This window comes from Mastacembelus armatus, chromosome 11 (assembly GCF_900324485.2).
Source record: "Mastacembelus armatus chromosome 11, fMasArm1.2, whole genome shotgun sequence".
NCBI classification, from domain to species: domain Eukaryota; kingdom Metazoa; phylum Chordata; class Actinopteri; order Synbranchiformes; family Mastacembelidae; genus Mastacembelus; species Mastacembelus armatus.
Window position 1 is genome coordinate 2,439,497 of NC_046643.1, and position 72,089 is coordinate 2,511,585.

General features: G+C 39.6%; 2 protein-coding genes across 2 annotated transcripts; one reads left to right on the forward strand and one right to left on the reverse strand.

The window, feature by feature from the left end:
* Nucleotides 1–551: 551 nt before the first annotated feature.
* On the reverse strand, nucleotides 552–11,890 carry c1galt1a (core 1 synthase, glycoprotein-N-acetylgalactosamine 3-beta-galactosyltransferase 1a). Its single transcript, XM_026300460.2, is given in 5 exon segments — nucleotides 552–769; nucleotides 3,513–3,813; nucleotides 5,463–5,832; nucleotides 11,553–11,695; nucleotides 11,844–11,890. Coding segments are annotated over 4 exon segments (951 nt in total). The 5' UTR covers nucleotides 11,683–11,695; nucleotides 11,844–11,890; the 3' UTR covers nucleotides 552–619.
* Nucleotides 11,891–19,307: 7,417 nt separating this feature from the next.
* sdhaf3 (succinate dehydrogenase complex assembly factor 3) lies at nucleotides 19,308–30,087 on the forward strand. The gene is made up of 2 exons (XM_026299438.1): nucleotides 19,308–19,634; nucleotides 29,693–30,087. Exons 1-2 carry the CDS (start codon nucleotides 19,458–19,460, stop codon nucleotides 29,885–29,887), a joined length of 372 nt encoding a protein of 123 aa, XP_026155223.1. The 5' UTR covers nucleotides 19,308–19,457; the 3' UTR covers nucleotides 29,888–30,087.
* Nucleotides 30,088–72,089: the final 42,002 nt, after the last annotated feature.

The following is a 72,089-nucleotide window of genomic DNA, read 5'->3' on the forward strand; positions in this document are numbered from 1 at the left end:
TACTGAACAAGAGTGTGCAAGACATGTAAACATATATTTACAATGTAGCCTACTTAAAATCAGGTCAGATCTAAGCCATATGTTGGAATGTGCAAAGTATGAGTAACAATATTGACAGTCCAACATTTTTTAGTTCAGTAGCTAAAAAATGCTAAAAAATACTCTTATGTCAGTTGGAGAAACATAATTTCCTGTTTGTTTCTTGACTTGTTCTGTACTTGGCTAAAGATACCTCTTGACCCTGTTGTGACTGTGGTTCAACTTTGTTGCCATCATGCCATTAAGCTTTTGTTAATGGCTTCAACAAATAATATACACAGATGTTTTATAAATGAAAGGGCCCTGTAATGCAAGTTTTTAACACTGTCAGAAACCAAAACAGAGGCACACAGTATCCTAAAATTTGACAATTCAGTTCATTCTTAGTACAAATGTGACACCTTGGTAAAACAGACCCACAGCCCCCAAGACATCATAAACAGTTTTGCAATTGAAATCAGACCGACAGGACTGTTTGAGCAAGATCATTTGTAGTGTCATCAACCCTAGGCCTTAACACTTGAAAAACCTTTGACCTCTCCGTTAGTTAGTGCACAGTTGTGCAAATGCCAAAATAAACTTAGTTGTGATGTTCTGTATTTTCATCAGGATTAAATCTGTACTTGTATCCATATGGACGCAGATGATATGTCATGTACTCCAGAACATACAGCTGCACAGCATAAATGTAGTGAAAGGACACAACAAAATCTGAGCAGCAGCTTGGACCCTGGAGAGACAAATGGAAATTACATTAAAGGTTAGCACAATGAAATATTGAAGAATAATAAATATAACACTGCACTCTTTGTGCAAGCAGTAGGAAGACACAACACAGGTTTGTACTGAGGATATACACTACTCACCAGCACAACACACAACATGCCTTATAATATGCTTTTCTAGACTTCCAGTCTACTGTAATCTCTGCCTTTCAGTGTCTCTATATTCATTTTATTTATCAGTAAAAAATTTTTGCTTGGGTCACAGTTTATGACTTCTTGTGGAACCATTCATGCATTTCTACTGAAGTTAAACAGTCACAGACATAGACCTGAATATTATTAAAATTACATTCCGCCACCAAGTCCTATTTGACAATACGATCCATCGTACATGCAGATTTCTGGTGTGCAAGGGTCATTTTCAAGTCACAAAGAGTTGTTCTGAACAAATAACACCCTCCTGGTTCATCCTGTTCTATCCTTGTCCACACACCATGTTCAGACACACTGTAGTGTATTGGGGGACACACTGTAGGGGGCTGCTGCTGCCGGTGTACAGTACTGTTTTAATATACCATATTTGATAGTGTTATCAAAAAGTGTGTAATTTGCATGAATAAATAACTGGGAGATGATTTGGAGTGTCGTGGTATTTTTCCTCATGATGCTAATTAATAAAGGTTAGTATGCTTACATTCCAAACTAAAATGACAAACATGGTAAAAATTATTGCTGTTAAACAGCAACATGATAACATTGTCATTGTTAGCATGCTGATGATAGCATGTAGTACAAATGATCCCTGCGTCCTAATATTAACTACACCCTGAGAGACATTTACTGCAGTCCTGTCAGACAAGAATGTTATTAGGTAATTTTCAAAAAGCCAAATGCAACAATTATGCATAACAATTATATAGGTTTATTAAGAAAGGACTGTGGTTTAAAATGTATGTAAATGTATATGTAAAAGTAGAAATTTCAAAATGAATTAATGGCCATCCAAAGGTAGTGGTCATTTTGAGACATTTTTAAAAATGTCCTGGCATAAACCTAAATTTCCAGTAGCCTGTAGTACAGTGGGTACGGAAAGTATTCAGACCCCTTTAAATTTTTCACTCTTTGTGTCATTGCAGCCATTTGCCAAAATCAAAAAAGTTCATTTTATTTCTCATTAATGTACACTCAGCACCCCATCTTGACACAAAAAACCAGAAATGTAGAAATTTTTGCAAATTTATTAAAAAAGAAAAACTGAAATATCACATGGTCATAAATATTCAGACCCTGTGCTCAGTATTGAGTAGAAGCACCCTTTTGAGCTAGTACAACCATGAGTCTTCTTGGGAATGATGCAACAAGTTTTCACACCAGGATTTGGGGATCCTCTGCCATTCTTCCTTGCAGATCCTCTCCAGTTCTGTCAGGGTGGATGGTGAACGTTGGTGGACAGTCATTTTTAGGTCTCTCCAGAGATGCTCAATTGGGTCTAGGTCAGGGCTCTGGCTGGGCCAGTCAAGAACGGTCACAGAGTTGTTCTGAAGCCACTCCGTTGTTATTTTAGCTGTGTGCTTAGGGTCATTGTCCTGTTGAAAGGTGAACCTTCAGCCCAGTCTGAGGTCCTGAGCACTCTGGAAGAGGTTTTCTTCCAGGATATCTCTGTACTTGGCCGGATTCATCTTTCCTTCAATTGCAACCAGTCGTCCTGTCCCTGCAGCTGAAAAACACCCCCCACAACATGATGCTCCCACCACCATGTTTCACTGTAGGGATTGTATTGGACAGGTGATGAGCAGTGCCTGGTTTTCTCCACACATACCACTTAGAATTAACATCAAAAAGTTCAATCTTGGTCTCATCAGACCAGAGAATCTTATTTCTCATAGTCTGGGAGTCCTTCATGTGTTTTTTGGCAAACTCTATGCGGGCTTTCATGTGTCTTGCACTGAGGAGAGGCTTCCGTCGGGCCACTCTGCCATAAAGCCCCGACAGGTGGAGGGCTGCAGTGATAGTTGACTTTGTGGAACTTTCTCCCATCTCCCTACAGCATCTCTGGAGCTCAGCCACAGTGATCTTTGGGTTCTTCTTTACCTCTCTCACCAAGGCTCTTCTCCCATGATTGCTCAGTTTGGCTGGACGGCCAGGTCTAGGAAGAGTTCTGGTCGTCCCAAACTTTTTCCATTTGAGGATTATGGAGGCCACTGTGCTCTTAGGAACCTTGAGTGCTGCAGAAATTCTTTTGTAACCTTGGCCAGATCTGTGCCTTGCCACAATTCTGTCTCTGAGCTCCTTGGGCAGTTCCTTCGACCTCATGATTCTCATTTGCTCTGACATGCACTGTGAGCTGTAAGGTCTTATATAGACAGGTGTGGGTCTTATATAGACAGGTGTGTGCCTTTCCTAATCAAGTCCAATCAGTTTAATTAAACACAGCTGGACTCCAATGAAGGAGCAGAACCATCTCAAGGAGGATCAGAAGAAATGGACAGCATGTGAGTTAAATATGAGTGTCACTGCAAAGGGTCTGAATACTTTTGACCATGTGATATTTCAGTTTTTCTTTTTTAATAAATTTGCAAAAATTTCTACATTTCTGTTTTTTTCTGTCAAGATGGGGTGCTGAGTGTACATTAATGAGAAATAAAATGAACTTTTCTGATTTTGGCAAATGGCTGCAATGACACAAAGAGTGAAAAATTTAAAGGGGTCTGAATACTTTCCGTACCCACTGTATATGCTGTTGCTTACCTCTACTGGTGTGTAGTGGTCATAAATCATATACCATGGCCGTGGTCTTGGGGGCTGTCTGACTAAGTAATAGTCTGGAGGTTAAGGATGAAATGTTTGTCTCCCCTTCAAGTCTCTGGAGTCTGCTGGCTCTACCTTCATGGTCTCCATGCATTTCCCCAGAGCAATGTCCTCTATGCTGGAGAAGTGGGTACATTCTCCACTCTTGAACCCTTTGATAAATCTCCTCAGTGCTTCCTTACTGAGGACATAACCTGCTCCTCCACTCATATAACCTTGACTGATGAAAGGGGTAAACCTTCTCCCCAGGTACAGTGGGTACGGAAAGTATTCAGACCCCTTTAAATTTTTCACTCTTTGTGTCATTGCAGCCATTTGCCAAAATCAAAAAAGTTCATTTTATTTCTCATTAATGTACACTCAGCACCCCATCTTGACAGAAAAAAACAGAAATGTAGAAATTTTTGCAAATTTATTAAAAAAGAAAAACTGAAATATCACATGGTCAAAAGTATTCAGACCCTTTGCAGTGACACTCATATTTAACTCACATGCTGTCCATTTCTTCTGATCCTCCTTGAGATGGTTCTGCTCCTTCATTGGAGTCCAGCTGTGTTTAATTAAACTGATTGGACTTGATTAGGAAAGGCACACACCTGTCTATATAAGACCCACACCTGTCTATATAAGACCTTACAGCTCACAGTGCATGTCAGAGCAAATGAGAATCATGAGGTCGAAGGAACTGCCCAAGGAGCTCAGAGACAGAATTGTGGCAAGGCACAGATCTGGCCAAGGTTACAAAAGAATTTCTGCAGCACTCAAGGTTCCTAAGAGCACAGTGGCCTCCATAATCCTCAAATGGAAAAAGTTTGGGACGACCAGAACTCTTCCTAGACCTGGCCGTCCAGCCAAACTGAGCAATCATGGGAGAAGAGCCTTGGTGAGAGCGGTAAAGAAGAACCCAAAGAGCACTGTGGCTGAGCTCCAGAGATGCAGTAGGGAGATGGGAGAAAGTTCCACAAAGTCAACTATCACTGCAGCCCTCCACCTGTCGGGGCTTTATGGCAGAGTGGCCCGACAGAAGCCTCTCCTCAGTGGAAGACACATGAAAGCCCGCATAGAGTTTGCCAAAAAACACATGAAGGACTCCCAGACTATGAGAAATAAGATTCTCTGGTCTGATGAGACCAAGATTGAACTTTTTGGCGTTAATTCTAAGCGGTATGTGTGGAGAAAACCAGGCACTGCTCATCACCTGCCCAATACAATCCCTACAGTGAAACATGGTGGTGGGAGCATCATGTTGTCGGGGTGTTTTTCAGCTGCAGTGACAGGACGACTGGTTGCAATTGAAGGAAAGATGAATCCGGCCAAGTACAGAGATATCCTGGAAGAAAACCTCTTCCAGAGTGCTCAGGACCTCAGACTGGGCTGAAGGTTCACCTTTCAACAGGACAATGACCCTAAGCACACAGCTAAAATAACAACGGAGTGGCTTCAGAACAACTCTGTGACCGTTCTTGACTGGCCCAGCCAGAGCCCTGACCTAAACCCAATTGAGCATCTCTGGAGAGACCTAAAAATGACTGTCCACCAACGTTCACCATCCACCCTGACAGAACTGGAGAGGATCTGCAAGGAAGAATGGCAGAGGATCCCCAAATCCTGGTGTGAAAAATTGTTGCATCATTCCCAAGAAGACTCATGGCTGTACTAGCTCAAAAGGGTGCTTCTACTCAATACTGAGCACAGGGTCTGAATATTTATGACCATGTGATATTTCAGTTTTTCTTTTTTAATAAATTTGCAAAAATTTCTACATTTCTGTTTTTTTCTGTCAAGATGGGGTGCTGAGTGTACATTAATGAGAAATAAAATGAACTTTTCTGATTTTGGCAAATGGCTGCAATGACACAAAGAGTGAAAAATTTAAAGGGGTCTGAATACTTTCCGTACCCACTGTACAATGGCTTTTCTGGATCATATTTGGACAAACTGTAGCGGAGATTCTCTACGACCACAAACGTGTCATCGTCCACTTTCAGGAACCAGTCTGCTTCGTCCAGATGGTGCTGGTGGATGTACTGAAAGGCTCGAATTGTCTTCTAATACAGATTGTCCCTCCCTTCACTCACATTGAGCTCTACTGTAGGGAAGTCTGTCTTGACAGAGCTCATGTACAGCACTTTGTTGCATCGCTTGGCCCATGTCTGTTTGATGTGCTTGGTTCGAGATTCCAGGTTCTTTGGTCCTGTCATGATCCAACATAAGATCCGTGTTGTGTTAGAGGAATTAGCTGCTGACTTCTTGTTCTCACCTAGAGGTATAATAAACAAAACATCAGAAAGCTAGAAAATGGCATATAGCCACCAGGCTGAGGAACATAACTCTTATGGATAATCCATATCATTTGCATGGCAAAGAACACCCCTTTATGGGGTCAACTCACAAATACTATTAATGATAACTCCACTTACTGTGATATTTTTAGCACCAGTAATCATGGCATGTCACATCCCTATAATTATAAAATACACCCTAATGATTTCATTTTCCATGAATCATTTAGGTCATTAAAAAAAACTCTAACATTCTCTACATTTTTATTTTCATTGTCTTACACAAAAAATCAATCTTTATCTTGCATTTCCCATGTATCTGATGCAAGTATGGATGCCACATATCTTACAGACAGGACCCTGTGGTTGACTTTTGCCCAGAGGTAAAAAGTAACATTAAGTACATTTAATTCACTACCATTTTCTGCTACAGTGCCTTTTTCTTATATTCTGAGATTTTTACTTTTACTTTAATGACTTCATAATCAAATGTATTAAAGAAAATACAGTACATTCAGACCCCCAGCTTCACAAACTACGCGGCAGTATGTAAAATACGGTGCTGCCTATAGTTTAGATTCCAGTAATAACCTGTACATTACTGTGAAATGTGCCATTTTACTTTTATTTTTGATAACTAAAGTATGTTGTGATGTTAATACCAATACTTGTACTACTAGTACTACTGACACTTTTGCTTCAGCATACTTGTAATCACATTTTTACACTGTGGTACACTGCACAAAGCAGTGTGGGATTGGGGTTTGTTAGGTTTAGACATATAGGAGTTGTTAATTGTTCCACTGAAAAGATCTTTCTCCTCAAAACATCTCAGAGGGCTTGATTTAGACTGCTTGAGGCCCAAGAGGTTAAATGATCCACTCTGGTTTTTCTTCTTTCTTCTCCCATTACTTATTTCACCACCCCTCAGATGTCTTGTATCAGGGCCTATCCAGGCATATTGTAAAGGATCAGCATTGGCTAAAATAAAGTCGATCCTTCTTTATTTTACTGTAGTGCCCTGCAGGATACAAATGTGTCTGCCTAGATTCAAATTATGGCCATTGTGCTTATGTGCCATATGCTGTAACCATTCAGTAACCAAGCTATTCCAGGCTCACTGCCTTGAGTTAAAGTAGAATGACAATGCTTGCATCCATTGCTTACGCTGAAAGTGATTTCACCTTTTTTATTTAAATCTAAAACTTCATAAATGTAAATTGTAAGTTGTAAATGTCCAATTTCCAACTGCTACATAGTAAGACTTCATGCAGATTACTCTAATAGAAGTATTAGGTGATGTTGTTATTCAAGTAATATCAAACTATTGTGTTATGTGGACCCAAGGTTGCAAACTAAAGGACTTTATTCAAACCAGCATAGGGGAAAACTTAACTTAAGGGGTATGGAGAGGAACAGGAGACATGAGGAGTAGAAACACAGGCAGGAGACAGAGAAAGGAGACACCAGGAGCACAGGAGAAAAGACGCTAGGACGTGAGGGAGAGCAGGGACAATTGAGACTGATTAGGATTATTAAACATAAAGCTACCTGGGGAAAGACCAGGCGAGGAGGAAACAGAAATACAAAATAAAGGTTCAGGGGAGGAAGTCCAAACCTGGACTGTAACAGTACCCCCCAATGGGCAGCTCCAGCTCCCAGACAGCCAAAACAAAACCAGGAGGAGGATCTTACACAGTCCAGAGTCTGGAGGTCTGCCCTGATAAAGGCGGGGTAGCCCAGGGGGGCTCAGGAGGTTGGCCCCTCAGTCAAAGAAGGATCTGAGGCCGCTCTGGAGGATGGCCCCTCAGGTGAACAAGGATCTGGGGCCAATCTGGAGGACGGCCCCTCAGGCAAGCAGACATCTGGGGCTGTTCTGGAGGATGCCCCCTCAGGCAAACAAGGATCTGGGGCCGATTTAGAGGACAATCCCTCAGGTGAACTGGAGTCCAGGGCGTTCCTGAGAACGGCCCCTCAGGAGAGCAGGGATCTGGGGCTCTCTGGAGGATGACCTCTTGGGAGAGCAGGATTCCAGGGCATTTCTGGAGAACAGTCCCTCAGGAAAGGGCTCCAAAAGCAGAATGGGAGGCAGAACCCTTAGCTATCAAGCTCCTCTCCTGTGGAACTAGCTCCCAGTCTGGGTTCAGGAGGCAGACACTCTCTGTATTTTTAAGGCTAGACTTAAAACCTTCCTCTTTGACAAAGCGTATAGTTAGGGCTGGCGTCAGGCAACCCTGAACCATCCCTTAGTTATGCTGCTATAGGCCTAGACTGCCCGAGGACCATCGGTGCACTGAGCTCCCCTTTCTTCCGTTAAAGGGAGTTTTTCCTCTCCACTGTCGCTCTGGAGGATGGCCCCTCGCAAGAGTTGGCCCCCCCAGGAAGCAGCGAAGGAACCTGGTGCTTGGGAATAGCCTCAGCGGGGATGCCATCATTGGCACAGTGAGGTCCAGGGAGCAGGAGTGGAGCCTCAGCGGGAAAGCCATCGTCGGCACACTGAGATCAAGGAAGCAATGGCGGAGCCTCGGCACGGACGCGGTCATTGTCCTGCAACCTGGGACTCAGGCAGGGAGGCTGAAGCCTCGGGCAGGGAAGCCAAAGAGGTGGGCAGGGAGGCCGGAGACTCAGGCTGAGGGTCTGGAGTCCCTGGTGGGCTAGCTGGAGACTCTAGTGAGCTAGCTGGGGCTGAGGATGGCCTTTTCTGGCCACGGCATTGTTGACGACGACAAGACGCTGGGACATAGTAACAGTAACAGAAACATTCAGTGGCTGTAGTGGTGATATCACAGAGTGGGGAGAACGTTGGTTTAAAAAATGATCTTTAACTTGTTCTCATGATAACAGTTTCCACTCCTTTTCACATATTTTACACTGAATGCTGGACAAATGTGTGTTTCTCTTCCTGACAGTAGACCTATGAAAGCAAACAGATTCACAGAAGATACACAATGAGCTGCTGACTGACACAAGAGTCAACCTACTGCTGCATTGACTCCTGTGTACACAGAGTTAGGCAGGTGGTCATAATGTTATGGCTGATCGGTGTATAATGACTAGATATAAACAGACTAGAAAAGGATCTGGATCTGTCTGGATCCTCTTCAGTTTTATTTTCACAATGTACTGCACTGTAACTTCACTGAAAAGTATCATAACTCACTAAAAATCTTGTGTATTTTTTATTTTAACATTTTTATTTCACTTTAATTCTATTCTACTTCTACATTCATTTTCCTTTATGTTGGAAGATGTCTTCTGTTAAACAGTAAATTACATTAGTTGAAAAAAATGACATCTAGCCTACATAAACCTGCCTTTCTTCTGCTTACATTCTTGTTGATAGCAACAGAGTAGCCAGCATGGATTTTTTTTTCATACAGTACATCTAAATATCAGTTGATGTTTCATTATTGTGTCGCTACAGCTCATTACATCCTGGAAAGCATGCAAACCACTTACATGGTTGCTCTCTCTCATACACATATGGTCAAAATTACCCTCACAAAGGTAGAAATACAAGTACACACACACACGTCTGTTCCTGATAACACTTGCCTGGATCAGCAGTCTGTCAGAATTTAAAGTTAGGTGATGACTTGGAGTTGGAATTTGCCTGTATACACAGTGTTCAAATATTAATATCCCTTTTGTTTTTGGTCGATTGTGTTTAGGCCATTTTACAAACACCCACACCTTTATTAACAAACTACATTCTGCATTAGCACTGTGCTCAGATCAGTAACACCACAATGTGTCGTGAATTTCACTGCTCACGCAGGGTTCAGCCATTTCTAATATCAGCAAATTTTACAATTATTTGCAGGAGCATTTGTTGACATTGTCTTTGTAAATGAATTATTCAACTATAACATTCACATCAAGAGAAAATAACATAAGATTTTTAACATATTTATAGAAAGAAATGAACATGTCAATCATGTAGCTGCAACAGTTACTATAATAACAATATGTGGAATGAAAATACTTATAGCTTCCTGCCGTGACAGGCTTATGTGGTTTCCAGAAATCAGGTCTATTGTTTGTATTACACAACAATCTGGAGGATCTGTTCTGAGGAAATGAAGTCCCAGTTAGAGATCATTCAATTTGTATGCCCCATGATGTGAAAAGAAAAGACATAAATAAGTTGCTTTGTCACAAAGTCACATTTATACTAATTACAGTCTAAATTAGCCTATGAAGAACGTAGACTAGACATAACAACAAGCAGAAGTGCATTATGAAATTCATTCATCCATGTCAAGTGAAATTAAACAACTCTGCCAACATCAGGGTTGGACGGAGATGAAACAGCGTCTCCTCCTCATCTCTCAGGTTCTGAATGCCAACACTCACTCCAAACTGTGTTTTAGCTGCAGACTTTATTACCTGCACTTTGAAGTCTGCAATATAGCTCTTTCTATTGGGCAGCATTTTCACTTGTGTTACACCAGGTGTTAGAATTTAGCTTGAACATAACATACTTTTTTGGCATTATATTGTCATCAATTGAGTCAAGAGTGACATCTAACAATAATATCTACTCGACAAAAGTACTGTAAATATACACAAGTCAGTTTGCTATATAAGTCGCAGGACTGGTTTGACTGGTTTACATATAAACAGACGTGACCTACACAGGTCAGAGCAAATTACCAGTGAGGCTGTTAATTTAACATTAAAAACATAAAAACACTTTTTGCTGCACTCTCCTGTACAGTATTGTGCTTATATTGTGTTGTGTATGTTTTTATTTTCTATCTTACATTCTCTCTTTTGTATTCATCCTTTGGCTGTGTTAAATAAAGTACTTACCCATCTTAAATCACAGTGAATTTCCAAAACAAACTGTTCAACAGAGAGGTATGGGGTGGCGGTGGTTGCCATGGTGATGGTTTTCCACCTGAAAAGGTGTTAATATCTTTGGACGACTGCATTTAAATCTCAATGAAAACCTCCACCCTTTTTTTTCCGGTCGGGGACTACATTATACTACTGACAGTTTCTTGAAAATGACATCGTTAAACAGCTAAATCACCAGTGTTAATAAACAACTCTGACAATGTTAATTTGCCACTGGTATACATGTACAAAGTGCAACTGCCAATACGTTGATACATGTCAGTAAAATGTTTCCAGCCAACATATTTTCTCCATCACAAAGGTCAGTTTTCTGCTTATAGTGTAAATGTTATGTACTTGAAGATTTATTGTGTGCAAAGTCTCAGAGCAAAAATTAAAAGTAATTCTCATCTCAGTCTCAGAGTGCAGCTTAAAGTGAGAGCAAAATCACATCTCCTGCATGAAAGAGCAGCATTGTTCACCTCAGCCAACCTACTACATAGCATCTAAATGGTACTCTTGCTGTAGAAAAGGTAGAGCAAAGGGTTATATCAAAATCTAATCAGTCAAATACATTTCTTATAAAACGCATCTGCATTTGCAGGAACCTTTTAGGAATGTGGGGCGGCTGACTGTCCTAATGAAGTCATGTGAATATTTCCATTTCATGTGAAAATTTCTTGGTTATACTGTGAGAGCACGGTGCTCTGAACAAATAACCTTAAAACTTTTATTCATAGACTATTTCTTCTCATAAGTTTCAACTGCTTATAATGTGCTACAGTTATTTTTCCATTGTTCTTTAAAGGAAACATGGCATGTTGATATATATATACACACACACCTAAATGCCTACCTGTGTGAACATGCTTCACATTGCTCAGCAATATGTCGTCTGCTGAAAGGTGTGAGCCCAAAAGATAGTAAAGCCATAAAAATCCTATGATCAGTCCAGCGGTGAACTTTATAATAGATGTGTGTCTCATCTTCTTGAACCACCTGTCAGACAGTAGGAAATAATAATATGAGATAGTGGCTACACATTGTATAGTTATATAGATAAACTGTTAGTGTGTTTATAAAATCTTAAATAACTGTAAACAATTAATGAACTATGTGAATAACTTCCACCACAAACCATTTTTACCTAGTCAGGGATGAACACCGAGCCACAGTTTTCAGTTACAAAGGCACACATGCATAGTGAACTCAGACCTCTCTCTCTCACTCACTCGTACCCGCCCACACACACGCACACACACACACACACAGACATAGAGATCTCTGCTATAACTGATTACATCTCTTAGATCTGTTCAAATTCAAGATAGACGTAAGAAAGACACTGCCCAATGTCATCAAATGATGTAAAGAGAGAAGGATGGCTGTCCAACAATAAAGAAAATAAAGTCACTTACTGATAAAAGCTTAACAACTGCTGCAGGAAATCTCAGCAGCATGGCACTGGTCTCTCTCAGAACTGTTAAGAATTTAGATGTCAACTGAGCCTGCTCTTTCCCTTGACTATAAAATTAAGGACACCACCAAGACTGCCTTCTTTAGGGTTGGGTTTGGGGTATAGCCAAATTTAGAGTGACATTTATAAATTAAATAAATGTATAAATATGTCCCAAGGCTAAATTTTATACATGTTTTATTTACAAGAAGAGTTGGAGCAGGGGTACACCATAAACAGAAAACAAACTGTTGCAAGTTTATAGTCATCAGAATAACACCTTAATAACATACACACTCACAAGAGTAGTTTAAAATCCATATTCATAAAAAGAGAAGTTTAATATATCAATGAAAACTATAGAAGTAAGTAATATAAAACTTAACATAAATAAATTAAAAAATGTCATAGTAAGTTTGGGAAATATAATTTTATATGTGCAATAAATTACTTAAGTCATAGCACCATAACACATTCCTGATAAACAAAAACTTCTAAGTTCCATAGTTAGGGCCTTAAAGCAAACCATCACATCCCACAGCTAATGCTAAGCTAGCTTGGCTACTACTATCCCAGGCCACTTCTTCAGATCTTTCTCCCATACTTAGTATTGGAAGGCAGAGCTGCATTTGCCTAATATACTATAAAGGAAAACTTTTCACTAGGAATGCAATGATACCATTTCTTTCACACCGAGTATGAGTATTTTCTTTTGTGTACTTGCAGAAACTGAGTACCATACCAATATTTCTAAGACTCTTTCTCTGTCCCGCAAAGCCTCCGCAGCAGCAACAGCACCAGCAGCAACAGTCTACTAGCTTTGTACATGACCACACACCCAGTGGCATCTCCCCAATGCGGGGAGCAGGTGCAGTCTCTGTCAGGGATATCCAAACCTTCAATGCAAAGGAAATTGAGGCAGCCTATCAATTTTAGAGATATCAACATTGATAGCAAACCTGAGCAGGTACCTGGTCTCATTAGGGAGCAGCTGGTTGAGGCCATAGAGGTGTCACGACCAGGCAGTGTGTCAAATGTTGTTTTGAGAGGCCCGTCACTGGCTAGTGATGTGCAAGTCATTTTAAGGAATGGCGACGTGGATGTTTTTATGGACGAGATTGCCCCGGTGATACAGAGTAATGATGACTCTGACAAATGATGACCTGGAGTTTGTGGTCAGTGTGGTGCAGGAACGTAGTAGTGTCATGATCCGCATCTTGTGACTTTCTGTTTCTTTTATTTTGAAAGGATCATGACAGGATCTGGTTTTGTTTCGCTCTGTTTCACTTTATTTTGACCTGATTATTGTATTGCTTTCACCTGTCCCTTGTTTTGTCCCTCACTTTATATACCTTTGTTTAGCCACAGTTTTTTTGCTTGGTTGTCTGCTGACAATTGCTCAGAACTGCTGAAGCCTCACTCAAGAGTTTTTGTTTGCCACGTCTGCCTTGTTTTTTCCCTTTTGGATTTATGTTCATGGATACCTTGTAGTGATGGGCAAGTGAAGCCTCATGAAGCACTGAGGCTTTCCTGACAATTGTGCCGAAAAAGATTCAAAGCTTCGAGACTTCAGTGACCGTGACATCTGGTGGACAACTGAAGCAATAGCAACCTCTAAAGAGCACGACTGAAGCACTGGCACTGTTTCAATCCCATGACAGCAATAAAAATTCAGACCTCTTGAGGTCAAAATGATCCCAAACTTTAGAACGTCGCTTATTGGTGGGACTCGCTGTGAAACTTGCCAAAATACTCTCACTCTCACTCTCCAAATCCTGAAGTAGAATGATGCATGTTATATAGCTGGTATGGCACCAAACCACTCAAATCTGTCAAACCTGTCAAGCTGTCATTGGCTCAGAATGCATTGAAATGCCATGAGCCAATGACACACACTGAAAGACTATGAGCCAATGAAAAGCTTTGAAACACTTTGAAGCAATGAAGCACGAAGCGAAACAGTGATGACGTTCGCTTCGAACGTCATCAGTCATGTGACACTGGTGTTTTGATACAAGCCTCGACACAGTGTTTCGAATCACTCCGCTTCAGGAAGAGTGACACAAGCCCCAAAGCCTCGGTATCATTTGCCCATCACTAATACCTTGTTTTAAGTTAAGTAGCCCTGCTTTGTTCCTGTTTTGTCTATGTCTCCTGTAGCCCTGCTTTCCTCATGTTCCCTGTAGCCTGTTTTACTGTTTCCCCGTGTCCCTGTATCTCCTGTTCCTGTTCCCTGTGTGGTCTGGTGCGTCTCCCTGAGTGTGTGTGACCCAGACCCTCATGCCTTGTTAACCCTGTATTCCTGTTCATGTTTCCCTGTGAGTCTGGTAAATCTCCCTTGATGCGTGTGTGACCCAGACCCTCATGCCCTGTATTCCATGTTCATGTTTCCTTGTGAGTCTGGTGTGTCCCAGATTGTGTGAGTGACCCAGACCTTCCTGCCTTGTCCCTGTATTTCTTGTTTACGTTTCCCTGCGAGTCTGGTGTGTCCACCAAGTAAGTGTGTGACCCAGACCCTCCAGTCCTGTCTCCCCTGTATTCATGTCCTGTCCCTGTAGTTCATGTGCTGTGTTTGGATTCCCGTATCCTGCCAAGCTCTGTGTCTTTGTGCCTTGTTCACCTAGTTTCCTGTGTTCCTGTTTCTGTTTTATGCTTTTGAGTTCTAATAAAGCCCCTGTTTTCACCAAAGTGGGTGTATCATTGGTCTGAAGTTAGTTATAACCCCGACACATGACAAGTAGTGGTTACCTGATTGAAGCTGGGACATATGCCTTATGATGAGATATTGCCAAAAAAGGGACAGCATCTGTACAACTCTAGTAATGAGAGCATAGACAATAACTTATGCTTCAGTATGTGTATTATCCACTCAAACAACCCCTCCATGGGGGAGGTGGAAATATCACACCATGCTAAACAACTTCACTCCTCTGTTGGGCTCCACCACACACATCAGATGGCCTTTAGTGATGTTATCAGATTTGAAAGAGAATTAGGGGTGAAAATTATAAATCTTCCATCATGGTAGCGGAAGAAAACGGCTGCAGTGTTTGCAAACACACAACACACCGATCCGCAGATCTTTTGGCTTTTCTTACACAATGAGCACTATTATCTGATCACAAACCCTAAGGGGTTTTTTGGGGCATTGTATCTCTGTGAGCAATGTTACAGCACATATGAAGCACTCTTGCTACCTAATTGCAAGCATCTGTGATTATGAAGGGGAGTCGGGTCATTCTCATGTACGACCCTGACTACCAGCAGCGGTGGATAGATTCATTCAGTTTCCGCCTCATGACTCTGTCCTAAACACTGGCTGCTTTAGGATTTGAAGGAGATTTGGCAAAGGTGTATTTCCCACATAAATTCAACACTGTTGAAAATGAGTTTTATGTAGGATCGTAACCCAACCCTCAGTATTATGGGTATGATAAAATTAACAAGGGTGTGAAAGCTAAATTTATGACTGCAGATTGAAAGACACCCCCTTTGAACTGCAATATCAGCTGGCATACTGCTGCTGCAACGATGTGGAAGTACTGCGAAAGGCATGCATGATTTATTGCTCAGCATTTCTACAAAGCACACAGGTGCATCCTTTTGCTTTCACCACTCTGGCCTCAAGCTGTATAGGGGTGTTCAAGACACTGTTTCTGCCTAGCTGCACTCTGGCTCTTACATATGACAGCGTGTACTTCGAGCAGAATAAAGCATTTTCAGACGTGTCTATTCAGTGGTTGGAATTTGTGATACATTCTGAAAATTGTGTGATATGCATGCGCTCAGAGGGGTTGAACACAAGGTGGGACCATACTATGTGGACAGCTACAACGTAGACATAAACACATGTTATGAATTTTCAGGATGAGGACTCATTATGGTGTCGGTGTTGTTGTGATGTGGGAATGTTCCTGGAATCACTTAAAACAGTCAGATCCAGCTGTCAAAGCCTTTCTTGCCAGAAACCTGAGCGGCTGAACCCTAGAGACACGCTTTTCGGGGGCAGAACAAATGCTATGAAGCTATACCATGTAACATCATGTGAAGATGGTGAAAAAGTTCATTACTATGATTTCACTAGTCTCTATCCCACGGTTTAGTCCAATAAAAATTATCCAATAGGGCATCCGCAGGTAATAGTTGGCAATTTTGACAGTGTTGAACATTTTTTCGGCCTCGTCAAAAGCACTGTGTTACCACCTAGAGGTCTGTACCATCCTGTCTTGCCCTACAGGTGTCATCACAAACTAATGTTTCTCTTGTGCCGTACATGTGCTGAAGAGGTCAGCGAGCGCAATCACAGTGACAGTGAGAGGCAGTTGTCAGGTACATGGGTGTCTTTTGAGCTTGAAAAAGTCCTTGAAAAGGGATACCGGATTCTCTGCACCGTGAGGATGAATTCATCACCGAGTTTGTGTCAGGTGGACCTAAATGCTATGCATACCACACACAGAGAGGGAAGAGACAGGTCAAGTGTAAAGATGTAATGTTGAATTCTGCTAATGCTGCTGTTGTGACTCATGAGTCACTGGTGGGGCTTGTGAAGTTGTTTGTCACTGACCAGAAATCAGACAGACACCTCACAGCCGTTTTGGACACCATCAAGTGCGATAAAAAAACAACCAGAAGAACGACTCAGTTGTAAAGAAGGTTAGAGTTGGGTACAACAAACGCAGGGTATTTCCTGACTACACAACTCTGCCTTATGGATATTAAATTAGAGTTTACAGTCACCTGCACCATCCATTCAGCTTGGCCGTGAGTGGATCATCAAACAGTGGTAAGAGTTTTCTGTCAAAAGTGCACAGAGCCTTATTTCACATAGATTTGACAATATCATTTACATTTATTCATGTTGGAAACCTCTGTACAATCAGCTCCTGAAAATCATAAAAATCAGACATAAATTTTGCTTCTAAATTTTGGCCTGCCAGAGTCATTGTGTGACAATTCTCTGTTGCCTCCAAACAAAAATAATTTACTGATTATAGATGACCTGAAGAATGATGCTAGTAATAATTTGGAGGTTCAAAATAAAGCATTTAATGATGCGACCAGCAGTCCTTATGGCTATCTGCTTATTGATTATAAAGCCAAAAAGCCTGATTATTTAAGACTTAGAACAAATTTGCAGTCTGACCGACCGGTCGTGTACATCCCCAGAAAGCTGAAGTAGAGATGTTACCCCGTATGCAGAGAAATTTGGCAACGATGTGAAGCCCCTTCCAAAATCATCTCATGATCTCCAGTGATCTGTCTTTAAGATGATGCCCGGTGGTCTGAATTAGGTGATAATACTCTCTAGCATACTGACCTCTCGATAAATGCGTCTGAAACGGTTTACAGGGGTGAGATTACCTATCAGCATAAAGACAGATAAACTCGGTGTCAAAGTTAAAAGGATTTCTGCTGGTGTACACCTCGTTGTCAACAAACGCTACTATGATAAATTTGGGAATCTGCCCTATGTAGAGATTATCCTGATTTCAGGAGCTGGTATAGCTGGTATAGAAAATGTTTTCAAAGCCACTCTGTCTATAGCGTATTTTACATTACTAGTCTGCAGCACCCTGCTGTGGGCTAGTCTGGGGGCAGGTGAGATTGTCACCTTCTTAACAAAAAGGCTGGCGGACATGATTTTCACTGTACTTTTGTACTGTGTATTAGAAATACCAATTCCATTAAGTGAAAATTTCTCCTGAAAAAAAACTAATCAGCGTGTATAGGAGCAATTAATTCCACAGTCCTTTGAACTTCCTCACCTAAATACACGGACACCGATACACCAAGGCCCCAGATTGCAATTATCTATAAATTCTAAATTGTAGTGCTTGAATTTTTCATATTTCTGAAGCATGTTAACTGTTTATTTCCCAACATGTACTACCAAACATAAAAGTCTGATTTAAATTACATTGGTCCAAAAGTAAAAAGGCTTTAAGATTTCTTCTTAACGTTTTAAAAAATGTTACTTGGATTTTAAGTACCTAGGGTCAACAGTCCCAGGTGTGATGTGTGACAAAAGAGTGTCAGCAAGAATGAAAGGAAAGGTGGACAAGACAGTGGTGAGACCAGCAATGTTGTCTGGTTTAGAGACAGTGGCACTAAGAAAAAGACAGGAGGCACAGCTGGAGGTAGCAGAGCTGAAGATGTTGAGGTTCTCTCTGGGAGTGACGAGGATGGATAGGATCAGGAATAAGGACATCAGAGGCACAGCTCATGTTAGATGTTTTGGAGAAAAAGCCAGGGAAGCCAGATCTGGGAAACAAAGGAGGGGTCCACCCACATCCCTTTAAGCTTGTCTCTGAGGATGACTGGTTGGATGGTACTGAATGCACTTGAAAAATCAAAGAACATAATCCTCACATAACTTGCAGGCTCTTCAAGATGAGACAAAACATGGTGAAGCATGTAGGTAACAGCATCATCCACACCAGTGTGTTCTTTGTAAGCAAACTGCAGGGGATCTATTGTGTGTTTCACGTGGAGTTTTAGTAGGCAGAGAACCATCATCTCCAGATACTTCATAATAAGGGATGTGAGAGCCACCAGTCTGTATTCATTTAGTTTAACTGGACACTTTACTTTAGGTCCCAGAACAATACAAGTTGTTTTCCACAGAGCCAGGACCCTCCCCAACTGTAGACTCAGATCTGGAGAGGTTCACATACTGGGGCAAACTTTCTAACTGCAGCCTTAATCATGTTACTATGACAGATAGGGAATTATGCCCAGTGAGTGTAGGTGCAGTCGTGGAGACGCACATGAGTGGAGGACAAGAAGAAGGAGGATCTTATCGTCTTTTAACCAATCTTATCTTAATCTTATCTTAGTTGATCTTACTGTGACTGAGCTTTGTACCTTTGTATATTTGTAGGTCATAATACCTGCAGAAATCAGAAAAGAGGAAACCATAATTACCTGTATCAGGTTAGGACATTCTGGACATCATTAAAATACAATATATGCCATATTGTGTCAATTTTGTTTCCCACTACTGTATAGTCACTTAAGTGTATCATAGAAAATACTCAGGTAATTACAGTAACTGTTCAGAATAAACTGCTTGGCTATTTTCTGCTGAGCTACAGCCGCTGTCCAGTAGGTGGCGACAGCGCGCCTATTACGTAGTTTAGTACGCTGAAGAAGTTCCACATCCGGGTTACGCTGAGTTTAGTAACATTTCTTACAGACGTTAGCTAGTTGTAGTTACAGATGTGTGTAGCCCCGTAATGATAGTCTGTCTGGAGGTCCGGAGTTAGGACACAGGTTTAAAGTTGTAAATGTGCACTATTTTACTTAATGGCGACCTCGGCTCATTTCTCTAGAGTCCGCTCATTGTACAAGAGGATTCTGGTCCTGCATCGGTTCCTGCCCATAGACCTCAGAGCTCTGGGGGACCAGTATGTCAAAGACGAGTTCAGGAGACATAAAGGTGCGTCCCCCGGGGAGGTGAAGAGCTTCATGGCGGAATGGGAGGTAAGTCGCTGCAATGACCAAATCACGTTCACAAATCTATCAGTTCAGACTAACATTGTCGTTGTTGCTGGACCTGCTAGAAACCTCAGCACCTTACTCTTCACACCTGATGGTACTGCTGAACGTAACTGAGAACCTTTTTTGTCACGGCTCGGTGTATGCTAATAGAAAAGTGCATTAGCAAAGATCATGTGGACCTACGCAGTACAGACAGCTCACTTCATGTGGACAGAGACAGCCTAATCTTTGTAGGATGCAACAGTTTGGACCAGTGTGTTAGGCTAATAGACATGACAAGGGAAAGCTGGATTTAAACTGTGAGAAAGGTATTTTTGTTGGATATGACAGGAACAGTCCAGCCTACATGGTCTACTATCCTAGCAGCAAGAAACATATATACATATAGGCTACAAAGTGTGGACTGGGATGAATAAAAGTGCAATGTTGTGGCTCTGCTTAGCTGTTCACTGCAGTTTTTTTGTCAGTTTTATTGAAATGTGCGTATTTCTTTCAAGAAAATCCCTCTGAAACTTAATGTTCTCACTACACCAAAGTCTAAAGTCTGACTAAATAGCTGCTTTAGAACCTTGTCTCTGTTCCCTATAACATGCTGACAGTGACAATTAGGAAATAACTGTAGTTACACACCTATAAAATAACACATTCCCAACAAAGCTGTTGTTTAAGAGCCCTACCCCTACTGCCATGAATAAAACATTTTGGTCTAGACATATTCATTTTTAAACACAGTGGTACATTATGGTATGTACATTAGCATAGGAGGTTGGTATTGTAAGTTTGAGATCATTTTATCAGTGACGTTGAGCCTCAGGTGAGTGAGCAGCGTGTCATTCATTAATTTGTACATGGTACACACTGATCTCTTCGGTTTGTCTGATAATCAGTAATCCTCTTCCTAAGGTCAAAAAATGACTGAGCCAGGAGGTGACATCTTTGCAGAACACCACACTATTGCATTAACACTGAGAGCAATACTTCCATTGTGCCTTTAAAACACCCACCATGTGATTACACTACCTGTTTTTATAGCACAATATAAACTATATTAACAGTTGTAAAACCCCTTAAATTCCCAGAAAAAACCTTAGTGTCCTCACTGGTAGCTGTGAGCCTGGTGGCTGTCCAGTAAATGGTCACTCGAATAAGAGCAGAAAATCCGGCTGTCTGCACCCAGCGTACTAGGTTTTGTTCTGCCATATGTGATGTTATCTCTGAGGGCCTATACACTGCTACTGTAATATCAGTTCATCACCATGTGATGGCAGAGCAACCTCAATAAACAGGAGGGTAACATGAAGGGACTAATGGAAAGGTTGTACTTCCTACATAATGTATAAAGTCACTGTAAAAACTTTACCTGCTGGACACACGTTGTTGTGTATGTAGTAATATGTTGTGACATACATTATATGATTATCTTTAGTGAAAGGTCTCACTTTTGTATAACTGATATAATATGTATTCTTTTTCTTTTCCTTTGGGCTGCTCCCTTCAGGGGTCGCCACAGTGAATCATCTGCCTCCATTCAACCCTATCCTCTGTATCCTCCTCACCCACACCAACTATCCTCATGTCCTCCTTCACTACATCCAAGAACCTCCTCTTTGCTCTTCCTCTAGGCCTCCTTCCTGGCAGCTCTAACCTCAGCATCCTTTTACCAATGTATTCACTGTCCCTCCTCTGAACATGTCCAAACCATCTCAATCTGGCTTCCCTGGCTTTTTCTCCAAAACATCTAACATGAGCTGTCCCTCTGATGTACTCATTCCTGATCCTATCCATCCTCGTCACTCCCAGAGAGAACCTCAACCTCTTCAGCTCTGCTACCTCCAGCTCTGCCTCCTGTCTTTGTCTCAGTGCCACTGTCTCTAAACCAGACAACATTGCTGGTCTCACCACTGTCTTGTCCACCTTTCCTTCCATTCTTGCTGACACTCTTTTGTCACACATCACACCTGACACTTTCCTCCACCCGTTCCAACCTGTACACGTCTCTTCACTTCTTTTCCACACTCTCCGTTGCTCTGGACTGTTGACCCTAGGTACTTAAAATCCCCCACCTTCTTCACCTCTACTTCTTAAAGATGGGCACCAGTACACTTCTCCTCCATTCCTCAGGCATCCTCTCACTCTCCAAGATCTTAAGTAGCCCAGTAAAAAACTCTACTGCCACCTCTCCTAAACACTTCCATACCTCCACAGGTAAGTCGTCAGGACCAACTGCCTTTCCACTCTTCATCCTCTTCAACGCCTTCCTCACTTCATCCTTATTGATCTTTGCTACTTCCTGCTCCACAACAGTCACCTCTTCTACTCTGTGCTGTCTGACATTTTCCTCATTCATCAACTCTTCAAAGAATTCCTTCCATCTTTCCATCACACTTGTGGCACCTGTCAACACATTTCTATCCCTGTCCTTGATCACCCTAACCTGCTGCACATCCTTCCCATCTCTGCCTCGCCAACCTGTACAAATCCACCTCTCCCTCCTTAGTGTCCAACCTATCATACAAATCCTCATACGCCCTTCGTTTGGCCTTTGCCATCTCTACCTTCACCTTACGCTGCATCTCCCTGTACTCCTGTCTGTTCTCTTCTGTCCTCTCAGTGTCCCACTTCTTCTTAGCTAATGTTTTCCTCTTAACACACTCCTGAACTTCCTCATTCCACTACCAAGTCTCCTTATCTGCTTTCCTCTTTCCAGATGACACACCAAGTACCCTCCTACCTGTGTCCCTGATCACTTTAGCTGTAGCTGTCCAGTCATCTGGAAGAACCTCCTGATCTCCCAGAGCCTGTTTCAGCTTCTTTCTGAAAGCCACACAACACTCTTCCTTTTTCAACTTCCACCACTTGGTCCTCTGCTCTGCCCTTGTCCTCTTCATCTTCCTCACCACCAGAGTCATCCTACACACCATCATCCTATGCTGTCTGGCTACACTCTCCCCAACCACTACTTTGCAGTCACTGATCTCTTTCAGGTTGAAACGTCTGCACAAGATGTAATCAACTTGTGTGCTCCTGCCTCCACTCTTATATGTCACCCTATGCTCCTCCCTTTTCTGGAAAATGTGTTCACTATAGCCATTTCCATTCTTTTTGAGAAGTCTACCACCATCTGTCCTTCTGCATTCCTGTCCTGCTTACCAAACTTACCCATCACTTCCTCATCACCTCTGTTTCCCTCACCAACATGTCCGTTGAAGCCTGCCCCAATTACCACTGTGTCGCCACTAGGGATACCCTGAATCACCTCATCCATCTCTCTCCAGAATTTCTCCATCTCTTCTAACTCATATCCTACCTGTGGGGCATAACCACTGACAACATTCAACATCACACCTTCAACTTCCAGCTTCAGACTCATCATCCAGAACGATTTCTATTTTGGCGATTCCTGGCAAAATCCTCCTTCAGGATAACTCCTACTCCATTCTTCTTTCCATCCACACCATGATAAAACAGCTTGAACCCTGCTCCTAATCTATAGGCCTTGCTACCTTTCCACCTGGTCTCCTGAACACACAAGATATCCACCTTTCTTCTCTTCATCATATCAGCCAACTCTCTAGTTTTCCTGACAAAGTCCCTACTCTAAGTCCTACACTCCAGACAGTTCTGGAATAGGACAGCACTGGAGGATAATGGGTTCCTGGTAGCTTCACGTTTGATTCTTCTCAAATCTTTGGCAGTTAATTTGCGTCTTTTTTTCTCAATATGTTTCTTGCAACCCTTTTGGGGATTTGCAACAAAACGTTTGATGGTTCTGTGGTCACGTCCTAATGTCTTGGCAATTTCAAGAGTGCTGCATCCCTCTGAAAGATTTTTTATAATTTTTGACTTTTCTGAGTCTGTTAAATCTCTTTTCTGGCCCATTTTGCCTGAGGAAAAGAAGCTGCCTAATAATTGTGCACACCTGACATAGGGTGTTGGTCTCCTAGGGCCACACCCTCCTTCAATACACAAATGCACATCACCTTGTATGCTGAAATCCAATAGGCAGTCAAGTTTATACAGCTTGAAGTTGGAAAATTTGCATTAAAATGACAATATGGTCAAAATACTCACTTGCCTAATAATTGTGCACATAGTGTAGAGACCTTACACCCCTGTCACATTCAATTCAATTCAATTCAATTTTATTTGTATAGCGCCAAATCACAATACAAATCATCTCAAGGCACTTTACAAAAACTAAAACTAAAAACCCAACAATTCCCTTATGAGCAAGCACTTGGCGACAGTGGAGAGGAAAAAACTCCCTTTAACGGAAGAAAAAAACCTCCAGCAGAACCGGGCTCAGTTTGGGCGGCCATCTGCCTCGACCGGTTGGGGTGAGTGGATAGAGCAGAGAGAAAAGAACAGCAACAATAAACAACAAATAGACACTGCAAGTTGGTGGGGCCAGTAACTGCACATCAGCGATAAACAGCTCCAGGACCAGGGACACCTGCAGAAGGTACAGAGAGAGAGAGAGAGAGAGGGAGGGAGAGAGCACAAACTAGGGGAGAGAGAGAGCACAAGGTTAGTAACATTCAATGGTGGAATATACATGAGGTGGGAGAGAAGGGGGGGGGGTTAGGGTAGGGGAGCTCAGTGCACCGATGGTCCTCGGGCAGTCTAGGCCTATAGCAGCATAACTAACTAAGGGATGGTTCAGGGTTGCCTGAAGCCAGCCCTAACTATATGCTTTGTCAAAGAGGAAGGTTTTAAGTCTAGCCTTAAAAGTACAGAGAGTGTCTGCCTCCTGAACCCAGGCTGAGAGCTGGTTCCACAGGAGAGGAACTTGATAGCTAAAGGCTCTGCCTCCCATTCTGCTTTTGAGAACTCTGGGAACCACAAGTAGGCCTGCACTCTGAGAGCGAAGTGGTCTATTGGGATAATATGGTACTATGAGGTCTTTAAGGTATGAAGGAGCTTGATTATGAAGGGATTTGTATGTGAGAAGAAGGATTTTAAATTCTATTCTATATTTTACAGGGAGCCAATGAAGAGAAGCCAATATAGGAGAAATATGATCTCTCTTGCTAGTTCCTGTCAGGACTCTGGCTGCGGCATTCTGGATTAATTGGAGGCTTTTTATTAAGATATTAGGACATCCAGATAGTAATGAGTTACAGTAATCTAGCCTTGAGGAAACAAATGCATGGACTAGTTTTTCTGCATCATTTTGAGACAGGATGTTCCTAATTTTGGAAATGTTGCGCAGGTGAAAGAATGCAGTTCTAGAAATTTGTTTTATGTGTGAGTTAAAGGACATGTCCTGGTCAAAAATAACTCCAAGGTTTTTTACAGTAGTGCTGGAGGCCAGGGCTATGCCATCTAGAGTAGCTATAATTTTAGTATTTCTGAGATTTTTAGGCCCAAATATAATGACTTCTGTTTTCTCCGAGTTTAAAAGTAAAAAGTTACTGGTCATCCAGGCCTTTATGTCAGTTAGACAGGCTTGAAGTCTGGTTAACTGGTTTGTGTTAACAGGTTTAATAGATAGATATAACTGAGTGTCATCCGCATAGCAGTGGTAATTAATAGAGTGCTTCCTAATGATATATCCTAAAGGAAGCATGTACAGGGTGAACAGAATCGGTCCTAGCACGGAACCTTGTGGAACTCCATAACTAACTTTTGTTCGTGTGGAAGGTTCATCATGGACATGAACAAACTGGAATCTGTCCGATAAATAGGATTGGAACCACTTTAACGCTGTTCCTCTGATACCAATCACATGCTCCAGTCTCTGTAATAAGATGTTGTGGTCAATGGTGTCGAATGCAGCACTAAGGTCTAGGAGGACAAGTATCGAAACAAGTCCATTATCTGAGGCTAAGAGAAGATCGTTGGTAACTTTCAACAGTGCTGTTTCTGTACTATGATGTGCTCTAAATCCTGATTGGAAATCTTCAAATAGTTCATTCCTGTGTAAGTGGTCTGATAGCTGCTTAGCAACAGCTTTTTCTAGGATTTTAGAAATAAATGGCAGGTTGGATATTGGTCTATAATTAGCCAAGACTCCTGGATCAAGACTAGGCTTTTTGAGTAAAGGTTTGATTACTGCAGTCTTAAAGGCCTGTGGTACGTAGCCTGATACTAGAGATAAATTTACCAAGTCCAATAAAGATGAGTTCATTAATGGCAGGGTGCCTTTAAGCAGTCTAGTCGGGATGGGGTCCAAGAGACACGTTGATGATTTCGATGAAGCAACTACTGATGTAAATTCAGAGAGATCTATAGGAGAGAAGCAGTCTAAACATAACTGAGGTCCTACAGATGATTCAAGAGCTACTGTAGTAAAAGATTCATTTATTGCAGGTATAGGAAGCATCTGCTGAATTTTATCTCTAATAGTTGTGATTTTATTTGTAAAGAAACTCATAAATTCATCCCTGCTGAGAGCTAAGGGAACACTGGGCTCAACGGAGCTGTGACTTTTTGTCAGCCTGGCTACAGTGCTGAAAAGAAACCTGGGATTGTTCTTATTTTCCTCTATTAGTGATGAATAGTATGAAGTTCTGGCTTTACGGAGAGCTTTTTTATATGTTAGTAGACTGTTTTTCCAGGCTAGAAAAATTTCCTCTAAGTTTGTAAAGACATGCAGCCACTAATACCTAATGTCACGTAGCCCTTCATTATGTGCAATGTGTAACGAGCTCATTGTAGCCACTGTTAAAATATTCATTTTTATTTGCTAAAAATCATTTTTTTGGTTTTTGAAAATATTATACTTTCTTTTCAGAATCAAAACAAGATAATTGCACATTTCATATTTTTAGTTGTAAAAGTATTGTCTCAGGGAACAATCTTATTGAGTTGTTGTTTAAGTTTGTTTCATGGAGTGAGGTTTAGTTTCGGTTTTGGACTTTTATTTTGGTTAGTTTCCTGTTGTTCTCCTGTGTCGATCTTGGTTAGTTTTATGTTCATTAGTTGGATCAGTTTCACCTCTGTTAGATTAGTCCTTGGTTCTGAGTGTATTTAGATCTCCCGAGTTTCTTTGTTGTTTCTTTATCCAACTTTGTTGGAGCATTAACTTAACGTATGGGGGTTACCTTTGTTCGAGGAGGGTGTAGTTGTTTGTACCTGCCTGCCTGCCGAGTGGCGGAGACGTTATGTATCTTGCCCGAGCCTGGTCGAGCCAGGTTAATAAAGCTTGTGTCTGCACTTGGGTCCTCTCCTCTTCTCCTTCACCACCATCACATCATAACAGTTTGTTTAGGCAATTATTTATTTATTTATTTATATAAATTATTTTAGGCTCCAGCAGATTCCTGTGACCCTAAACAGGAATAAGCAGGTATAGATGGATGGATGGATATAAATTTTATTTATTCAGATCAGAAGTGGTTTGAGGCGACTTCTACACAGGGTTAACAAAAGTAGCATTTCATGGTTAATTCATGAAATCCAGTGTAAGTGCAAGTGCTGTTGTCACATTTTATGCTATGATGTGACCATTCACCAGGGTGTACCCCTGCCTTCCACCCAAAGAGAGTTGGGATAGGCTCCAGCTGATCCCCATGACCCTGGTTAAGGAGTAAGTGGGCATAGAAAATGGATGGATGGATGTGATCATTCATCAAGTTTATTGACTGTCCCAGTCCTGTGAGATCCATTTATTTCTATAACCCTGACGCAAACCCTCATAAGATCTCCCTGGATTCATGTACTGATCTGGGATCATCCTCTGTTTCCCAAAAAAATCTTAACCATTTGTGTGCGCCCAGTCTTATTTTTAAGACAGCCAATGTTTTGCAGCACAATTACACAGTTCTGGGGATTGGTCACTCACCCATCTGCAGGTAATTTTTTCTAATGAAACAGGTGATGATTGCAGATGGAATCTGGAGAGGTCTCTTTGTTATCCATAAAGCCACTGGGGAGAGGCAGTCATTTTCATTATGCCTTCAGTATGCATTTTCATTTGGTTTGGTCCCAGTCAGGGGACCACTGGTTTTTGTCATATGGATACACAATGCAATGGTTCAGATGAAAGCATTTCTAGGAAAACAATTAAAAAAAAAACACAATAATAAACCAAGACAACAAAAACACCCTTGCCTATGATGAACTGGTGTAAAGCCCACCTTTATGGCCCATTCCAAGAAAACCCATTTCTAGCTTTAATTCCATGATAACTTTATTACATAACAAATCATATATGCTAGAGGTAAGGATAAATTGAATGTGAAAGTAAAATAAAAGGCTAAGATAAAGAAAGGGAAGAATGTTATTGCAAAAATGTTGGGACCGTAAGTATTAGCCTTGAGTTTTTTTCAAAATCCATAAACTCAGGTATATAGTCCTTTGAGGAAATTCTTTATAATAATTCATAATGAGTCTAATTTGAGCAGAAACACCAAAATGGAAACTATGCTCACTCACATACAGTAGCTTTGACAATTGTTCCCAATTTCTTGTGCATTGTCTCACATCATATTTCTGTTATACAGGGTCACACGTATTTACTCAAACATCTGTTTAATATACCACAGTTTAAGAAAAAAGTAATTGGACAACTATGTAATTTATAAAAATGCATCATGGTTTGTAACAGTATACTAAAACAGACAGCTATTTAATGGAGAGATTTGAATATTAGCTGCAGGTTACTTTATTCTGGAAGGTGCCAACAGTAGCCCTCACTACCACTCTATAGGACAAACAGGGCACATTAGTAATCTCAAAATGACATATGCTCTTTATATAATTAACATGAATTTATGGAATTTTCTATCATGATGCCACTCATTATATCCTGAAAACCTTCCAGGACAAATGGGCTGGATCTTAATATTGGATATCAAGCTTGTTGGCATAATGGTAGTGGATGTTTTCCAAGGTTCTGGTGAGGGTTTTGAGGATGACAAAATGAAAGCAAGTCAGACGAGGTTGCGCTGTTGACGTCAAACATACCCAAATCTATTATGTACAAAGTACAGCAGAGCTCAAACTCTACTCGTTCTCTCTCCAGTCCCTTCTGCCATTCTTTCTGCTCCACCTCGGCTTCCTCAGAAAAATACTAAGGAGTGGGAACAGACAAAGTGCGAGGCTTAAAATGAGATTATAAGCACTGAGTGCTCAATGTGTAATCTATTTATTTCAGATGCACCCATGAGACCTCTGCTCTGAATAAATTGGCTCTGATGGGCCACACAAGTTCTACCCAAAGAGACAAATAGACAAGAGTGAGGGACAGAGGGAAAAAGAAAATAGCTTTGACAGGGCGATACGAGGGACAGTCTGAGACTTGTCCTGAAACCACTCCAGTATTGACTGTATGCTTGGAGTTCTGCCTAAAGGATTCAAATATTGGACAAAACACAGTAGATTCCAATAAAGAATCATCAAAAAGCATTAGATTGAGATTTTTCTGTATTACCATAATGGACCTGATAGGGATGCTTTAAAAATCTGCATTTTACAAGCATGCATAAGTGGACCAAACTGCTGAGGTTTTCCTTTCAGCTGTAATCCTTCTACCTCAGGGTGGATGTGTCTGCTGTGGTAAATGTTCAGCATAATTATATTATATGCTGGAAAAAGTCTCTTAGATAAATGGCTTGTTATTGTGAGAGGGTTTGTAAAAAAAAACAAAAAAAAAACACTATGCTTTCTGAGTAGCAAACCTCAGACATTGGCTGCATCGTCTTTATTCAGATGATGGATGGCTTAACAGAAGTGAAACACTTGGAGGTGGCTGTGGAGCCGCTCAGAGTAATTCATATTCACCACACGGGCTGATGTTAACTAGACATGGCAAGAAGAGATCAGTGTGAGTGAGTTTTAAATGAAACAACGTTTATCCTTCTTCCATTAAAGGATTAATGGAAACCATGTAAAAATGAGGATACACACAGCTGTTAGACTCTGCACATGAAATTTGCTGACAACAAACACTTTCCATTTTGAGCCATTTGTTGTACTAGTTACACTGTGTGATGTCTAATGATTCCGAAAGTGTTCATAGGGTGGAAGATGAGGTGCTAAATGTTACCACGGTTCTTGTCAGTATATAAATGTGGTATGTGTTGTCACCCCTGCAGAATTACAAGGACACCCTGCAGACTCAGGTCCTGGCGTCAGCGGGGGAGCGACTCGGCTCAGTCAAGTTCGGAGCCAACTTGTCAGAAGGAAAACTTGGTGACTTCCAGGAAGAGCAGATTGGCCAGCTGTACGAACTCATGCTGGAGTCCACCAAATCCAGCAGACAGTTTGACTTCCAGGAGGAGAGCAAGTAAAGCATCCGGCCACAAAACAGAAGGTGCTATGAGTCAGAGCACTAATATATTACCTCTGAGTGCTTCAGATGAAGAGTGGTGCTCAAAGGCCAAAAAGGGGCTTTTAAGAATATTTGATTATCTTAAAGTGCTGTGTAATATCACTGTGTTCCTGTGGTTGTTTCTTTTAGTGCAATAATAAAACAGAGGCTGTAATTTGTTTCTTTTGTCAACTTTTCGCATGAATACAGTTGCGAGTTTATGGTTGTGAGGGAAAGGCACAAAGACATTTCTCCTCGGCAGACCACAGCTCACACCAGTAATGCCACTCTGGGTGGGGTAAAACCTTCATTATCTGTGTGGAAATATGAACAGTTGAAACCACAGAAACACAAAATCTGTTAGTTGTTTGTGGAGGGTGGAGATCGGGATGGCTGGAATTGTTATAAAAGTCAATTTTATAATTGTTGATGCATCAATTCTCTCTGACAGAGTTCAGGCATCACAGTGATTTCTTCCGGACATAAACAGTAATCAGCCATGCAACATATAAATGCACTGAGGGATACGAAGACTCTTTGTCTTGCAGTGTATAAAAGTATAACCGTCCAGGGGTGCACAATTCACATTAATTTCATGCTACTCCACTAATCTACTGTGTTGGTAATATGCAAAAAAGCATTATGTCCAACTAAGGCAGTGAAGAATGATGCAATGTAGTAAACAAGATATAAACAATATGCAGTTTGAAAATGTTTTGAGAAAAAAACAACTTCATGCCTACTATGCATGTGCACTGTTGGAGTAGTGAACTCATTGTAATACAATTGATATGAAAATTGAATTAAGTTGATTTAGTCAGAAATGATGATGAGTATCCCTTGCTGTTATGACTGTTATGTACAGTACAGTGAATGCAAAAGTGCAGTTTGAAGAATGATAAAGGTCCACTTGCATAATGTATTAATCTAATATGAATGTAATGACTTATGAAGGCAGCAGGGTTTCACACTGGGGTCTTGTTGAAAGATTGTTGGAAGGTACTGAAAGTCCAAAGCCCTCCTAAGATGTCTAGAGGTTGCAGTCTTCATTACAGCCTTCAATGCTATAGAGCTGGACAGAAACAACATTTGATGATTTTTTATAATTTTATAGTCATAGTAGTGGGGACCTGACCAGTTGTTCTGCATTTTATAGCAATACAGACATCATTGAGGTGTTTTTATCTAGACCAAAATAATAGATTACTATTATATTTATAGATTCTCTTAAAGTTACATGAACTGTTTAGGGGCACTTTTAAACAAAACATTCATTCATCCAGGCATTATCTATATCACTCATCCTGTACAGGGTCACAGGTGGGTAGTAACATTAATATTTTTTAGAGCTCTCTGATCAATGCGCTCTTTTTAACATTGTTTCAATGTCTCAACACTTATTTTGTAGTATTATTTGGGAGTGATGATGGTTTGAAGCGCAACGTTCTTCAATGAAATTTAACAGCACAAGTGAGTCAATATGCAGCTTAGATAAAGCGACAGAGGGTGTGTACCTTCACTACTCCATAAACCTGGCTAGTGTCGTGAATTGTGTGATGTATGAGAGGCGAAAGAGAAAAAAAAAATCAATCCACAGCTTCATTTGCAGCATTATGTGAGCTGAATTCACTTGGAGGAATAATAATCCTGCTTTAACATACCAATCAATTAGAATCAATATGAAAATGCAGAGGTCTGACTGCAATGGAAAACGTCTTTGTAGATATCTACAGGGGGGGGGGGGCATTGGTCATTCTTCTTTTCTCTCTGCTCTATCCACTCACCCCAACAGGTCAAGGCAGATGGCCGCCCAAACTGAGCCCGGTTCTGCTGGAGGTTTTTTCTTCCGTTAAAGGGAGTTTTTCCTCTCCACTGTCGCCAAGTGCTTGCTCATAAGGGAATTGTTGGGTTTTTAGTTTTAGTTTTTGTAAAGGGCCTTGAGATGATTTGTATTGTGATTTGGCGCTATACAAATAAAATTGAATTGAATTGAATTGAACATGACTAGAAAGGACTTAACAGCTTTAACACAACCACATGTGCAGTTTAACTAACGTGTGTTTTGCAATAATTACAGTTGAGATGCTTGTCTTCACACAATGAATGGAGTACAGTAAGACTTAAACTGCTCATAGCAATTAGGTAAGGACCGACTGACATATCAGTCAGTGTCGGTAGGTCAGTAGTAGGTCAGAAGTGAACCAACACTAGCATCTCATTAGGAGACACTTCTGAAATCTTGAATCAGACAGTGTGTTTCTTCTATGGCTGAGCACCAAAGCTTCTTACTCAAAGGGCTGCTCCACAGGTGCACTGTGGGAGTGTGGTGTAAATCTACTTCATGTAAACATTTGTGATGTTTGAGAAATGGCTGAGACCCTATTTCCTCTTAACCTCAAATCATCCATACCTGCCTTTTCTACTCATTAGCAATGGGCAATGCAGAAATGGCTGGCTGACACTGTGAACACTATTAAGGCAGTGTCCTCTGCAGGAGCAGTTACATGAAACTCAGAAGCTTTATCACACACTGTCTCCTACCCTCATCTCTCAGCTATCTGAGTTTCCACAGCTGATCTTTTCCACTGAAAACAGCTAGCTGCCAGAAATAAGGCTGACAATGATCAACATATCAACATGATCAACCCATTTCACACTGCCAGTTAGTGAAGTAGCATGAAATTAACTTGAAGGTTTTTCTTATTCAATGTCAACATCACAATATATTTAGCTATTAAATTACCTTTTTAAGGTCAATATACATACTAAAATTGCAACTGAATATTATCTAATCTTTTTAAAATAGAACAATAGGATTCAGTGAGACCCCGGCATGGATATCTAAAGAACTCCAGAACTACTGCTGGGAATTGCTAACAAGCCAGTTGTTACTGGCAAACATTATGCATTGCTTCTGTGAAATTTGAATGTCGGAGAACAAGCGCTGCGGACAATCAATAATGTGATAGGACAAAGAGAAATGATGGAATTATGTGTGACCAAATCCTCAGCAATGAGCTCCTTTCCTTCGAGAAAAGGATTTTTTTTTTCATTTGGCTTATCTAAAGTAGTAAATCCTAAAGTAAGAGTTGTATTAAACTATTCATGCATTATTTGAAATGAGATGAGACTAGATCAACTTTATTAATCAGGTTTATTAATTAATTCAGGTACAGTACTTTGTGATATTTGGTATACTGTAAATATTTAGTATTTTGTAGGCTATAAAATGACTCATATTAACATTATACTACAATTTAAATGATCTTGTTATCAAGTTTAGTGTATATCACCTATAACCAAAACCATGTTTTCTCTAAATCAAGGTGCTTTATACAGTTAACTAAGTGCTCATCTATTGATTCCTGCAAAATTTTGTGGAAATAAAAGAATTTATTAAAATATGCATATGTTTACATAAAAAAACTATTAGTCCTTTCATAGATCTATTTGGTTCATATCTCCCATTAGCGCCACTTTAAGTCGCTGCCCTAGGTGAGATAGTGTTACCTAAGGTGCAACAGGAAGAGAGGCACCAAAAAGGAGAAAGAAATTTTTAGCCATGCAAGCACTGTGGATTTACTTTGGAGAGAAATAATGTTGACAAATGAGTGATATGACAAAAATAAGATTTACAAATGTGTATGACAGTTTATGTTGTTCAAATGTATTGCCTAATCCACAAACAAATTCCAATTAATTAGAACAAATGTAACATTTTTACTGATATGTATTCAACATGCAGTGTGTAAATTTGTGAAATGATAGATTATCAATGCAGACGTGTAACACACATGGAGTTAACAGAGAATTTATTCAGTGGAACAGTGTGACTGTTTGGACTAGGCTGGGTTCCTGCTTCCAGTGTTGGATTGATTGCTCTTCACACCACTATGACAAGCCAGTGGTAAAAAAGTGTTCCAATTACCTGTAGTAGGCCCATTTTCCCTACAAAGGAACAATACAAACTTTGTGATGTACTCCATGTTGTTGTGAAAGATCATATGGTCAGCCATGAGTCACTCTGCCTCCATGTTCAGCATAACTAAAACGATGTAGGCTGCTGTGCTCTGTGTAATGGTAAATGGTCTTATACTTGTATAGCACATTTCTACACTCAAGTGTACTCAAAGCACTTTTACACTATTTGTCCATTCACCCACTCATACACCGGTGGAACAGCCACTGGGGGCAGCGTGGGGTTCAGTGTCTTGCTCAGGGACACTTTGGCCTGTGGACCAGGGAAGCCAAGGATCAAGCCACCAACCCTCTGCTCTACCTCCTGAGCCATCCACTGTGTGTGTGTGCATGTTTATTAATCCTTGAAAGCAAAGACTTGTAGTGAAAGTAATAAGTAGTAAGTAGTAAAAATGTGTCAATAACAGATATGAGTGGATCTGTAATAAGATCAACTACAAACATTATTCCTGCGCAATCTAATCTGTAACATTTGATTAGCTCATTGTCATTCAGAGTTTTGAGCACATTTCTTCTCCCTTTTCACCATTCTGGCATTTTCTCCTGTGCCACTCAAAAAGTCCTCCTCCCTATTCGTAACAGTTCTCCATCCTAGGAGCTGTTTTAAAGTTTAAGAATTTCATCAATAGAAGACACTCTTCACACTAGGAATGTTTATGAATATGGCCCCTGAATACCTATTTCAGAATGATGATTTGCTTCCCCAGATTCTTCACGATTTTTCTTCATGGTAAGACACTTTATGAAAGTACTAACCAGACATTGCTAATTCATGCACACCAGACACTATTGTTTTAGCTCTTCCACACTTTTGCCTCCTGTTTCATGGCTTTATTGATTAACTTTATCTATTGCATGGTCTGTGGAAACCTGGGCCACCTGGGATGCTGTTGCTGATTTTTTATCTGACCCTTAAGGTTAACTTCATTTCATGACTTCCACTCTCTGCCTTTTGAAGCCATTCTCAGATGATCTATAGGAACTCCCCAGTGACATATTTTATGTCACATACTACTGATCTAGTGACAGAGATGATGCCATTTTATCAACATCTATGACTTTTACTTGGAATCTATCTTTTTCTGCTACCATCTTTAGAACAATTACAGTTTGAATATAAAATGATAAGGTATTTTCAATTCCTGAGGTCCTCTGTCACCATGTATTGGGAAATCTTATGAATTTGCAGTTAAATCACCATAATCACTGTCTTGTTTCTTCCTCCACAGTGATAAAATCTTTGTCTATTCATGAGCTTTTCCCTCTTGGACATTTTCCTCAGTCTTCATGAAAATGAACAGGGTGTTGGGGAGAACATCAATTATTCAAAGTCCATTACTAAGCAGTTTTTCGTCAAAGGGACAAAGTGGATGATATCTGCTCTGTGCTTCAGAGGTATTTTTAGGGTTTTGTCATGCTGGGTATCTGTGCAGCATAATAGTCACATGGAAAATAATAAGAAACATTTCCCACCCTTAAAATATCCAACTTGGAATATGACACACAGTAAATCAATAGGGCACATTTGAAGTACTTTTATTTATCTAACATTGCTGTATCATTACTAGATACTGTGTGAGGAAATATCTCTTGTGTTTGCACTTTAGGCTTCGATTTAATCTTAAATAAAAATAAAACATGCCGTTCACCAGTAAGCCAGTAGCATCTGGCAGAAGAGGTGCCAGAGACTCGCAAAGCTCCCATCTCATCTTTGATGTTTGATGCCTCAAGGACTGGAATCATTTTTATCACAGATGGCATCTGTTCAGTGGGAAAAAAAACATGTTTTCAACTAACATTTTTATTATTTTGACACCTCTGAAAATGTTTCCTGCACACTCCTCCAAGCAAAAAGTTGTACTAGCAGGCTTTGAAAAACAGGAAGCATTGGAGAGATTCTCAAGATTGTGATGCTTGTATCCATAAGGTGTCAAACCCTGGACTGACCTGTGTCACCTCACAGTAGGAACATTAAGTCAGTATAAGTTCTAATATTGTATTAATTTTAGTTAGTTGACCATCTGACATTTTTGTTTGAAGTAAGTGTCTTGGACAGACCAGAATGAAATACAGTTATACGAACCCTTGAAAATTATTCATTTTTAGCTGACCACTGAGCTTTCTCAAAGGTCCAGGTCAAAAGCAGCTCAAAATTTCTTTTGACCAACTTCAACAGAAAAACATGCTTTTTCTCAGGTTTTATGAATTTTATGGATGAAACAGAAAAGGGTGAACAAAAGTTTTTTAAGGTTACAAGAACTAAATTGTATGTTTAGGTAAATGTTTTTTTTCTCTATATAATGCTGATGGATCTCAGCCTGAGGTGAACCTTTGATGACTGTATGCTACTGTGGCACAGCTCACACTCATTATGTTTAACAGCAAAACATTTTGTCAGTTTTAGCACCACCAGCCTTACCAGCACATCTGAATTAGCAACTACTTGTGCTGCCATCAAACCAGCACAACAGGAGGGGTCAATCAGTAAATAGGAAGCTAATACAAAGAGGCAGTGGCGAGAATAGTCAGTCCTCTGAGTGACACCTCCTTGAAAAGGCATGACATTTCATGTGGGCATGTTTCCGCCAGCTTACCACTCTGCAGCAGCAGTTCTCTCTCTACCAGTTCACGTACTCAAACACACCACACTTTAGCTTTAAAGCTACACAAGGATGTGACATTGTGTGATAGCATTTGGCCTTTTCTGCCTCCAGTTTGAATAATGGCTCTGGTATGATGTTCTCATCATTCACTCACACCAATGATCAGAGCTAAGAATGAGAAAGGAGGGTTTTATAACAAATTATCAGTTGAAGGATCTTCAACATGAAGAGCTCATGTTGTCACATACTATACTATAGCAAACACAAAGGATGTCCAGCTGTGGCTGGAATGATGAGATGAGATGAGGTAAACTCATCCCCAAAGGGAAATTCAGGTGGCCTTGTAGTTTATTAGTCAGTCAGAAGTGAGAGTAGTCAGAAGTCATTTGCCATTGGCTAAGGTGTTGTGGAGCTTGATGGCAGTGGGGATGAAGGATCTCCTGTTTGGTTCAGTCCTGCAGCTCAGTGAGGTGAGTCGTCCACTGCAGCTGCTTCTCTGCTCCATCAGGATGTTGTGAAGGGGATGGTCAGTGTATTCCAGGATGGACTCTACCTTTGTCTGTCTGCATCTCTCCACCACAGCCTCCAGTGAGTCCAGCCTCATTCCAGTCACTGAACCAGCTGATGTAGGGCTGGGTGAGAATACATCAGAAAATATCATAACAACATATTTTTCCCCATGCATTGATATGAATAATTCTTATATATACCTTTAATACTATTACTGAGAAATGAAACACATTTAACAAGTTTGGTAAACCTCAGGAATACACAATGAATGTCAGAGGTGAAAATTCCAGAGGACTTTACACCTGGAGTCAACAATTGTTTTAGTTTTTGATACCTGTGTTTTTTCCCTGTATTTCACTGTAAAATATGAACCTGTACTCACTGTGTCTCTGCTTCATTATGTCGGGTAATGAATGAAAAGGTCAACAATAGCAATTGCTGCAGAGGTTTAAACCAACATTACCACCAAGGCCTGCAACTCTGCTGCTAATGCTGCAGTCTGGGAGAGCAGACTTTGGCTTTCAGTATGCTGGGATTGTAGATGATAACATTACCTTTTCAATCATCACTGTTATATAACCTCCCATTCAGCATCTGACTCTTTATAAAACTCCATAAATACAGTATTATTTGTAGTATAATGATAGTATAAATATTTTGGTTGAGATATAACCTTAATCCTTTTTTGTCAACAATATTTAATGTATATTTACTTACAGTTATTGTTTAATGACATCAGAATTGTCTTGTTAATGCCTTGTCTTTGTCATGGAAAAAAGGCTGTAGATGAACATATATTCTTAGCCAAATTAGCACTAAGTGGCACCTCTGCTCCTTCACGCTGAAAGCAGGCAGCCGAGGTGACTCAGGATGTCAGGAGATATTCTGATCACTACCGGAACTGCAGTGGGTTGGAGCTTTGGGGACAGACACAAAACACGCAGAATTATATTTATCTCACTGAGGTGGGAGCACCTCAGGATCCCAAAGAAGTAAGAAAGTCCCCTGATGGGTGCAGAGATAATGGACAGACCTGGCCAAAAAGAAAACATAATTTTTATTTTGAAGTTTATTGATAGAACCTGTAACCTTTACAAAATAGCATCCACTGTGGCCACAACTGTCAATTCTTGAAAAACTGAGTTGTCTTTATTAGTACTCATTCTACAACCTTAACTGTGTGCTTTTTATTGTACCTGTAATGACTGTGAAGTAATGGCAAATAGCATTTAAATCCATACCTTATTTGTAGGTAGGAGGTGCGTATGTATAGGTGATAGGAATAGCTCACCTGTTGTGAGCTGTTAAAGGTGTGGAGCTGACAGTGTGCTGGCTACAGATTGTCAAGGACATGTTGTGATTAAATCCCATCAAAATGTAATTCAGTTTAGCTTTAGAGAGAAGGAATTTAGCATTGCATTAAATGTTTCTGTCACAAATGGATATGAGAAATCGGAAAATGGTTTACAGCTTTTAATCTTACAAGTACATGAGAAGTGAAAAGGAGATTCATGAAACTGATAGCTCTTAGTTAATTTTGTATGTGTATGTGTAGTGTTGTGTATGTGTTCTTATGAACAGAAATGAATTAGTATTATAATTATTATTAAGAATTCCATCTTTTGGAAGCACCTCATTTAGTGGAAAGCTCAAAACAGAATGTGCACTATGTACCCAGCACAGACAGGCAAGGTTAGGAATTAGCTGGTAACTATAGTGGAGCATTTTACAGCTAAAGGGACAAATAGTGGCCGCAGACCAAAAGTTAGAAAATGGAAATTCAACTTGCATTCAGACACATGGTAAAGATTATGTCATGTCTGAATAGCTGTCAATATGTGTCACATTATTAAACAAAAAATGTGTAGCTAGTTATTAATTTATAGTGCTCATATTGACAGATTTTAGTAAATATGCAGTAGATAAAAAGAACGATAAAATTCAGAAATTTTAGAGGGCTGTACATTTCAAAAATAATAACAAAATAAGAAAAATTGGCAAAGCACTTAACCAATGTTTTACTAAAAGTTTATGTATTTCATTTCACCTGCAGCTAAAAAACCTTGTTACACCTTGTCACTGCATAGTCTCACTGCGCATTTTTCTGTTATAAATATGAGTTTACTTTCGGGTGTATTTGTGAGTACACTTAGTGTATATATTTGCATTTAGTAAAGCCAAATGGAACACTTAGATAAGAAGCCATTGGATTTAGATGTAGATACTATTGATAATGCTATTTATAATGCAGATACTGTTTCAGTAATCACCATAGCTGCCATTAAAACACCACAGTTTTCAAGTTTCCACAAAAACTGTTGTCTAATCTCTGTCTCCTGGACCTTTCTGTGTTGCTGTCAGCTGTCATTTCAGTCAAAGTTTGACTGATATGACCCACCTCCACTTTTCATCAGTCCCACAGTATGATCCACTTCTAAGTCTAGCCTAAAATCCTGCCCTAGGTCACATGTATGTCTTCTGTCAGAATTTCAATCTTCTGTGCATCTACATCTTCACCAGTGTCTAACCCGCTAACCCTGACTCCATCAGGGCTATTCCTATGCATCTGCGAGACATAATAACCCCAGTAATTTTGCAACCAGGTCTAAAGAACTCTTCATGTCTGTAATACCTCTTTATCTTTTTCTATATGGTGTGCTCCAATAAATATATCTATTTCTGTATCTCACCAAGGCATTTAGGCTTTCTTAATGGAAACAATGTAGTTATTAACCAGTAAATCAACAATTGATGGAGGACAGTATACTTGCCATATGATGACTGGTCATAAGTTCCTTTTGTGCTCAAAATGCTGGGGTCAACAATGAGGAAACCTGGGTGGGTTATCTTGGTAATTCTGGGTTATCTTGGACGCAATTGGAGTTAGCCGATTGAAATACCCTACTTGTACTTCTGAGTCCTTTCCATTTTTATGAGCCCATGATGCATTTTGCAGTAAGTTCCCCTTACACTTTCATGAGGTCACTCAATCAATCAATCAATCTATCTATCTATCTATCTATCTATCTATCTATCTATCTATCTATCTATCTATCTATCTATCTATCTATCTATCTATCTATCTATCTATCTATCTATCTATCTATCAATCAATCAATCAATCAATCACCTATATTTATATAGGGACTTGGGACTTCCAAAAGCAATTGTGTGGATGATTTAAAATATTATTAGTTGTTCTACTAAGTATCATTTCAGATAAATACATAGGAGCAAGGCCAGGAAGGTCACGTTCAAATCTAGAAGCGCCAGTTAACAAGCATGCCACTGCATTCTGAACAAGCTGGAGGCTAAAATAGACTGGTTTACTGCAATACAGAAAATGTTATAATTAAATTTAAACTTGAACTGTATCTGTATACCATATATGTCTCTTAAAGCCACTCAAATGTATATGCATGCTATGATTCCATCACATACTGTATGTCCTATTGTGTAGTTGTCTGAGGCCTGGGGTCAGTCAGTTATTGAAGCCTGTTATACCATTATACAAACAAACCTTAAAGGAAATGGATCAGGAACCAATGAAATAGCATCATTGTCAAATTCTTCAGTATAAGTACCATATTTTCCGGACTAAAAGTCACACCTGAGTATTAGTCTCTTTTAGCAAAAACAAAAAAGAAAACTGAAAAAAAAAATTACATAATTCAAAAAAAATTATATAATTCACTTTGCTTTATAAGTCACACTAGAAGCCAGAGGAGTAAAAAAAAGTGTGACTTATAGTCCGGAGAACACTGTAAGGATAATTTATTAAGTTTTGATAATTGTTTAAAGTTTTCATTTATAAAAAACATATTTAAGTGTATAAATGGCCTTGCCTGCATGTAATCTGTCAATTGATGTGAAGCGTAGAGGCACAGTAAATGTAGAGGCTGCAGGACTACTGGGTCAATAATCTTTCTCAGTAGAAGGTTCACAATTATGCAACACAATACCTGTAGATTTAAAAGTACAATCAGAACTCTGAAATAACAACAGCGATGTGAACATTAAGCAGCTTGGGGTGGACTCCTGGATTCACACTAGTTATGTGTATATTTTCTCATTGTATGCAAGGTGTCATACATTTTACGTGTGTGTCCTTGCATAAAGTGATAGTTTAATATCTCAATGTTGACAATGTTGACATGGTTATGTACAACCTATTCACACATAGATACCTATACATACACATGCTTATTCCCATTTTGTATTTGTGATGGTTGTGTGATTGTCATTTGTTTGAATGTGTTGATTTTATGTTAAAGCCTAGCGAACTAGCATTATGCTACAGTATATGCCCTGTGTATATGGTATCGGTTGGCTGCATGCAACATTGCTCAGTGTATTGTCCCTGAAAAATAACAAACAAATAAAAATAATAAAATATCATTGATTTTTAACAGTGCACCTTCTGTAAGTCTCAAATAACAAATGAGTGTTCAGATTTTTTAAACCAGATAAAACTGTCAACACAGAATAGGCACAGTCCTTAGTACAATCCATGTAAATTAAATTAATATAAAATGTCACTATGAATTATTTCTCTCAACAGACAATGATGATGAGCATGCACAAGCTTTGAAGACTAATTGTAGGACCTAATACCTAGTCAAGCCGAGTCAAAGGTCAGACCTCAGTAGGAGCTGAGCCCATCAAAAAGATTCACCCTGGTATCTGAGCAGCCACTAAAAACCCATGGAGACTAATTATCTCATAGCCACTAGGTAGCTGTCTGATCCCTCTACATTTTGACAAATGCCACGGGGGTAACCGCTTCAAGAACACCTGCCACCTAATGTCCCTGTTTCCCCAGTAAAAGTAAAATAAACAACAGTTTGTCATGTCATAACTAATTCTAAAGAAAATATATTGTCTGAAAATTCTTACATAAGCAATTACAGTCACATAAATGGACACATATCCATCACTGGATGTCATCATCATCACTCACATGCTCAAAATAAACTCTGAATACATTTGTCTGCACAGTGAGACTTGCTGTGGCGTTATTCTTTACTTTGATAGAACTGATTATCATCTGTGAAGTGATGGCTTTTCTCTCAGTTTGTGTTCAATCTATTTGATTTATGATGAGTTCAGAAAACACATGGAGGGGGGCACAGATTCCAGAGACTAGAGACAGCTAATCATTGTCACCCAAAATTGACTGGCAAAAGCATTTCTGACAGCTTTCAGTCAAGCTGACAGGCGACATGTCAGACAGCAGCTCGTTACACTTAGACAATCATTGTGAATGAAAGTTTTGATTGAAAAATTTAACCTGAGTGAATGAAACTGTGACGGCCAGAGCACAGTTTGTTATCAGCAAACGGACTTGACTTGACTAGAGCTCTCTGCTGAGGGCTGCCAAAACTGTAGGGAAGAACCGGTGAGAGAAATACTTCACACCTTTGACCCCCTTTATTTGTGTATTAACTTTAATTATATACTTTATTTAGTTCTTTACTGCGTACCCCTTGTGCTCAGCAGTAGCTCAGAGCCTAGCACATCACACGTCTTGTATCAAGGTGTAGGGCCAGGTCAGGTCTGGAACTGATTTATGGATAACTGTAGGCAACAAGTTGGTTCCCACACTGAGCATGGCAGCTCCATATCACTCATCTCCTTATGGAACTGTGTTCCATATTTAACATGAACACTTTCAAACCAGTGACAGGAAGGGGACCCCATGCTATTGCAATAATTGCTCAATTCCCTGAGGCACTGAAATTGTTATTCAGATTGTTTGCTGAGCCTTGGTGTCAGTCCTTGGTGTTCCCTGTCCTCGATTTTCACTCCAGTCCTCAGCACTGTTCATTACACCATGATCTCTATTTTCCAGAAATAGGATGTAGAAACAAATTCAAGTTTAATCCTGGGGCAAAGGAGTGGAAGAGAGGGAGAACGAAGAACAGTTATTGCAGCATGAGTACTTTTAACTGCAGCTACATTGGGTTCCTTTGCTTTATCTGCCTTGCACTCCATTTCTAAACTGTGATCAGAGAAATAGAGTTATACATAAATATTAATTCAGCAGACTGCTAAAATGAATTACCAGCTTTTGTGTGGAAAGGTCTGGTCCTGTAACCAGCTGCAACTATTTAATTTACTCACAGCTGCATCCAATATGCCGAATGCAGGGGGTCTCACAGGGGGTCACTTGACACATGACTTGAAAGCTAAGAAATGTACAGTACCTAATGATTTTCTGAAGTTTGTATGGTTTATTTGTAGGTTATTTTATAAAGATTTTTAAATTAATATTTCTCATGGCTCATGAACTCTTTTCTTGTGCAGCAATTTGTAATTCTTGTATGTAGACGTGGTGTGATATTTGCAATCTTCAGTTCACCAACCTCTACATATGGCCTTTTAAAGCCATGTACAAAGTCATATACCTCTTGTTTTGTACATGCAAAACGTACTATAATTGCAAAACTTCATGTACGCTGAGATCAAGACTGAATGGACATAGTTATTAATAGCTGAAATATTTTTAAACCAAAGATCTTAAGTCTGTTTGTGTTGTGAAGCTTGAAATAGGAAGCAGAATGTACTTTGAAAATTTTAAACCCCAACAGTCTGACTGAGGAACCCAGTGGTCTTTCTGTAAACAAAAATGACCCAGATATCCAACATTTTATTAACAGCTGTACACCTCATGTTTAAGATAAAATTAGATGGGATGAGATAAGATGAATTCGTGAAATTCAATTCGTGAAATCCAGGTAGTCTTGTACTTAATTAGTCAGTCAGTAGTGAGACTAGTCAGTAGTCAGTTGCCATTATCTAAGGTGTTGTAGAGCCTGATGGCAGTGGGGATGAAGGTGAGTCGTCCACTGGATGTTGTGAAGGGGATGGTCAGTGTATTCCAGCATGGCCTCTACCTTTGCTGTCTGCATCGTGTGTTTGGGTGTCCGATATTTATTATTGATATTTTATGTGTAGAAAAGGAAATGAGGTATTTGTTAAGCAAGTCTTGTGTCCCCTTTTTTGTGTTTTCCCTTTTATTTTTAGTGAATACTCATTGGTTATAATATGATGCTGCAGTCCAGGTCCATGATAACTGGATTTTCTGTTAAGTAAAGTCAGCAGCTGCTAAGACGATTCTACAAGATTAGGAATAATGCACAGTTACAAAGGAGTATGCAACTGAAAAGCATTGACAGCTAACACATTTTGAGATACATTCAATTGCACCTTCTGGCTGACATATGGCAGGAAACAGTCCAGGTAGTCCTAAATAAAATAGCTACATATGAACATGGTCTTTGAGACAGTCTTTTTCACTTCAAATGCTCAGAGAAGCTCGAGCAAAGAGCACTTGATTTGAGAATATCACACTTGAAGGACAACTTCCAACTTTCATTTGCAGTATAAGTGATTAAGGGGCCATTTACTTGCACAGTACTGCTTTAGAAAGCCTGTTTGTGCCATAACCTCATTTACATTCATTTCTTAGTAAATTAGGAGAGTGAAATTCTGCATTCTGCTAGTGAGTACCTGAGAATCAAGAGACTCTATGCAAAAATGTGTGTTTAGAAGCCAGTGTTCGCAAATCTTTACTTTTGGGCACTGTGGTCTCACAATTTCTGTTTCTGATAATTAAAATGCATCCACATAAGAGTTAGGAAATATCTGCTAATGACATGAATTTGTTCTTTGGTTCATTTCAGCCTCTCAACAGATTGAGCTGGGCTAAAATCTGCTGAAGGACTGGTGAGGAGTATTTCCAGCATCAACGCATGCAGGGATCAGGGGATGCCAGTATGGTGCTCACAGCTTCCATCACTGGCTCACTTTGTTTCAGCCTGGTATGCAGTGGGGGAGCAAGACGGCCAAATGCACGCTTTGACACAAAGCACATAGAAAAGCAAAACTTTCTAAGCATTCGCCCACTCCATGCAGCATAGCTGTAATTACACTGTCACCTTCCCAGTGCGATACAATGTGACTAAAACCAGAATGAACATCGTGTGAATCAAGGAGCCACAAAACTGAAGATGTCGTCAGAAATGTCTGAATGTCTAATGTTGAAATAAAAAAGGCTGATTTTGATGTTGATGTTCACAAGAAAGAACTGCATTATATTTATTAGTTCACATATAGATTTGAGAAATAAATATCCCTAAGCATGTGATTTTTAGTCAACCTAAAAAACATATCAGTGCACAATCACAATTTGATGTACAATTATACTGAGAATTAATAAAAAAGAGAATATGTTAAAACACATTATAAAACACAGGAACTAATTAAACATGCAACCCTGAGGCATATTTAACCAGACAAGCAAACTGATGACCCTGGCAATAGTGTTTTAAGGTATTGATTGAGGTTGATTAAATAGACAACCAAATAAGACAACAGCATGCTGCATTACTAAGCAGTCATTGAAACATGCACATTAATTTACTCTTTTTTTTGTGTGAAAAGATCAGAACTGGATCACTTCACTTGTTAGTTGATTGAGAGCAGGCAGCTAAGTTCTGCAGTAAGCAGACTAATAAAGCCATTGAACAGCTTCAGTCTGTTTTTGTTTATTCAGATATTGTTTATTGTTGGTAAAATGATAAATATTAATAACAGATCTATCAAATTACCAATACATATGGAGTTTGGAGTATAGAGAATAAGGCACTTTTTCAGTTTTTAGCTGATAGTGTGCTTTAAAAATATGGAATCATTTTTGACATTCACTTGTAGTATTTTGCAGTATCAACAATGCAGTATCAATGCAATGAAACTGTATTTAAACAAAACATTAGTGAATGGAATAGTAAACAGTAAAATTTAGAGGGTACATAGTAGCTGTGGACCGTTGTCCACAGCAAGAGTCCATTAAAAAAGTGACAAACATTTTGCACATTGGGGTGCTGCTTCTTTACTCACAGCAACCTTCTCAGGGGATGCATCACTGATGATGCTATTTACACCTTCTGCTGTCTAATGTGTGCAAAAAGCTTTTCTCTTGCCAGTGAGGATTGCAGGATTGCTAAGCTTGTTGTTAAAACTTTTTTTAACTGCAGCAGCTTCCTCAGTAACAAAAGTTGTACTGAATCATGTCTTCTCAGAAGACCAGCAAATGCCTGGATGCTTTGAGAAAACCACATTCATGTGGCATAAGGATACAGGGGTTGGAAGTCTGTTTTGAAGTCATGGATCAAAAAAGGCTAACATTCAGTTTTTTGTGATGTACTTGTGGTTAACATACTTCACACTGAAATCAAAGTTGCAGTTTTTCCATAACTTGTTTGTATTACTAATTTCATCAAGCAGCAAAACATCAGCCATTTATTTAATTGGTTATTGACTGAATAATAAAGTCGAATCAATACTATTTACACTGCATGGTGCTTACTTTGACTTCTGCTGTACAGCCTTGAGTGGGAGACAACATACTGTACTGATACATACGTGTAAGAAAACAGGGTGATAACAATCTGGAAGCTCATTGCAGGCTGCTGTAAAAAATACTTACCACCGTTCTGCTAGTTGGGAGCAATTTAAATCCAAATTATAATGCAGTATTGCAGGATGCAGTCTGACCAGTACGTAGATGCAAAGCTCAAAGTTTGGCAGCCCTCTAGTAATGTTGTGTTTAATTTCAAATTAAACACTGGCAGGATACAGGTGACAACAGGATGAGGATAGGCAAGCTACTGTGCACCAATCCTTTGTAAACTGGGTAACTACCCCTTTCATTTGTGATTTTACTTTGTCTACAGCAAAAGCAGGAACATATTTTAGTCTGTAGCTTGTTATTTACTGTTAGGGTTTGGGTGTGTAGGTGTGATGAAGGAGAGGTAAGGACCCAAATGCAGGACACAAACAGACTTTATTTCCAGGGTTAAGGTACAAAACACAAGATATATTATCACCATCGCTCGGCGGGCAGGCAAACACTGCTGGAAACACCATGCAACGAACAATGCTCCGACAAAGAGCAAAGGAATACAGGGGACATATAAAGACACAGAACCAAGGACTAATTAACACGGGTGAAACTGATCAAACTAATGAACAAAGCTACCTGGGATTAACCTGGGGGCAGGAGGAACTAAGGCACCAAAATAAAGATCAAACAGGAAACAGAAACCTAGGGTCCTAACAATTTACTGTGTATATTGTAGCAGTTCTAGTTATGGGGTAGAACAGGTACCACAAGGGTGAATGGAACAGGCATCCATTTGGTAAAAATAAAAAAGTATGCAGTAAGTTCTCTTTACATTCTTCCTAAGTGCTATATTGCTGTTCTTTAGCACTTACAGAATATGTACTTGTTAGTTTAAAAATACTTTCAAAAATACTCTTTCCCATACTTTGCTCTTTTATTCCCATTGTTTTAATTGTATGCACAGCATTGGTACAACATGAATACAAAAATAATGTGATAGAAATAGGGAATGTTTATACAGTACATGTGAGCTATATTTAAATCATTACCAAACAATGCATGTTTAAGTTAATGGTATCTAAATAATGTACTGTGCCTTCTGTTTTAAATGACAAGGTAGTGTAAAATCTGCTATTTGGATTTGTTGGTATATGACACAGTATTATTGGAAGAATCAGCCTCCTGGTATGTCAGTTTGTTTTCCAGTTCTTGATCTTATGTAAAGCATGATAAGTAATATGAATGTTGTAGTTTCTTATTCGTTTGAAAAATAGTCTTCTCATTCTCTTGGTCTTTACAGTTTTAACACTTTTTGAATAGGTTTAACCTTTCAGCAACAATTACAGACTTGTTATTTGTACTGGTGTCTGATGAGTTGTTCAAGTTTGGTCTTTTTCTCTGAATATTTTACACTGAATATTTATATTAAAAATCTAACTGTAACAGGCAGAAATTTTAAATGTCATTCAAATTGAACATCTCAGTTGTCATAAAGAGAACATAAAAAACAAGCTGTACATTTTTAATCAGACATGTTCAGTTTGGGAATAAGTCAACTATCACTGCAGCCCTCCACCAGTCGGGGCTTTATGGCAGAGGGGCCCGACGGAAGCCTCTCCTCAGTGCAAGACACATGAAAGCCCGCATAGAGTTTGCCAAAAAACACATGAAGGACTCCCAGACTATGAGAAATAAGATTCTCTGGTCTGATGAGACCAAGATTGAATTTTTTGGCGTTAATTCTAAGCGGTATGTGTGGAGAAAACCAGGCACTGCTCATCACCTGCCCAATACAATCCCTACAGTGAAACATGGTGGTGGGAGCATCATGTTGTGGGGGTGTTTTTCAGCTGCAGGGACAGGACGACTGGTTGCAATTGAAGGAAAGATGAATGTGGCCAAGTACAGAGATATCCTGGAAGAAAACCTCTTCCAGAGTGCTCAGGACCTCAGACTGGGCCGAAGGTTCACCTTTCAACAGGACAATGACCCTAAGCACACAGCTAAAATAACAAAGCAGTGGCTTTGGAACAACTCTGTGACCGTTCTTGACTGGCCCAGCCAGAGCCCTGACCTAAACCCAATTGAGCATCTGTGGAGAGACCTGAAAATGGCTGTCCACCAACGTTCACCATCCAACCTGACAGAACTGGAGAGGATCTGCAAGGAAGAATGGCAGAGGATCCCCAAATCCAGGCGTGAAAAACTTGTTGCATCATTCCCAAGAAGACTCATGGCTGTACTAGCTCAAAAGGGTGCTTCTACTCAATACTGAGCACAGGGTCTGAATACTTATGACCATGTGATATTTCAGTTTTTCTTTTTTAATAAATTTGCAAAAATTTCTACATTTCTGTTTTTTTCTGTCAAGATGGGGTGCTGAGTGTACATTAATGAGAAATAAAATGAACTTTTTTGATTTTGGCAAATGGCTGCAATGACACAAAGAGTGAAAAATTTAAAGGGGTCTGAATACTTTCCGTACCCACTGTAACTCTGGTTTGTGTGGAACCCCCAAAAGTGGCAGAGGGAATTTTTTTGTCTGAAATACTTTTCCACTAACCTGCAATTATTTTACCTTCTCAAAATAAAATTTTCCATTCTATCTGAATCATTGGGGAAGGTTGAGCTTTTACAGAATGGATCCTTAATATATTGAGCAATAAATGCATTAAACTGAAAGAAATGCATGCATTTGATTCTTGAAAAATCATAAAGTCAAATACATCAGATCTCAATAAAATCTCCGTCTATTAAAAGTTTTTGTGTGTGTCCAAACATCAGAATAAGGCACAGTAGTAGGTAGTGAAGAGCTGATGTCACATCTACGTAAATGGCTCAATAAATGTTTCCAGCAAAGATTTCCACCACTCTGATCCTCACATTAGTGAGCGGTTGCTGACATGGTGGCATGGAAATGTTGTGGTATGGAAAAATTCTTAACTTTATTAAGAAACTAAGAGCTTTTCATCTGGTCTCCACACCATCAGTGCTCAGTATTGTCAGTTCATGTCCATGGCTGTGGCCCTTACATCAGCATAACCTTGAATCACTTCCACACTTCCAGAGTCGATCCTACTGAATAAAACCCTTTCCTTTTGTCTATTTACAAAGGCCACACAGCCTTGATCCCAGTTTTTGCAAGCTCAAAAGGGTTGTTGAATCAGGTACAAAAACCATTTATCTAGAGGCACTTTTCAGGTTTGGATTTTCAAATGAAATAAATTAAATTCTGCTTAGAAAAACAAGCCACAGTTATGCTACAAAACTATTTGGTAATAAGGAAACTAATGAAATGATAAACTGACCTGCAATGAGATTTAAATTCATGGTCAAACACAAACCTTAAGTTATTTTTGCACAAATAATTTAATTAATTTCATAGTCTGTCATCGATCAGAGATGTAACTCATAAGCCTAACCAGTCAAGACAAGACGAGACATTGCTGTTGTGTGTGCTTACAGATACAACAGAGACACACATAAAGGAAAGCCCTGCTGATTTTACACATTAAAGTGTTTTTCCAGGCGTTAGGGAGAACTGCTGTATATAAAGCTGCTGTCTGAGCTGTCTGTCTCCTGGTTGATCCTAAAATGGTTCACTAACCAAATCACCCAAATCAGAAAAACAACAGCATGTCCAACTTTTTGTTATTGGCAACTAAACACCTGGTGTTTGTTTTGGAATAGTTGCAATTTAACATTGATTTGGTTATAGAATATAAAAATGCCAACAATTAAATTCTATTTAACTCTGTGGTAGTGGTTTGCAGACATAGATGAAAACCTCAGCAAGAGGGAAATATGTTTGGCTGCATTATGGGGAAGCTGATCCTTTAGGTCAGACGGTTTTATTAAGACTTACACTTTGATTACATTACATCCACTTTTAATCTTTGGACGGAACTTCAGCAAAATAGTACTGTAACTGGCTTGAAGATTGTTAAACTGAATGAAAAACTGACTATTTTAAGAAGAAAAATGACTCCCTCTTAGTTCAAACAGTCACTCCCAAATTTCTGAATTGAGAATATTAATGGAAATAAATGAAATTGTCATACATTTAAAATTTCTCAATTCCTGTTTTGCACAGAAAGTTATATCACTGTACAAGTCACCTTTTGTTAGTTCCGTGCCGTTGTTTTCATTTTTATTTTAATGACCAGTTTATAGGTATCAATAATTTCAAAGAATTACGAGAAAATTGAAAAGTATTTTCTTTCTGGGTAATGTTCCATTTTAATACCGTCTAATGCTTTAGACTTCGTGACATCCCTCTACTGTAAATGTTTTTGTAGACAAAGGGGGTAAAAATAGCAGGGGACTCTATGTTTTCTTGTCACAGTAATTATCCTGTTCTGAGACACCACAGCTTCTAACAGCTCTTTTACTGTCAGTACACACTGTGTACTGACACTCTATAAGGGCTGTAATTGCAATAGATTTAGTGGAGTTTAAGTGCAGAAATTACAGTATCTTTGATCTGAATCTGATCTCAAAGTCAAAAAACACAATGGCGCAGATGAGCAGTTAGTCTTTATAATAGCTGTGAAAACATGTTCAAAAAGTGCCATTGTCCTTAGCAATTATGTCATATTTGAATGTGATAAAAAAAAACATTGTAAATATTTGCATGTAATAATGCAATAAATAAATAATGTATGTGATTTGAAAGAAAAGCATGATGCAATGAACAAAAGCAGTTCCTTTAACAGAATTTACAACAGAGCCTGAGGTGCACTTCAGAGACCACTGAGCAATTTAGCTTCTGTGCAGAGGGAGTAGGAATTATAGTATGCATTAAATAATGAATACTCACTCACCCAAATGGCTGCGCTTATGGCCCCCTACATGGCAGTCATGATTAACATGATAAGCATTTATTTCTGATACAGTGTCAGGGGATTAAATATAAAATGTTTTCACAGGGCCCTGTCGTAGACTGGTGTACCCTACGTCCAGCTCCCCTGCAACACTAGATAGCAGGAATAGGCACAGAAAAATCAAAGTTCAGTTTCAAATCACAGCCTCTAATCGAGTTTCAAAAACTCGATTAGAGGCTGTGAGTGTTATTAGATATGTTCCTATCAAACTATGCCTAAAGTCTTAGGGCTGAAATAGCAATTTTTGGCAAATGTTTTAGATTCTTATCACACAGCACTGGTTGTATGATCCCAGGTTCATTGTGCAGCCCACTGTGCAGGACAAGACCATAAGTCCACTTGTTATGATTCTGGATAAGAATTTGTACGGGACCCAGATACAGGCAACAAAATTCTTTATTTGGAATACCAATGAAGGCAGACTCAACAAAGGACCAATAAAACGCAGGTGTAACTAATCAAGAAACTGAAACGTAAAACTACGTGAAAACTACAACAGGTGAAGCAGGAAATGAAACACCAAAATAAAAGTCCCACACAGGAAGCAGAAAAACTCAGTCCATAACAATGCACTCAGTCCATAACACTCGACTGTCCCACCCAGGCAGTCGCACAGGACTTTGGGAACAGGGGCGAGGTCCCTTGGAGCCATGGACGCCAGGGACTATGTCTTGAGCTCCCACCATATGGCGCAAGCCTCTGCTGGTGTTAGTGGCACTGGAAACTGGAGAGCTGGCGACGAGGCTCTGGCACATCATCAGCAAAAAGGGAAACTAATGTGTCCACCCTGACCTTGGAGACGTAGCCTGGGGGAGGCCGGACAATCTCCTCCAGTCGGGAACACAAGATGAGCACTCCTGCATAGTCATCGGAGGCATGGGGACGAGTAGGCCTACAGGAGTGAGATGGACCGTCTGGTGTCATGGTGCAGCACTAACATTCTGGAGCTCAACTCCCTCAAAACAGTGGAAATGATTCTGGATTTCAGGAAGGACTCAGCCCCCCTCCACCCCCTCATCCTCTGTGATACTCCAGTGACCTCTGTTGAGTCCTTCCGCTTCCTGGGCACCACCATCACCCAGGAGCTCAAGTGGGAGCAGAACATCCTGACATCCTCCAACACAGTCTAGTTTGCTGCTGCAAAGCCAAGCTGCAGCATGTCATCCACATTGCCGAGAAGGTGTTTGGCTCCAGTCTCCCATCTATCCAGGAGCTGTACATCTTCAGGACCTGGAGATGCACAGCCAAGATCGCAGCTGACCCCTCTCATCCCAAACAAAAACTCTTTCAGTCCCTCCCCTCTAGCAAGAGACTTCGGTCCATCAGGACCTGGACCTCACGCCACAAGAAGAGTTTCTTCCCCACTGCAGTCAGCGTGTTGAACAGTACCCCAATTACCCCTATATGACCCCCCCAAACTACAGTCAGTCACTTTTCACTTTAACATTCTTAAATTGCACTAAACTTCACACGTTTCACTTTTCTGTATATTTTTCTGTATATATATAAAATACCTGGCAATAAAACTGATTCTGATTCTGAATATGAGGACATTATCTAAGGCATGGAGGAGTCCCGAGACAAACTTCTCTTCTGGAGGTCTCCCTGGACTCATTCAGTGGCTGAAGTATTCTGTTATGTTTCTGGATAAGAATTCGTACAGGACCTAGATGCAGGCAACAAAGTTCTTTATTTTGGAATACCAATGAAGGGAGACTCAGGCAGGCACTGGAACAGGCATGGATAAGTCGTGACACTCACTAACTTTACCAAGTTTAGGAACAAACACAACTCATACAAAGGAAGCAGAAAAACTCAGTCCAAAACGCCACGAGTTCATGAACAACTATTTTCAGAAGCAAGAAGAACCAGGAGTTTTGCAGCAGATGGTGTGACCCCCACAGAGCCCAGATCTGGGCAGTGTGGATCAGTCTTGGATCACATGAAGAGACAGAAACACTGGGGTAGTCTGAATCTACAGAACTGCAGCAGATTCTCCGAGGTGCTGCAAAGTATCAGGAGAATATTTGTGCGGGTCAAACGAGCGAGAACTGCTGCTGGTTTAAGGACAAAGGGGAGTGCTGCAAATACTGATTAGATTTAGGTTTAGGACAATTCCAACTGCATATTTAGTAAAGTAACTGAGTAACTGTACACAAGTATATGCCCTAACATCCATTAAATTTTATTTGCATATTCAGTCCACTAAAACTATTTTTAAAGTGTAAAATCCTAAAAGTTGCTTTGGTGAAACCGAACAAATACAAATAAAAAACATGTACCTTCAGATTGACAGAATTGTCATCAGCCAGCTGTCTATCCACAGCTACGCACTCTAGAGCTGCTACTCTCTACAGCAGTAAAAAGATGCGTCATTCTGAAATCAAATTGGAAAAAATTCACTTCTCATTACAATAAAGCAGTTTATTTGTTGGTGGGCCTTTTAAGCTGTGACTCAGTTGGGAAACGTTGGTATAAACGATGTGGGCTTCATAGACAATTGGGCCACTTTCTGGGGAAAACCCGGTCTGGTAGCGAGAGACGGCATCCATCCCACTTTGAATGGTGCAGCTCTCATCTCTAGAAATTTGGCCGAGTTTATTTATTAGCCGACCTAAAACCTGACAATCCAGGGTGGGGACCGGGATGCAGAGACTCAGTCTAAAACGCCTCTCTGCAGTTTCCTTAGAGCCGTCACCCCCCTCAAACCACATAGAGACTGTGTCTGCCCCTCGAACATATAAATCAAATAAATCAGAAGTTAACAGAAGAGGAGTTATTCATAAAAACTTAATAGAAATTAAGACCACTCCTCTTATTAAACAGAAAAACAGAACTGTCAAATGTGGATTATTAAATATTAGGTCCCTTTCTTCTAAATCTCTGTTAGTAAATGATTTGATAACTGATCACCAAATTGACCTACTTTATCTTACTGAAACCTGGTTACAGCAGGATGAATATGTCAGTCTGAATGAATCAACCCCCCTCAGTCATAAAAATTATCATGTTCCTCGAAGCACAGGTCGAGGTGGAGGAGTAGCTGCAATCTTCCACTCAAACTTATTATTAAACTTTCATCCTCAGAACAATTTTAACTCATTTGAGAGCCTCACTCTTAGTCTCTCACATCCAAACTGGAAAACACAAAAACCAGTTCTACTTGTCATTGTGTACCGTCCACCTGTCCCTTACTCAGAGTTTTTAACTGAATTCCCTGACTTTCTGTCTGATTTAGTGCTTAGATCAGATAAAGTCATTATAGTGGGAGATTTTAACATTCATGTAGATGTTGAAAATAACGGCCTCAGCATTGCATTTAATTCTATATTAGATTCAATTGGTTTCATTCAAAATGTTAATAAACCCACCCACTGTTTCAATCACACCCTTGATCTTGTTCTGACCTATGGCATCGAAATTGAACATCTAATAGTTTTTCCCCCAAATCCTGTTTTGTCAGATCATTCTTTAATAACTTTTGAATTTAAAATGATGGATCATGCAGCGTCTGGAAGAAAATTCCACTACAGCAGATGTTTATCCGACAACGCTGTTAATAAATTTAAGAAAATGATTCCATCTTTATTTACATCTATGCCAAGTATAAACATAGTGGAGGGCAGTTGCTTCAATCCCACTCCCTACCAAATTGATCATGTTGTTGACAGCGCTGTAAATGCTTGATTCTTTAGCCCCTCTGAAAAAGAAGTTAGTGAATCAGAGAAGACTAGCCCCATGGTATAATTTACATATTCGTACCTTAAAGCAGGCATCACGAAGGCTGGAAAGGAAGTGGCGTTCCACAAACTTAGAGGAAATTTTTCTAGCCTGGAAAAACAGTCTACTAACATATAAAAAAGCTCTCCGTGAAAGCCAGAACTGCATACTATTCATCACTAATCGAGGAAAATAAGAACAATCCCAGGTTTCTTTTCAGCACTGTAGCCAGGCTGACAAAAAGTCACAGCTCTGTTGAGCCCAGTGTTCCCTTAGCTCTCAGCAGTGATGAATTTATGAGTTTCTTTACAAATAAAATCACAACTATTAGAGATAAAATTCAGCAGATGCTTCCTATACCTGCAATAAATGAATCTTCTACTACAGTAGCTCTTGAATCATCTGTAGGACCTCAGTTATGTTTAGACTGCTTCTCTCCCATAGATCTCTCTGAATTTACATCAGTAGTTGCTTCATCGAAATCATCAACATGTCTCTTAGACCCCATCCCGACTAGACTGCTTAAAGACACCCTGCCATTAATCAACTCATCTTTATTGGACTTGGTAAATTTATCTCTAGTATCAGGCTACGTACCACAGGCCTTTAAGACTGCAGTAATCAAACCTTTACTCAAAAAGCCTAGTCTTGATCCAGGAGTCTTGGCTAATTATAGACCAATATCCAACCTGCCATTTATTTCTAAAATCCTAGAAAAAGCTGTTGCTAAGCAGCTATCAGACCACTTACACAGGAATGAACTATTTGAAGATTTTCAATCAGGATTTAGAGCACATCATAGTACAGAAACAGCACTGTTGAAAGTTACCAACGATCTTCTCTTAGCCTCAGATAATGGACTTGTTTCAATACTTGTCCTCCTAGACCTTAGTGCAGCATTCGACACCATTGACCACAACATCTTATTACAGAGACTGGAGCATGTGATTGGTATCAGAGGAACAGCGTTAAAGTGGTTCCAATCCTATTTATCGGACAGATTCCAGTTTGTTCATGTCCATGATGAACCTTCCACACGAACAAAAGTTAGTTATGGAGTTCCACAAGGCTCCGTGCTAGGACCGATTCTGTTCACCCTGTACATGCTTCCTTTAGGATATGTCATTAGGAAGCACTCTATTAATTACCACTGCTATGCAGATGACACTCAGTTATATCTATCTATTAAACCTGTTAACACAAACCAGTTAACCAGACTTCAAGCCTGTCTAACTGACATAAAGGCCTGGATGACCAGTAACTTTTTACTTTTAAACTCGGAGAAAACAGAAGTCATTATATTTTGGCCTAAAAATCTCAGAAATAACTTTTCTCAAATAATAGCTACTCTAGATGGCATAACCCTGGTCTCTAGCACTACTGTAAAAAACCTTGGAGTTATTTTTGACCAGGACATGTCCTTTAACTCACACATAAAACAAATCTCTAGAACTGCATTCTTTCACCTGCGCAACATTTCCAAAATTAGGAACATCCTGTCTCAAAATGATGCAGAAAAACTAGTCCATACATTTGTTACCTCAAGGCTAGATTACTGTAACTCATTACTATCTGGATGTCCCAATATCTCCATAAAAAGCCTCCAATTAATCCAGAATGCCGCAGCCAGAGTCCTGACAGGAACTAGCAGGAGAGATCATATTTCTCCTATATTGGCTTCTCTTCATTGGCTCCCTGTAAAATATAGAATAGAATTTAAAATCCTTCTTCTCACATACAAATCCCTTCATAATCAAGCTCCTTCATACCTTAAAGACCTCATAGTACCATATTATCCCAATAGACCACTTCGCTCTCAGAGTGCAGGTCTACTTGTGGTTCCCAGAGTTTCCAAAAGCAGAATGGGAGGCAGAGCCTTTAGTTATCAAGCTCCTCTCCTGTGGAACCAGCTCCCAGCCTGGGTTCAGGAGGCAGACACTCTCTATACTTTTAAGGCTAGACTTAAAACCTTCCTCTTTGACAAAGCATATAGTTAGGGCTGGCTTCAGGCAACCCTGAACCATCCCTTAGTTATGCTGCTATAGGCCTAGACTGCCCGAGGACCATCGGTGCACTGAGCTCCCCTACCCTAACCCCCCCCCCTTTCCCTTCCCCTCCCCTCTCTTCTCTCCTCCCACCTCATGTATATTCCACCATTGAATGTCACTAGTTTGTGCTCTCTCCCTCTCTCTCTATTCTCTCTGTACCTTCTGCAGGTGTCCCTGGTCCTGGAGCTGTATATCGCTGATGTGCAGTTACTGGTCCCACCAACCTGCAGTGTCTATTTGTTGTTTATTGTTGCTGTTCTTTTCTCTCTGCTCTATCCACTCACCCCAACCGGTCGAGGCAGATGGCCGCCCAAACTGAGCCCGGTTCTGCTGGAGGTTTTTTCTTCCGTTAAAGGGAGTTTTTTCCTCTCCACTGTCGCCAAGTGCTTGCTCATAAGGGAATTGTTGGGTTTTTAGTTTTAGTTTTTGTAAAGTGCCTTGAGATGATTTGTATTGTGATTTGGCGCTATACAAATAAAATTGAATTGAATTGAATTGAATAAAGTGTCGAGGCAAAAAGTACTAGGAGGCAAACCTCCAGTTTAGGATGTCAAGTTTAATAGGCCAAAGCAGCAGAGTCACAAGCAGAACATACATCTGCAGAACGGGTCGATACAGATTGACTGACTGAAATGGCAAAGGTGAAACAGAGGTAGTCAAAAAGCGGAATATTAACGAGAAGAGCTGTGCATTATTCATTCAGGCTTTTGCACCATCACCAACCATGCCACCAACTCCAAAGTTATGACTGTTATTGATTCCATTGCCCCAATTAAGACCAAGGTATTGTCAGCAACAGTGTTAATTTCGTTGACGAAGTATTTTCGTTATAATTTTCGTCGACAAGTTTTCACTGACAAAAACGAGACGTTAACTAAATAAAAATTAAGTGATGACGACGAAAACTAAACAAAAATATATTGACATTTTCGTTGACTAATAAAAACGAGACGAAAATGTGAGTGAGGGATGTTTTTAGAAAAGATCCAATCAGAATTAATCTTCTTAGACGCACACGCACATTTGAAAAGTAACTGATCCACCTAGTGACGCGGGATGCGCGAGTACACGGCATCTCATAGCCTACACTGGGTTTGTGTCTGACTTAAACTATAATGAAATGGAAACAGCTGGATGAAAACAAAGAGAAGATATATGGGTCAGTTTCACATTTGATGCAATGGCATTACTGCTAAATACAGTTTTTCTTTTAAATATTTTGGAGTTGCACTTTTGCTTTAAAGAATGACATAATAATGTCATGCAGGTTGTAAACGATGCATATCTAATTTTTGTTTTTTTATGGAAAGGCCATATGCCATATATATTTAATGAAACTTGTTTTTCATTTAATTTTAAGTTAGAATATTTTTTATATTACAATAGTTTTACTAAATTACACTTAAATTAAACCCAATAGATTTTAGTCGACTAAATCTACAGTAGATTTAGTCGACTAAAATCTTATGCTAGTTAGTCGACTAAAACTAGACTAAAACTAAAACAAAGCAGATGACTAAAATATGACTAAAACTAAAGTTGCATTTTAGTCAAAAGACTATGACTGACAGACAAAATCTGCTGTCAAAATTAACACTGGTCAGCAAGAAAAAAGTCACCATGGAGAAATGCCGCAGTGGTTAAAATTCAGAAAAGAATATGCAGACAAGCAGAACGTAAGTGGCGAAAAACCAAACTCCAGGTTCATTTCGATTTGTACAAAGAGATAACCAAAAATTTAAAAAAGCAAGGCAATCATTTTTCTCAGAGGTTATCAATAGAAACAGCAATAATGCCCACACATTGTTTTCTGTTGTAGACAGACTCACAAACCCAGCACCCTCTGTTCCTTCTGAACTGCTGTCCAAAAAGTCATGCAACGATTTTGCAGCTTTTTTCACAGACAAAATATCAACAATAAGACAAACTATATCTAGCTGCAGTCCAAGGAACATGACAATATCACCTGTGCCTCTCCAGTGAATCTAGAACATTTTGATCTCCTTGATCACAGTGCTCTGGCAGAAACGCTTCTACAATTAAAATCTACATCATGCTGCCTTGATATTTTACCAACAATTTTTTAAAAAAATGTTTTTAACAGCTTAGCTCCAGATGTATTGCAGATTGTCAATAGTTCTCTTCATTCAGGGCAGTTTCCCCAGGCCTTAAAAACTGCTGTTATAAAACCTCTTCTTAAAAAGCCTAATCTAGATGCTTCAGCAGTAAGTAACTACAGGCCAATATCAAATCTTCCATTTTTGGAAAAAATAATTGAAAAAGTAGTTTTTCAACAAATTCACAGTTTTATGGTGCAAAACAATCTTTTTAATGCACTTCAGTCTGGATTTCGCGCACATCACAGCACTGAGACTGCACTTATTAAAATTTTAAATGATTTACATTTGAATAATGATGAATCCAAAACCTCTGTTTTAGTACTACTGGATCTCAGTGCTGCATTTGACACAGTTGATCATGATGTGCTGCTGGATAGACTAGAAACATGGGTGGGAGATACTGGCACAGTGTTAAATTGGTTAAAATCTTACTTACAAGATAGAGACTATTTTGTCTCACATTACAATCAAGGGTCTATTCTTGGACCTGTCTTATTCAATATCTACATGCTGCCCCTTGCTCAGATTATGGATTACTACAACATTGACTACCATACCTATGCAGATGACACCCAACTTTATATATCAGTATCATCTCAGTATATTAATCAAGTCAAAAGAATGGATGTGCCAGAATTTTCTCCAGCTCAATACAGACAGAAGTGATTGTTTTTGGCCCCAAAAATGAAAGGTCAAAGATCATTGCTCACCTTGACTCCATGTCATTGAAAGTTACAAATCAAGCCAGAAACCTTGGTGTAATCATTGACTTAGGTCTGAATTTTAACAACCACATAAAATCCATCACTAAATCTTCCTATTACCACCTGAAAAACATTGCTAGAATAAAAGGTTTTCTGTCTAAACAAGATGCAGAAAAACTTGTTCACGCATTTATTTTCAGTAGGTTAGATTATTCTAATGGCTTGTTTACAGGTCTTAGTAAAAAGTCAATCAGGCAGCTGCAGCTAATCCAGAATGCTGCTGCCAGAGTCCTTACAAACACCAGGAGACTGGTTCTCAAATTACCACAGTTCTCAAATTACTACACTGGCTTCCCGTTAGTCAAAGGATAGATTTTAAAATCTTATTGCTAGTTTATAAAGCACTAAATGGTTGTGGACCAAAATATATTCAAGATATATTAGTTCCCTATGAGGTTTCCAAACCCCTCAGGTCATCTGGGACAGGTCTACTGTGTGTTACCAGAACCAGAACCAAACAAAGTGAAGCAGCATTCAGTTACTATGCTCCTCACTTGTGGAACAAACTTCCTGATCACCTGAGGTCTGCTCAAACCGTCAGCTCATTTAAATCAGGACTGAAAACACTGTTGTTTACTGCTGCCTTCAAATAATTGTTCATCCTTGTTTTCTTAATGTGCTTTTACATCTTATTTTAATTTACTTGATTTGATTTAAATTTATTTTATTTTAAATGTCTTTGTTTTTAAATACTTTTTCCATGCTTTTAATGTAATTATATGCCTTGTAAAGCACTTTGAATTGCGTAGTGTATGAATGGTGCTATACAAATAAATTTGACTTGCCTTGCCTTGTTAATTTGCTCTTGAGTATGTCATTCTGTTGTTCTTTTGCACCTGCACTCTGTGGATGATAAGAGCAATGGTATTTGAAATCAAAACCAAAGTAGTCAGACAAATCTTTCAACACTTTGTTGGCAAACCCAGGACCATTGTCACTGCTGATCTTCTTTGGAATACCCCACCGTACAATGATGTCTCTGATGAGGGCTTTTGCTTCTGTGGATGCATCCTGTTTGGAAGAAGGAAAAACCTCTACCAACTTGCTGAACATGCAGACCATAGTCAAGCTGGCGTGTTGACAGTTCAATGAAATCAATCATCCAATGTTGAAAAGGGCCATCAGGTGGGGGATGGCTTTGCAATGGCATTCTAATGGCACCAGAGGCATTATGTGCTGCACAGATTATACATCTTCTGCAGTACTCAGCTGCATATGTTGAAAAAAGTGTACCAGTGGGTATTACATATGCACACATCCTTCCTTTGGATGCATGATCTTTACCATGAGCAAGCTTTGCATAGAGATGGAAATAAGCTTTAGGCAAACAAGGTTTGTTGTCTGGGCCAAGCCATATTCCTTTTTGTAATTTTGCGCCAGAGTTTCTCCACAATTTTTTTTCAGATATACTTGCAATTGACTGCATGGTTGACAAGTCAGCCTGTAGGTTGAGTTCCTGTAAAAGAGACAGTTGAGTGAGGTGAAACATCTGACCCGTCACGGCTGCAGCTCTTGCAGAGGCGTCTGCTGCTGAGTTTTCCGTAGAAATGGGATCTTAGTTAGTGTGAGCTTCACATTTCATAACTGAGGCAACAGGATGACATCTAACAGCTGCAGCAAGAGCATGATGTGCAATAGGTGTTCCAGCTGATGTGAGGAAACCCCTCTGTCTCCAGAGACAACCATAATCATGGACAACACCAAAAGCATAACGTGAGTCAGTGTAAATGTTTACTGTTTATCTTTGGCCAATTTACAGGCTTCAGTAAGAACAATGAGTTCAGCAGCCTGTGCGGACAGATGAGAAGGTAATTTGCCACTAGAGATCACATTATGTTTTGTGACAACTGTAAACCCTACTTGATTTTTTTCTGTTTTATCATCACAGGAAGCAGAGCCATCAACAATTAACTCCATCTCTGAATTCAAGATTGGTGTGTCTGCAAGATCAGGTCTGGGAGTACAGATGGTTTCCAACACCTCAGTGCAGTTATGAGCATCTACATCATTTTCTGTGGGAAGAAGAGTTGCAGGGTTTAACACATTACACCTTTTAACAGTGATGTTTACAAAATAGTGTGATATCTTAACCAGTTTTCTGTGTGTGCAATATGTGTGCAACAGCATGCGGAACCATCAATGTCAGATCAGAATAGCCAACAAAATCACGTGATGCTAGAACGGATTTCTCTGCTACAGCAACGGCTCTCAGACAGAGAGGAAGCCCTGTTGCTACTGGATCCAGCTTTGACGAGAAATAAGTAACAGGTCGTAGTTTGCCGCCGTGAGGTTGGCATAACACAGTAGTCATGTAACTGTCCTTCTGGTCAACAAACTGAGTGAAAGTTAAGTTAGGATTAGGCAGACCCAGTGTGGGAGCTACAGTGAGTGCTGCCTTTAAATCCAGAAAGGCCTTTTCTCCTTCCACCATTGAATGTTACTAACCTTGTGCTCTCTCTCTCCCCTAGTTTGTGCTCTCTCCCTCCCTCTCTCTCTCTCTCTCTCAATTGAATAATTGAATTCAGGAGTCCACATAATTTTGTCATGTGCAGAGAGCTGTTTACTATGCACCATAGCAGACAAGGGAGCTTCACGCAGCGAATAGTTCGGGATCCACTGCCTGCAAAATGATGTCAGAGTAATCTTGGTGACATCTGGTCCAGGTGTAAAGTGCACCTACATCATGTTTGTGGGCTGCCCAAAGAGATTTTGGAATCTGCTTGAGTTCTAGTGGTAAACTAGTTTCTGTGATGGCAAAGGCTGCAGCATTAGTGGTGCTCTGGCTATTAATGAGCTCAACTGTTCGACAAACTTGTACAACTGATGTAAATTGTGTACAATGTACATCACCCTTCTCGCTATGTCCTAGGATCTAATGTTGTTGGTTGAAAGTCCTCGAGGAACAGCAAGCTCTGCAACCAGTGGCTCATGTCTTACCAACTCCAGTCAGCAGGTTTTGCCAGTGTTTCTTTCTGGGTAGGGGAGAGCAGAACAGAGGCAACAACAGCAGTCTTTGTCCAATAGACATGTGTATCACTTCCACTTCCTTATTTTCTACCTTCCACTGCCTGTCATACTTCAACATACCCCTGTCCTTCATATTTCAACTCACTGCTGTCCCTCACATGACTTCTCAGTTAGCTTTGGAAGACTTGGTGTTTTTTTTAATCTCTTTTGGACAAAGACTTGTGTTTCTCTGGACTCTCTCTTTTCCTTCTTTTCAAGTTAATCTTTTAACAACGCTTCTGTCGACTACTCAGACTACCTTCTACAGGAAACCCCAGCTCTGATCATACAGTTAGTTGTTTACAACTTCCATTGTACTTTTTTCTAATTTCTTCACATAACGGTGACAATTCAGTTGGTAGACCAGACCCTGGCCAGGCATTTGCTTCTCTCTTAGTACCCGCTCTCTGGTGTTATCTTTCCTCGTGTGACTCAGACTATTTCACTGTGCTGCATACAACAGTAATCAATAACACAATGGTCTCTACTAAGACGACGTCTCACCAACTACTTTAACCACTTAGTGAGTTAGTGCTCTCTCTTACCATAACGTTACAGATCTGTCTGTGTCTCTGCCGCTTCGCCGTTGTACAATCAGTCCGTACTTTTATTTGCAGGGTTGGCAGCCGGGCTCCTGATGAAAGCGCACTCTTACTCTCAATCCTTCTGAGTCCAGAGCGTGTGTCCATCCCACTTCTGGCACCAAATCTGTTGTGGCAAAAAGTACTCAGGTTATAGCAAAACTCAGGTTATAGGATGGCAACAGCAGCAGAGTCACAGCAGAACATACATCTGGAGAACGGGTCAATACAGATTGACCCCGGACAAAGGAAATGACAAATTTTTATATCAACTCAGCAGTTTCAATTTACACAGTCAGTCACATGTAAACCACACCAGCATGACATACACATAAGTGAATACACAGTGGTCAGTAATATGATTAGCAAGTCTGTGGGACTACCTGTTTTAGGTAATCTGATAAATCGATAGTTTACTTGCAGTTTGTGCAAAAAATATGGAAAAACATTATAAACTGATATTGTGCATTTTACCTATTTTCGAAGAAGTACTAAATATGTTTTAAATCTATAATCCTTATTTCAGTCAGTGTATTACAGCTTTGTGTAAGTCAAGTTGAGATTGTAAGAAATTAAATTTAACTGTACAGATACTTTGCTGGTAATTCTATATGTATGCATAAACACAGTGTGGAAATTCTGTAAGGTTTTAAAAGACACTTTTAATGTCCCAGTCTGTCGAGAACACATAGCACACAAAAGCTTATTATTATATCAGCAATCCATCAGAGACACCAAAGCCTTTCATTAGTGAACCAGAAGAGGCCATAGAGGACAATGACCTGCTGATATCATGAATATTCATGTGATGTGACTGCTTTAGATTTGCCTCCTAAATGTCACAAGATCAATAACATTTCCGGTGGGTACCATTTCATTGGCTGTCAAGTACTTATATCTGATTCTCTTTTGTTATTTTCCACAGTGAACATTTACATCCAATCAGTTAGAGGCCACTATTGCCTGTGCTGAATCTCAGCTTACTGGTTTACTGAATGAAAACAGAAGCACTTTACTTGACACTGTAAATTCTTTTCCTGACACCACTTATATGACTCAGTTAGTAAATGTATTGTAAATTTATTTATTAAAAAAGAAAAGACCATGTGCTAGCAGCTTTTAGTGTCAGCTCATGGTGATCATGATCATTCATCCTGATTAATGTAGTGCAGGCAATAACATTGATCCTGCATGTTTAAAAGAGTTAGGAGCAGATTCTGATTATGAATTTCATATTTTGAGATGCATAATCTGCTTATGCATGCAGAAGTGATTTTCAAAATATAAAGCCTTGTAATGGACATCAAGATTTGTACCAAAACAGGTAGGTTTGTTTGCCTTGTTAGAGTAAATGGAACAAAACATCACATACGCCAGATGAGGGTTTAGTATCCACGGATGGTTAACCTAAGCTCTAATGGCTATTATAATGAGCCATCAAATGATAAATACATAATTGAACAAGGATAGTAATTTCCGTTGTTAAGTGATAAACTTTTATGGGTAATAGAAGTCCTCATAGTCATAGGTCTACTTCACCCCTCACCCCACACACCCCCTTTACTTTATCTCCCTTGTAAAATATTTTGCAGTTTCTAAACTAAACTATAAACTCAGGAAGGTTATAGCTGAGCATCCTCTCCAAATCATCATTCAACCAGGAAATGAACTTTTCTCTGTCAACATTTAGGAGGAAATACCCCAGCAGCTAACAGCAGATCAGACTATATGTCTGGGGCCTCCACTGTTTACTCCACTCACCCATAACTATCAGTTTACCCTTGGAAAACCCATTTCCGATGGACACTGTCTAACAGAGAGCTGAATCATTGAGGTCATCTTACAAACAAACGGTAACTATAAAATTAAAAAATTATAAATGTGTACACACAATCTGTATATGCAAGCAGTCATCCCTAATGCACCACTTTATGACATGAATGCTGACTATTTGCTCCCATGTTTTGGTGTCTGAGGTTTGAAAATCACAACTGTGTTACTCAGACTGGACCACTTGGCCCATAGCTGACTGACCAGGATTCCATCCAAATGTAGAGCAGATTTTGTTCAAATTTGCAGAGAACCAGCAAACGAAAAGATGAATTAATGCACATTTCCATCCACTACTTTTGGGCACATTAAACTAAGCAGGTGGCACTAATTCTCCATATGGGTGCAATTAGGCCATTGTAGAGTTAGAGCTGTAATTAAAAGAGTGAGTCAAACCTCAGAGGGCAGAAACCAAAAACAATGCATTTATGTTAATTTCATGTATTAGTTTCATGATTGTTACCAACTTGTCACTCCAGTGAGATGTGATGTTTCCATCTGCCTAAAAACACACATCATGATTTTATAATATCTCAGTCTTACATGTGAATTAAAATGTACCTTTGGTTATCCATTTATAGAAGACCCACAATGTATAAAAACCCTTAATGTTGAATTAAGACAAGATGGCTGAATTTCTTGTGATAATCTAAAGGTCAAGCTGTACAAGCAAAAGCTCCACATAATAAATATCACAAATGTAACCGAGTAGTAGTCCCTTGTGTCTTAGTCTACCTAGCAAGTGTTAGTTATTTTCTTACAGAAACCTTATAGTATGTTATTCAGTGCTAAGGAACAAAATGAGCATCAAGAGGCATCTGAGTTTAAAACTGACACTGACCATAAAACCAACATGTTCACATAAACATGCAAACTGTTCAGTTAAAAGTGACTCATATAAACAGAGGTTGGGTACAACAGCATGTGGAATGTCATCTCTGTAAGTTACAGTCATCCTGTGACCTTTAGCAAACTGAATGTGAGCACAAGACCTTGACAGAAAAACTTGAAGATCGAATAATTCTGGTGTCAGAGATGGAATTTTTAATCAGGTATTGACTTCACCATCTGAGGCAAAATACTCCAGAGGGGAACCTTGTCCTGTTTGCATATTAGGAAAAGGACAAGCTGTTGTAGTACCTATTCTAGTGACCACCTAACTAGTGATGGGTGGGTGGATGTCCTTGAAGACCAAGGGCAGGAGGTAATAAACAAATTTTAGATGCGCATAATTTGTGTAATTCTAATTAAGACTAGCGGAATGATTTGCAATTTGTTCTTAATTAATCACATATTGCTCTTATTGGCACTAAGAAAACATTTTTACATTTTAAAATATTATGCTCATACATGTAAAACCAGAAAAGGGGTCCCAGTGCCTAATTTTTACAGAAAATGTCCAAGATATTGATATATATTTCTCTATCTATCTATCTGTCTATCTATCTATCTATCTATCTATCTATCTATCTATCTATCTATCTATCTATATATTTTACATATGTGTGTGTGTGTGTGTGTGTGTGTGTGTGTGTGTGTGTGTGTGTGTGTGTGTGTGTGTGTATGTACATATACATATATAGTCACAGTTCCCTCAGGATGGACTGTATTGTGAGCCTGTAACTTTTCATCTAGTGCCATCATTGAATCAGCCCCAGCTTTACTTTGTGTCTTTTACTGAGAAAAAGCTAACATGGTAAACATTGTACCTGTTAGACACCAGCATGTGAGCATAGTCAGTGAGCATGTTGGCATCTTGAGTCTGCTTATACCTTAAAGGCCACTGTGCCTGTATTCTTTTTCCAAACTTATAAAACTTTCATTGACATTTATTCTTATTTGGAGACACTGTCGACAGAAAATCAACATTAGAAACATTATTTATTTCATGGATTTTTTTTTGATGATATAATAGTGTCATTTTGCCCAGCCCCTCTACATCTCAGTTTTACTATTACTGCCAAGAGGATGAGTCATTGATCTTGATACCTGACTGGCTTCAACAGCATCCCTTGTCTTTATTTAAGAATACAGAAAAGCATATGTGCAAAACAGTGGTTGTCAAATACTGTTACCAGAACACTGCTGACGCCACAGACATTCTGACGGCAGGATTCTTGTGGACCCCACCCTCCTGCTTGCTCTCTATTCTGTAATGGCAATCGTGTCGGAGGAGCGTCTCTGCATTCCCGTCTTCGTCACTGCTCGTAGAAACTACAGCGTGACTTCACTCAGGGCTGCAGTCATTCAGACTGGTTGGGAATACACAAGACTCTGAGTCACATTTGTTCCTTTGCTGTATAATGTTAAGAATTAGGCTATGATGTTTGTTTTCCAAGAAAACACATCAACTTCTTGATTTTATTCATACCCAGATGAATGTATGTAAGATGTATTTCTTTGAATGATATCAAACACTTGGAAAGCTTTTCAAAATAATCAAATCATAGCCTTTTCTACTTTTTAAATTGTTAATATAGTCTTACCAATTTTTTAAAATCCATCACTTACCAACTAGTCTTTTTTTTCTGCCCAAATGTTTTGTCATGTTGGCAAAAATGTACTGCAGCAACAGCAGCAACAATAATTATAATATCGCAAAGTATTTCGGTAATTTTTAAGATGTGAAAATGTCATAATAAAATAAAAGGTTCATGGTGAAAAAAGAACATAACTGGGAGAGAAGGGCATTTTGAAATTCCAACCAAAAATGTAATTAAAAAAATGATTAAACCATTTCATAGTTTATGGTTTTATCTGGTATTTATTCATATAATTGATTCATTTTTATTAAATATTTAACACAATGGTTCTCCATAAATAAATGATAGAAATGGCAGACTCCAAAGGCTTCCTCCACACACTGGAGCATATTCTATTCACTGCATCTACACCAAGGAGCACAGCTGTTCTCTGTTCTCCTCTCAGTATGCAGACTATACCACCTCAGAAAATTCTGACTGAGGGGTTCCCCAGCTGCCAGCATTAATGTACATGCAGATGAGCATCGAGAAAGCACACATTCCTGATGTGTGCAAGTGCTGTGCAGGTGTTGGCTGTATGTTTCTACAGCTTTGCCTGCTGCTTCCTGTCTATCAGAAATGTGAAGAGATCTGAGAGGACAACTAGTATGCTGCAACTTTCCCACATTTTTCAACTGTCTGATCATTTTGGAATTTGCAGCTCGTGTTGCATTATACAGAGGGGTGTGTCTGATATTCAGCCCCTAGCCCCTCTGACACCCAGAGACACCATTCTGTAATGCACCACAGTTCATCAACAGCAAAAACTACAGTTTATAAAATGATCATATAGTTTTAGCTTGGTGTACCTAATAAACTTCTGTTTTAGTTTGTGCTACACCTGTAGTCTATTGGAAGCACTTAGTTTTGATTAAGACAATAATGTCTTAATTGTGTGTTATTATTACAGTTTCAGCTGAGAAATAATGGTATAACCTTTCAAAAAGGCAAAATTTAGTGAACTGGTACACACTTCATATTGGTGGAATGGATAGTTTATTGCCACCAACTCTACTGTTTGTTAAAGCCAGGGTGCAGGAAATGCTAGATTGCAATAGGCAATTCACAACAATAAAACAATAAAATGTGTGCACCAGTATAACCTGTGAGATCAATATATTGCTCAGCTTTATACTTACCAAGCACTGGTTTTACAAATCTCATTTAATCCAAGGAAATGGAAAGATAGCCATATAAAGATTTATTAAGGTACAGGCTCTGTGTTGCATGTACAATAGCTGCAGAGATCAATGGATAAACCCAGAAGCATCTCTCTGGTCTTGTGTCAGCACACTTGAAGAGAAACAGGGAGGACCAGGGAAAGGTGAGAACTGGTTCATGGAGGAAATGAGTGGCAGTGAGAGTGCCCTGCAGAGCCACAATCAGGCCTGATATATATATGGACCAGCTTGATTAAAATTCTTCTAAACTGAGCCTTTAGTGCTGCTGAAAGGTGTCACCCTTAATCAGCTTTCAATAGTCAATGCATTCTTTTATCCACAGGGGCTCTGAGTTTCAGTGCATCATGGAAGGGCAGATGAGCGATGCAAACTGGATTCCTGTTGATGTGACTTTCTGTGACTCATTTTTGGAGAATGAGAAAACATTCTATTCAAACCTAAAACTGTATTTTGTGTTCTGTCACTTATGTGTTCATGTCTGTTCCTTGTAAAAGAAGCAAATAATAATAATGATACTGCAGTTACTTTTTCCCACTCTAGTAGGACCTACATGATTGAATTCCCCCATGGCTGCAGTCATCCTCCTCCTGCACGGGTGTACTTGACATTTAGTGGGTAACAATTGCTAACTGAAGTTGACAGTGTGAAGTACAGATGACAATTGTTCACTGATTTGTTCAAACGCCTCTCACACTAGAAGCACACCCCACTCCTGGTGTTCCTGAATGCTTGATGTCCACTGCCACTTGACTTTGCATCACTTCACTCTCCTAACAAAAGTGACTTGTGGGAGTTTTGTGGGTGTTTGGGGGACAATTCTAAAGTGTGGCTAGTGCAGTTGTGAACCTAAATCTGGAGGAAGAATCTGTTCAAAAGAGGAACTTAGATTTTTTTTAATATGTAGGGGCATATATAATGTACATATCCATATATACAGACATATCCACATCTCTAGAATTAGTTCTGGCAGCTAAAGATCAGCAAGCCTGTCATTCAGTTGTTAGCACACACATATACAGCAGCATATACCTGTGGGCAATGGGTAATACTCTGTGGCCCTGAGTTGCCACAAGCCATCTAACTTTTCCTTTGATGAATTCTGCACAGATATAACTTCCAGGGCAAGGAGTGCAAACCTTTTAAGATATGCCTCTTATCCACACAACACCATGAACAAGAATTCTTACATAAGACTTACTCTAGGGTGATTAAAAAGAACTTGCAGGCTATCTGCACCACTGATCTGTCTGGATTAGTTTTCAAGTATATTATTATGTATTATAAACTTAAACATGGTCGACCCAGTGTCTCTTTTCTGTTTCCCACATTTTCACACAAGAATTTTTTTTTTCTGTTAAGGACAGGGGTTTTGAAATCCATACAAACTAAAGTCAACAAAGGACAGATTTAGACTGGCTGCCATACTTTCCACTGATTTCCTCCATCAGAGAGAAGACCCCGGACATGACCCAGAACAGACTGGATGGATTATATATTATCTGGCCTGGAAAGCCCCTGGATACCCAAGAAAGCACTCAAGGATGATAGTGGGGAGAATGCTGGGCTTGCTCTACCAAGTCTGCTGCCACTGTGACCCACACTCAGACAAGTGTTGGATTTAAAAGTGTGCCAAATTTGCCAACATAATTGGACTTTTTAAAAAGTAGCTCAGTCAGAAACCACTCTTTGGGTCACCTGCAAGAGACAATATCCCACAACAATTTCAACTAATTTAATTTTTTTTGTTTATTCCTCATGTTTAGAGCTGTGGTGTACAGGTGAAAACGTCCACATAAGTGAGCAGAAACCTTATGCCACTGTTCAATACATTCCCTCTTAAACCTGCAGTGCGAGTCAGGCCAGAGAAGCAGATCATTCATTGTTTTATGGATTGTGATTAGCTCATTTGAACAACATGAACTCTATTCAGCTATTCAGATTTTTGTAATCATATTTTCATCACTTACCATCTAAAAATACCATGCATCTTGAAGTCACATTCCAGAAAAAAAGATACCAGCCCTGACCACTCCTTATCTCAGACAGTAAGTTATCAATATTCCTTTCACATCAGCCGCCCGCCCACAAGTGAGTATGCATTATCTAGATGGCGCCCAGGGGACCAACTCTATCAGAAGGTCACAGCATTGTTCATGGAACCAAACTCTCAGCTTAGAGACCAATTTAGCCACAAAAGAAAAAATGCAGGTTTTGGTCAGAATCCAAACTTGATTATAGGCTATTTTTCAAAAGTACAACCAGACACTCTGAGTTTTTCCAGACATTTCTGTTGCTGTTGCTAAAGCTGCTCAAAGAGTATTTGTGGTGGTTTAAAACTATAATGCCATTTGAATTGTTCACAAAGTGACCAATTCACCGATTGGTGGAAGAACTGACACAAGGGGTCACCATGAAACATTCTGAGTCATTGACTTGGGACCATTATTATCTAGAGCAAATCTTGTGTCAAACAGGGCAGCACTTTTCAATTTATCCAAAGCAGTGGAGAATAATTCAGTGAAATATATTTTTATTTTATGATTAGTTTTGTACTGGGGAAATTTATAAATGGCCCCTAGTAAACATTTGTTTAAAACAGCAGCAGGAGACTGTTTATAATGGATATCATCAAATACGAATATACACAGTTTTATGAATATACAGTAAAAGCGGTGTGTATGCAAAGCAAACTTGTAAAATATGTGTAGTAAAATATGTGTAGTAGTAGTAGTTGGTCTTTATGGGGCTAACTGGACTTTAAGCTAGTTTTACTGAGCACTAAATGCAATTGAACACTTCCTTGAAGACAGTAACTGGAGCAGCAAATGTTGCAAGATTTGCAAGTGGTCATCATTCTGGCCTCCATGCATACACATGAGGTTCTAAATTAGAGGGTTACTTTATTCACATGCTAATATTATTTCAGATCATTTAATTTAAGTCCTCAGGTGCAAAAGTGGTAAAAAAAATGGTTTTTGGTTTCACTGATAGTGAGCTTTTACTGGCCTGCCTCAGGGACAACCGATGGAA

What these genes read in the sequence shown, in the direction of transcription:
- sdhaf3 (XM_026299438.1), top strand. Translation starts at nt 19,458, where the DNA reads ATGGCGACCTCGGCTCATTTCTCTAGAGTCCGCTCATTGTACAAGAGG. An exon ending in GCTTCATGGCGGAATGGGAG is followed by an intron (nt 19,635 to 29,692) that starts GTAAGTCGCTGC and finishes TCACCCCTGCAG; the next exon opens with AATTACAAGGACACCCTGCA.